Source organism: Tachypleus tridentatus, chromosome 7, assembly GCF_004210375.1.
Source record: "Tachypleus tridentatus isolate NWPU-2018 chromosome 7, ASM421037v1, whole genome shotgun sequence".
NCBI classification, from domain to species: Eukaryota; Metazoa; Arthropoda; class Merostomata; order Xiphosura; family Limulidae; genus Tachypleus; species Tachypleus tridentatus.
The window spans coordinates 141,091,958-141,161,493 of NC_134831.1; the positions used below are offsets into that span (position 1 = coordinate 141,091,958).

The following is a 69,536-nucleotide window of genomic DNA, read 5'->3' on the forward strand; positions in this document are numbered from 1 at the left end:
TCAAAAATGAACAGGGAAAGGGGTTAAAACCAATATAAAATGTTTGTTTTAGAATTTTCGCGCAAAGCTATAAGAGGGCTATCTGCGTTAGCCGTCCTTTATTTAGTAATGTAAGATCAGAGGGAAGGCAGCTAGTCATTACCACCCATTGCTGATTCTTGGGCTACTCTTTTACCAACGAATAGTGGGATTGACCATCACATTATAGTGCCCCACGGCTGAAAGGGCGAATATGTTTGGTGTGGTGAAGAGTCGAGCCCGTGACCCTCAAATTACGAGTCGAGCGCCTTAACCACCTGGTTATGCCAGGCCAGATAAATGTTATCATTTTGTAATGTAATTATTTTCAGTGCTAAGGTTATTTTCAAGTGTGTCGAGTGTGCATCTAAGGGTTAACCTCATGAATTATAGACCTTCTGATTCAATATTTGTCTCGTAACTCGGCCAAAATAAATTACGTTCCGCACTTTGGGGCTGAGTGTATTTTAAAAGCGACTATCAAAGTTCACTATTTTATCAAATAAGAGTTGAGTATGTTATATTAAGAATATTAGGCGATTACGCGTGGCACCAGTGCATTAGATCCGCGTGTGACGTATTCATGACAGTATATCTGCACCCTGAGATTGGAGGAAAATAAAGTTCTCCTTGACAGGCAAAACGGGAAAATCGTGACCTCTTTTGCAAATCTACATGCACACAGAATAAAATTTCGCAAAGTTAGAGGTTGCATATTTCTTGAAAAAAAAAAATTCTAGTATTATATAAGCAAGATTTCAATTAAAGTATGATTTTGAATATGCAAGTAACCAATCACGTGACAATCATAGCCAATATAACGTTGTGATAGAACCTGAAGGCTACCACGCTCATTGTACGTAATGCAATAAAATCAATTTAGATTCTTACCAATACCACCATATCTCGTGATATTCATTGATTAACGCACAGAATATTCTTTGAAGCTCGTTTTGTAATTATAAGATGTTCTGTAGAAAACAACACTGTATAATGTCGCGATCGACAGTAATAAGACTTTTAGGTCGCAAGAAATGCAAGCGTAAGCTGTATTATTTCATAAAAGAAATATCTCCGACCTGCAATGAATCTGTTGGCCACTCTTGAAAACACATTTGTAATGTCAAGTTTAAGTGTGTCTACGGCTGGAAAAATACGAGAGTTTTAATTTTTCTTGTGCGATAACTATAAGATTACATAATTCCTACACAAATGAGCCAAAGCAAATCATTGTAGCTGAATCTTGGGGCTATCTGGCCCCCGAGATAATGAAGTAAGGCGTATGGTGAAATTATTTGAATGTACAAAATGAGAAGTTTGAGTTTATGCTGTACATTTCGGATAAATTTGACCATCTTAGTTGATGGTCGATTGCAGTCAAACAAGGTTTGATTATACTTTTATACATCACGTCTTAGAGCAAATACATCTGTGAATCCCTAAGATTAACAAAAAAAAAAATGTTTAATCAACACTTTTCAATAAAGGTTTAACAAAATATAATTTCCAACATTTATATTATTTACATCATGCGTGTTTGTTTTTCTTTAAAAAATAAAGCCATATCGGGCTATTTAATGTGTCCATGGAGGTAAATCGAACCCTTGATTTTTTTTTTTTAACGTTGTAAATAAGAAGAGAGATTAGAAGCTGCTGAAATGTGGTTCCTTAGAAGGATGTTAAAAATATCATGGACTGAAAGAAAAACAAATGTGGAAGTCATGGAACTGGCAGGATACAAAAGGTCCCTCATGAAAATTATAGGAAAGAGACAAATGGAATTTCTAGGACACATCTGTAGGAAGAATGGGATAGAGAAACAGATGCTATGTGGAAAAATAGAAGGGAGGAAAAGCAGAGGGTGTCAAAGAACTAAATATATAGACAGCCTCAATAACTATGTCACCAAGAACTCAATGAGCAACATCGAGTTAATAAGGAGGATTGACAACAGAGAAGTCTGGCATGCCATGGTCGTCGACGTCTGCCGCTGATTTGACACACGAAGAAGAAGAAGAAATAAGAAGACTTGCAGCTATCCCACCAGGGGATATTTCAATCACTTGCTGTGAACAGTGATGGACATAGTTTATAATGTATAGTTTGGTAAATATTTCCCAATGACAACAAACTTTGGAAGATAAAAACTTAAGCTTTGTACTTAATAACAAACAAACAGATAAAATAACGCGCCACATTTTCAAGACACTTTACCCAAAGTTCAATTTGTTATATCAGCAGCCACAGGGCTGAATTTGTAACAAAATGTGTAAAAATAATTTAAATAACTTTATCATTAAAAATCACATAATTCTTCACTGGCTTGTGAAAACTCGTAATGTTATATACAATTTAGTTAACAAATACGACGACAACTCTTCTTAAAGAAAATAAAAACAAATACATTATTACCGCACAAAAATGTATCTAGAGAAATGTCCCGAGATTACACTTTAAAATAAGTTTAAAAGCAAGCACGAACTTGATAAACTTTCCTTAAGCATACATTTCATTCAAAGATTCTAATATTAATTAGCTTTAGAAACAAATAACTATTATTGATATAAAAAATACTATAATGAAAGCCTGGGATGGCCAGGTGGGTTAAGGCATGCGACTCGTAAGCTGACGGTCGAAGGTTCGCGTCTCCGTCGCACTAAACATGCTCGTTTATAATGTGACGATTAATTCCCCTATTCGTTGGTAAAAGAGTAATCCAAGAGGTGGTGGGTGGTGATGACTAGCTGCCTTTCTTCTAGTCTTATACTTCTAAATTGGGGACGACTAGTACAGACAGCCCTCAAGTATCTTTGCACGAAATCCAAAAACAAATAAATGAACTATGGTGAACAAATCATGAATTATATGAATCAGGCAAAAGCTGAAGGAAATCTTTATATGTAACATCACATACGTTTCGAAAGGGGCATCCTCATGATAGATTGACCGAGGCGTGGCCTGTTGTTAGTATGCCACGCACTGTCTAACTTGAAAGTTGTAACATATTGATAACATACTTCGTAACTTCAGTTTTAGGGGCGTTACGGAACTGATAGACAGTCCCACAATGTAATTGAAAATAAAAATAACACGAAGAAGAAACTTTTAACAAGGGTAATATGTATGAAATAACTGTTGCAGAAGTTATTCCTGTGAACCACACATGCTATTTCAGTCTTAGTGTATTTATGAGAGGCTTTTATTTGTTAGGAGAGTATTCAGATATTTTTAAACATTTAAAAAAATTACCACAACCAGTCTTTATTCACACCATGTTAACTTATGTGAAAGCACTTTAAGCCTCAGTTTCACAATTTTGTTTTGGCTACTGGGGAAAAATCATGATGATATACTACGAATAGGAGTTATTTTAAAAAATATTTATATTAATACCTGCTTGATTTATTTATGAGTTTCGTTACTCCATGACACGTAGCCATTTTTTAAGCAGATTTATTCGATCAGTTTTTATTCTAATTAACACTTATGATACTACATATTGGTTTTTTTACGAACATCGATATTAGTGAATGAGTGCTAGTTTCTGAAATTCTCATTCAATCTCAAATTAATTTCAAAATTTTAGTAAAAAACAAACAAACATAAAGTAAAAACATATAAACATATGGTAAGAGTAGAACAAAAAACTGTCAAGTAAATTAACTCAATCTTAGGAATTCTAAGAGATAAATAATATATCTAAGAAGTTGAAACGTAATTAAACCGAATGGTCTAAAATCCTTACGAATAGGTTTTCTATTACTTCTGCTTGAGGGCTCTTTACGTTTAAAATTTACTGTTCAATCCCTGCAGTGTAAACAGCTCAGACGCTAAGCAACAAAATAAATTCTTTAAACACTCGATCAAGTGTCCTAACACTTAAATGAATACTCCAGAACAAGACACGTTGAATGTTTTTAAACACATTAGCAGCAGTGCGCATCCTGACTTCAGATACTCCAGTACCATATCTACTTTCCCTTTTCTTTATTTCAGTTACACAGTAATAATAACATGAAGTTCTTGCTTGAGTCGTTTATTCTCAATCACTTTAATATTTTTATCACGAAAATGATATATACTATATATTGTTGTCATTAGGACGATTCTTTCTTCATTATTCGCATCCCACTATTCGTTGGTAAACGAGTAGCCTACGAGTTGGCGGTGGGCGTGGTGATGACTAGCTACCTTCCCTTTCTCTCTATATTTGCACTACTAAGTTAAGGATGTCTAGCGCAGATAACCCTTGTTATGAAGCTTTGCGCGAAATACAAACAAACTCTATATTTGCACTACTAAGTTAAGGATGTCTAGCGCAGATAACCCTTGTTATGAAGCTTTGCGCGAAATACAAACAAACAATCATTATTCGACAAGCCCCGGCATGGCCAGATGGGTTAAAGCGTTCGACTCGTAATCTGTGGGTCGCGAGTTCGATTCCTTTTTGCACCAAACATGCTCGCCTTTTCAGCCGTGGGGGCGCTATAATGTGACCTGTCAATACCACTATTCGTTGGTAAAAGAGTAGCCCAAGAGTTGGCCGTGGGTGGTGATGACATTCCACATGAGTCAAAGTGGAATGAAACAGTGACGTCATCTTCATCTGACTTGATTCTCTCATCTTTTGACTCTTGATCAAGACGTTTCAAATACAAATGCAAGTGACTGATGTGATGTGTACTAAAGGGTTTAATTACAACCCTCAACTTTTATATATTATACACTTGCTTCCATGCTGCTGTCATATACCAAAGAAACTTCAAGTCTTCACTTGGGTTATTCATTCCTTTTACTGTCTCACTGTAACATTTTTCTGTTGTATGGTTGTTTTTATTGCCTTTTAATGCATAAAGTTTATATATTTACTATCACAGACTTTAAATTCTGCATATGTTCATGTGAACTCTGTATGATGTCTGCTACATTGAGATCTACAGGGACTAAGACTTCTCGGCCTAATATTAGAATATTTTTAGAAAAAAAGATAAATGTTTACAACAATTAGTCCAGTAAAGGCTGACAAAACTAGCAAGCACATACTTGACAGTTATCATCCTCTCCACTAAATCATCAGACAAGGGGGAGGGATAAATTGAAGAACGCATCTTCATCACACCCAACATATTAAACAGCTCAGAGAATGCTATCCATATGAATCTCTTCGTGTTCTTCCAATCCGGTTATCCAGCGATCTGCCAGCACTTAACCATAGACCATGAGGACATATTAATCGATGGATAAACCACAGTCCATTTTGTAAAAAAGTCGACGACCATGACGTTTTCTTACCCGAAGTGGATCAATGATATGCAAAGCTATTTTCTGTAGAGAAGAGCCAACAATTCTTTGTTAAAGGTTATTTTGTTTAGTCTGAAATTTTCTCTAGGTGCAATATTCACAGTGTTAACATCACCACTGAATGCTTTGACTTGAATAAGAACAGCCTCGAACAATAGTATAAATATGAGTAATACCTTTGTGCTCCCTCCAGTGTTGGGAACACTAGCTTAAAACATGATGAGCATAACTGCATAGTTATTAATAACATTATAATGTAACAGCACACATATTTACATTTGTAACTAGTTAGACAAATGCCATAGGTTCTTGTATCCGTCATTCTCGATCTACAGTTGCAAGTTTTTCCGTGTAAGCTCCATTTGTTTTTCAGTAAGTTGAGTGGTATGACACGAAATTTGTACGAGCCAGTTCTCGTGCTAAACGTTATCTTAGGTCTGTTCTCTTTATCCAGTTTGATTTACCAGTATCTTGATGTCAAGTCTAAAATACTGAACAAATGAACTTCTTTCAATATATTCAGACGTTCATCTGTTCACGGTTATGAAAAGGCATCAATCTGAGTTATTCTGTTCACTAATTTGAAATAAGTTCAATACTTGTATGCACCTATCTTTCTTCTGAAAAGTGCCACTGGAGATGCCTAAGCAATCTTCAAAGGCTGGATAATTCTATAGTTTAATGATGACATATTCAACAACAATTCACTGAATTGGTATCACTGCATAGAGTTTAAATTGTCTGATAATCTCCAAATAGCTGTCTCAGGTGTGTTAGTATCTATATTTTTTTCAGACGCAACATGGTTGACACAACCCTAGCATTATTGCTAGCATCATACTTCTAATTTGCTTACCGTACCAACGAACACACCAGCTTCTGGCTAGATAACTTATCATTCATAATAACAGAACAATACTAGCGCTTTATCTCCCCTTGAATAGCTAACTATCTGATCTAATGCTACTTGTTATCTGGAAAATAGTAAACTTACTTTAATTGTGGGTCCTATAAGTGCATTGATTTAATAAATACTGTCTGCAATAAACCCATCGAACATCACTTGTATACATTAAAGATATTGTTACTTCTTCTCTTACTTACATCCTTGTGCAAATTAATTGAAACAAGAAGGAAAATTACGATTTTTTCGGTTTATTTCTGAGAATCCAAAAATTACTCACAAATTAATACATGATATGACCGCCTTTATTTTTCAGAAGATCATTAATCCGCTTTGGTATCGAGTCCACGAGTTGACTGCAATCTTTACTAATTTTTGGATCGCGGTACCACACCTCAATTGTGGCCTCAATTAGCTTATCTTTCGTAGTACAGTCTTTTCCCCGAAGTCTTTCTTTACAAATCGCCCAAAGGTTTTCAATAGGATTTAAGTCTGGAGAGTTTCCAGGCCAGTCCAGCACCTTTATTCGCGTTGTAGTCATAACATTCTTCACAAGTTTCGATGTGTGGCACGGAGCCAGATCTTGCTGAAAAATGCTAGATCCATTTGGAAATCTCTTTTTCAATTCTGGAACGACTCTTCTCTGCAAAATTTCGATGTACTGTGGTCCTCGCATCATACCTTCTACGATGTGTAAGCCTCCGACGCCATAGTAGCTGAAAAAGCCCCAAAACATCTTCTTCAAGGGATGTTTTACGAACTGACTGATGTGAAATTCTCGAAGTTTCTCACCTGGAGATCTGCAAACATGCAGACTTCTTTGATCCTGTACGAAGAAATGAGTCTCGTCACTGAATAACACCTTCCTCCATTGTTTTTGCGTCCAGTTCTTGTATTTCAGACCCCATTAATACCGTTTTTTCTTCATTGAGTTGGTAAGAAGTTGTTTTTCGACTGGTCTCCTTGCCCTTCTAATGCAATCTCGAATGACGTAATATTCCTCAAAATGTCGTCATATATCCCAAAAATAGATCGACTGTACTGCAAAACGCAGCTAATGACGCCGTCTGTGTGAAAAAATAACTATTAAAGGAAATAAGCCGGTCCGGCGAGCCTACACCGGCCGCCATGCTGAAAATATAATAAAATGACCATTTGTTTCAATTAATTTGCACAAGGGTGTACAATCATGTATTCCACTGTTTCTATTTGACATTAAATAACTCTACCACAAAATGTGAATTTACCCGTTAAACAAAAGCTCACCAATAAGCTCCAAAATACGTCCATTTCGAGAATGTAAATGCCCGAGCTAAAGTTGATAACAACTACTTTCGTTCTGTAAGAGAAACTTTCTAGACAGGGCAAAATCGTTAACACCCTATTTACATTTAACTCTTCTCCCATTCGTCAGATCAAAGTTCGTGTCAATAAATTTGGGTCGTGCTTTTCCTTGGAGTAAGCCACAAGATTTACCAGTGTTTTGGTTATTCCTGTATCAACCAGAAACTCTATCTCTTGCATTTGCTCTTTGACAGGCGCATATTAAGACGAACCTAGCCCTGAAAGACCTGTGATAACAATCGAACGTTTTGATACAAGCTGTTCATTGCATTTACCTTAGTTGGAGACTTGGGTTTCTCCATTTTCCTGAAATATAGACAAAGCATTCATTGTCTGCCTTTGGTACCAGAGGTAATACGTATTATCCACTTTCAATAACAACAACAACAACAAAATATAGATATTTACTGATAAGCCATATCTAAGCATTACTTAATTATTGATTGCTGGTACTTCGTAAAACTTGTGTATGTAAATTTGTAATTTTTGCTACCGTAGTAGTAATGTGGTAGTAAAACAAGTTAAAAAGTAAATATTAATCTTAGAGTGTATAACACTTTAGCCGGCTAAACATAATATTTTATATTCATAATACGTGCCACATTGCATCACAACAACATTTTCCCCATGTGAATTGCGTTAACTTTATGAACTTACAACATTAAATTCGTAGTTCGATTTCTCGTAATGATTACAACAAATAGCCCAAAGTAAGTAGCTGCTCTAAAACATAATTAAAAAAAACAATACTGACATTTATTTAGCATCACTTTATTTTTTACTGGTCCATGTATAACAGCCTTTCAACCACATAATAATTATGCATAAATAGTTTTAGTGGTTATGAGTGACAACCGTTTTGGAATGAAGCGTGAATAAAACAACAACAAAAACAGTCAATATTTTATTTTTTATTAAACCTTACCGTCAATCAACTCTTGCAGTATGATTTCGCTTTTTATATTTATAGATAGCGAGATTGTCCGCTAGAGTTAAAAGATAAGAGTTGGTTGTTGCTGTCTCAGGCGTACGAAGGAGGTTTACAAAATTATGTTTGTATTCAGAAATTATGATTAGGTACCCTAATACTAGAAGAATAACTTTTTTGGACTAGGAGGGTGGAATAAAGAAACACCTTTTATTGATTAAACTTATGTTATAGCTACAAAACAGAACAGGCTAAATAAATAACAGGTTTTTAGTTTCATAGCTTTTCGCACCGCAGACTAACGTTAGTCGGAAGTACTGTATAACTCAAGCATCTTCGTGTATATTTGAAAAGTTATAATAATCGTATAGTTTTATGCTAGTGATAGTTTGACGAAGAGTTTTGAGTTAACAAGATGAAATAAAAGTACAAAGGTCAGACTTAATTTAGCTAACGTGAAAGGCTGCTTTATCGTTTGTTATTCTTGCGTTGTTGCAATGTTTTTGGAAAGATTTACAATTCAGAAAAATGGCTGTGAAACTTGACAGGCTAGATTGGTAAGTACTGTTACTAATTCTAAAGTACGTCTAAAATTTGTATGATAAAATAACTTTGAAATTGAACATTATATGATGAAAATTTCATCTGGTGTAAAATATATGTAAATGTTTACTTTCGATTTCCTATGAAGACGAATCCAGTTGAGTATTACTATTACTGGTATTAGTATTGTCATATTAGATTATTAGCGGTACTTCTACCACTAGTACAAATTCAAATGGGTTGATACTTTCAGAAGTAGAGTGGAAATTTTTAATTTGATTTCAACATGTAACAACATAGAGATTTTGAAGTTCCAGTATTACATTGTTTTGAGATGTTTTATGTTGTCTCATTCGTTTTGAACTTTTGATGAATAGTTAGAATTTTAATATTCAATGTACAAATATTAAGTAGACAGTAGAAGATTTTCACTAGCTTGTCCTGTAGTGCCACCTTCAAAATTGTATGTTACTTTCTGTTGTTCTTTTGTAAAGTTTTAAATAGTTTGAAGCACTTTGCCAACCCATTGACACTCTTCCTAAGTCTTACACTGAGCACGAATGTTAAAAGTTTTTGACTTATATTTCATTTGAAGATTTGTATTAAATTAACTATCTCATCAACAATTTTTAAATTTTAATTTTTCCTTGCATACATTTTAATATATTTGAGGTAGATTTGCATTTTACGTGGCAGTGTGTGCTCAGTCATTTTCATGTTATTGAGTTTTTACCGTTATTTGATTTTAATGTCTCCTGAAGGCATTATTATGGTTAAAAATGTATGATTTTCTTATCCTAAGAGAAAAATCAAAATGTGAAATAGAAATATATGAGAATTGCCAGGAATTGAGGGTAAAAGTGGGGGTTTGAAAGAAATGCCTTGAAGGACCAAATGATTACTAGTTCTCCATGTGCTATAACAGAAGATATTTCTAATAGGTAACAAAAAGTCGTGTGGTTTGTCTAGGCTATCCCATTTTCTATTATAAGATTACAAACTATAAATTTAAACTCTCATTTCTTATATCAAATGTTGCCCTTTTAGAATATTCATCCAGTCTCTTAATCTCAATCAGTGTTATCAGTTCCTACCATACTTTAAGGAAAACTGTTTAATAGGCCAAACACCCGAAAATAACAATAACACTGCCTTAAATGGATTTGTGTCAAGTGTTTTCCATAACTAATGTAAATTTGTATTGTAGTTTTAGTATTCTTACTGCTTGCAGAATTTATGGAAACACCTTGGACATGTGGATACCTCTGATGTGTTCTTTCAGGCAAAGAAATGTCAAGAGTTTCCAATCTATTTCTAGCCCCTTCAAATTAAGATCATCATGCTAGTTCTTATTTGAATCCTTTCTAACAGATCAAATAATTTCTTAAATAAGTTGACCAGGAATGAAATGATGTCTAAATAGCACTGTATGGAGTGAACTGATGGTGTCCATCATTGTATACTCAATATTCCTTTCTTTTCTACCTGCTGTCCTGTTTCTCTTTTTAATATCTTATATTTTCTTAAAGACTAAAATCTATTGTTACAGTTGTGCTCGGATATTTTACTCTGTTTTTCCCTAGTTTTAATTCAAAATTATGAAGATTATTAACTTAGTGATAACCAGTATGCATGCATACCTTGCTGTTATTAAGGTTCAGAGGCATGAGCCATATACCAGATAGTAGTTCAGCTCACCAGATAGTCCACACCTGTTTGAAAAAGTAAAGCATCTTTAGTCAATTACAAATTTAACAAATTTACTGGTTGCTCTATTACTATTGTTAATAATGAAAGTGAGAACTAGTAAAGGATCTAGCATATAATCCTGAGGTACACCATATATAACACTAATCCACTGTTAAGTTTGCCATATTTCTAACAGTCTTTTGTAGTATACCACCGAATCATCAGTTTGTTTGACTTACTCATTTCTGCCTTTAGAGATCCAGTTCTTGCTTGTATTAAAATGTAAAACAATGTAATATATTGATATTACTCATAGAAAACAGTAGATTTACAAACTTTTTTCTTGTATGCTTATAAATATTATATGGTTCAAAGGAGTTTTAAATTACCCATTTTAATTGTGAAACTAGAAAATGTATCTGTACCTGGAGGTTGTTATATAGTTATATTTGTATGTAGTTAGGTGTAATGAAATATTTGTGATACAAAGGGAGACTAGAACTAGGATTTGTTTGTTAGAAATTAAGGTTAGGATGTAAAAGGTGTAGATACTTTAGGGAGATTCTGCAGAGTATTCTGGCTTTACAGAATACATATCAGTGTATTGATATGAGTGATATCAGTTCTAAAAAGTTAACAAAATACAAAGAAATATTAAAATACATTTTTTTTTAACTGTAAATAAGAGAGTTGAAAGGAAATTTTGTTAGATATGAGCTGAAAGTTAAGAAGTTGTAATATCAGTGTTGGTAAAATAATGTGTAATATAGTTGTTGAATTTTCTGAGAGAACAAGAAAACTTATTGGCATTTTAATAGATCATTTGACATTGACATTTGCAGGTGGATAGGCAAAAATGCTACAAATGTAAATATTATTGCAGGAGACTATTTGAAGGACATTGATTGAGAAGTAGTTTGTGTTTATTGTATGAAACTGAAAATTTTTATTATGTAAAAGATCACAAAAACAAGGAAAACACACAAAATAAAAGTTAGCTGTCAATAACATGTAAAATGAAATTTACTTAGTTTAACATGTTAAGTCAAACCGAAGACAAATAAAAGATATTTAGTATGTTTTACTTCAGATCATTAGTGAAAACACACCAAAAGATATGGAAAACAAGAAACATTTTACTGAATTATAAAGAACATTTCAAATCTAGAATTCATACGTAGCTAACAGAAAAAAGAAAACTGCAGTTAGCCATAGTAATGGCAATTAAAAGTGGAAAACTATTCCAATGACGGAGAAGTCAAGTTGAAAGGCAATTAGAAAACATGTTACATGAAGCTGAAAAATTTCAGTCATCATGTGAAAGATTCTGTTTGTAAAGTTGATAGTTGTTTGTTAGATCTTGTTCTTAGAACTGAGATCATTTTGGTTAAAAATTGTCTATGTACAGGAGCAGATAACTTATCATGACATAAATTTCTTTGCTGTATTTACCAAAAACCAGTTCTAGAGTTCATAAGAGTTGCATCACTGAGTTTAAAAAAAGTTGACCTTCAAACAATAAAAGATTTTCTTTTCTAAATGAAATAAAGCTTGTGATGGCTTTGTTTGTTGAAGCTAACTAAAACAGTAATATATTCATATCAAATCATTATATGCCAGCTGGAAAAGTTGTCTTAGAGGAATTACTAGGGAATTTAACTTCTAATAAATAATAAATGCCTAGTTTATGAAATAAGTTCATTTCTAATATGGAGGATTCTGAGGTTTATAAAAAAAACAAAAAACAATATATAATTAAAGTCATGTTGTGAATAATAAGCATTACTTCAAGGTTTTACGTTTATAATAACTGCAAAAAATACAAGGTTATTATTGCTATTTTTAATTCTTTGAGTGTGTAATTAAAGTTTAGATGAGTTCTCAAAAAGTGTAAATTAGCCACTAAAAATGAAATTTAGAATTTGACGTTTTTAGTGCTTTTTCAATATAAAAATCCACTCTTAGGATTTTTACTCACTGATGTATGCAAGGGCAGTAATGAAGTGGAAAATTCAAGAATGTGTGAGCATTCTGATTGTTGCATTATGAGGAAAGTTTTTTGGGACACTGTGGAGTAAGAATGTGTGAGCATTCTGATTGTTGCATTATGAGGAAAGTTTTTTGGGACACTGTGGAGTAAATCCTATGGTAGAATCAAACATATATATAAATGTCATGACAGATAAATTGGATTAAAGCATCCAAAGGATTAAAGAAATTTGAAGGAACCATAGTTAAAACTTTTTTTTAATACTGGAAATGACATTCATTTCAATTGGACCAAGGGTTGTATCTGAAATTCTCAGATGATGGGAGAAAAAGATGTGAATAGAAAAATTCTAGAGATTTACAAATTAAAAGCTTAAATTTATAGCCTTGGTGACTCCTAGAATATCCTGTATTGTAATTCAACTTATGAGCTGAAGGACCAGGTTTTCTTAAGTGTCCATTTTTCAACTGGAAAATGTTGAAAAAAAGTCTTTTCTTATGAGTATGATTTATACAGTTCTTGAAAATATAACTACTGAAAAACCTTGAGCTACATAAGAAAGTCATATTCTTGTGCAACTGGACTTATGCTGTATTGCCCTTTCTTATGGTCTTATGCCAATGCTCATTATGTATATTATTATGTCCAAATAGAGCTCTTTAACCTGTCCTTCATAAAGCAATATGATACATTGGTCAAATGTAACTATTGTTGGTTTTTTGTTGTTTTATTCAATAGCAAGAACACTTGAGACCTAATTGAAACATTTAAGTAGAAAAACAATTTCTTAATACCAAATTGCTTCTGTTTGCTTCAGTAGACACCAGCAATTACTTTTTATATTAGATTGTTATAAGGGAATTTTTATTTATTTTGTAATTATTATTATTTTTAATTCAATTTAGTAGAAGGCATGCACGCAGCTCTTCGAGACAGTTGTCTCACCCGACATTGCCCATAGCTGAAATGTCAATTTTGGAGAAGAATAACAGATGTTGTGGGAGAAGGTTTTGGTTTGTACGAGACATTTGTGGCATCATCTGTGCAGTAATGACTTGGTTGTTAGTATTGTATGCAGAATATGTGATTTTGATTGTAATCATGTTGCCTATCAGTGGAGCTTACCCATACTACAGTGCTGTGAACTTGGTGGTTTTTGAAATACTTGCATTTCTGGCTGTATTTTCTCATCTGAAAGCAATGCTAACGGATCCAGTAAGTATGGTGTATTTAAGTGGAACGTACTGTTATTTTTAGGTGTAATCCAAACCTGTTAAGAAAAAACAGATTGTGGTTCATATAAATTTTGTGTCAGTATCTAGTAGTCTTTTAAGAATATACCCATGTATTCATACAGTACTAGACATGGTTGAATATGAATTTTTACAGTATAATAAACTGTAATAATCTGAACATTTTGAATATTAAAACTTGTACATTCCAAGTATATGTAGTTTTAGTTGTATAATTTTGTAGTTTGCTGAAGATCCAGTTTGTGTTTTGTCTTATTAAATTCTCAATAACAATCTAAACAATTGACAGAATTTAATAATGTAACTCATATTTGTTGAAAATGTTGGTGGTAATTAGATATTTTTGAACACTTAATTTTTTCCGTGTAAGTGGTGCAAAAGATTTAAAAAGAATAGGGTAATGGTGACTTTTGGTAGCTGTAGTATTCTAAGGTACATGTAAGATCACAAATACAAGTCATTGCAACCAGTATAATGGAAGGTTTTGACAAGATTTCTGTAGTAAATTTATAATTAAATTTGAATTAACAGCAGATGAAAGAAACTATCATGAAATGTTTAATAAACACTGAGTTAAGCACGATGAATACGTTTCAAGAGTGAAGGGCAATATTAAAAAATATTTTCTCAGGGCAAGATTGTTTTGTTGTCTTTCCTGGTTACTGAGAAATAAGAAACTGCTACTTTATGAAGTGAATGCAATGCAAATATATGTTTGATACTAGGCAAATACTGAACAAGCAGTAGTTTTGTTGACAGGCTGTTTTCATTAACAGAAAAAAAAGGAAACAAATTAGCATTTCAGCTAACCTGCTTTGACCCATTTAACAAATTATCCAGCAAACAGGCCAAATGTGAAACTAGAAAATTCTAGGCTTAATTAAGTCACTAAACATGAAAGGATGTCCCAAAGGGCAAGAGTGTGGTTCAAGGTTGTATACATCATACTTATCTAGAACTTGTAGATAACTATCAATAGCCATAGACAAATTTTATGTATAAGTATATATTTTCATAGACTTCTGATCAAAGAAAACTGCTAACATGAAAAGAACTAAAATGTAACCCAGTAATTAGAATAGCTATTTTAATACAAATTTGTACCTAGCAGTTTGCTGTCCTGGATCTCTCTAATTTTAATTTTAAAACAAGTTGAAACACCAACTCATGATCTAAGTCCAAACAACAATACACACCATAACACTTGCATGATAAATGTATAACAACTTCAATTGTTTACAAAATTCAGAATAAATAAAACAGATACAATAAAACCACTTTTGTAAGTATGGCTTTGTTATAGAAATACAATAATAAAACCTTCTAGCACAGAATACAATAATAAAAGTATATTAACATCAAGAGATAAAATGAACCTTACATTATTTTGAAAGCGAGAGAAAAATAATTTTTTTCAGCTACATGCACAAAAGGAAAATGTTAACCATTAAAACCTTGGAACTATTTTAGCTTATGAATAATATACCTTCTACTTACACTAAGTTTTACTCATTTTTGATGCTTTGGCACTTCAAATCAGTCACATATTGTTTTGCTTTATGACCTGTGTATGTGTGTGTGTATATATGTGTATGTATGTATATATATTCCTCAACCTGTATGTGCATGTGTGTTTTTTTTATAGTACTATAAACTAAACCAAACAGGTTTATGTACCTCTTTAAGAAACATAGTTTCTTGTGTGTCCACCCTCTTGTTTTTGCAAGTGAATGAAAGAGTTAGGAGAACCGATACATGAATACCGATTAAAATACTATGTGTTCTACTAATTCATTGCTTTCATGAATAAAGAATTTATTAAAGTGCTTAATTTTTCATTATTGCACCATTGACTCTACCTTAGTTACTCCTGTTTACCTGGGGTGTGTGCCTCACATTTTGAGAACTGCTGAATGCAACATTAAAATTACTTTCTATCCATATTTGTGAATGTTCTAATAAATAAGACCTTATAATTATAGAAATAAGTGATGACACTTACTTTCACAAATCATTTTATGAACACTTCAATTTTAACAGTGTTTTATTTAAGTTATCCAATAATTAATATACTGTAATTTATTAGCAGTCATGTTAATTAACTGGGATAGATAGGTATGGCAGTCCAATGAAGAAGTAAAAATAATGCCTGCTTTAATTCACAAGTTAATCTTTGCACCAAGAGAAATTATCACAACACTTCATTTCATGCACACCTGTTTTAACTCCCTTTCTTAACATTTGCATCAGTGAACAGCTCAGTTTGTGGTACACTCTCTTGTGACATTAATATTTTTACTTCAGAACATTTGCTTCATTCTTGATACAGATGGGACATTATGATCTACTTCAGTCTGTCTGGGCTTTGTCCAGTTACCTTGACTACCATATTTTTATATTGTTACTCATCTAGGTTAACCTGAAGATGACCTAGGAAGGTTGAAACATTGTTCTCTGGTTACTCATCTCGGTTAATCTGAAGATGATCTAGGAAAGTTGAAACATTGTTCTCTGGTTACTCATCTAGGTTAATCTGAAGATGACCTAGGAAGGTTGAAACATTGTTCTCTGGTTACTCATCTGGGTTAACCTGAAGATGACCTAGGAAGGTTGAAACATTGTTCTCTGCTTATCATTAAAAGTTAATACTCATACCAGTCATTCTGAGATAGTGATTTTTTGTTGAACAGTTCAAAGTCATCCTAAAGGATCTTGTTGAAACAATTTTTTAAATAATCTGAAGTTACTGGAATGAGAACTATATACAAGCACAATTTACAAAGCATGTTGTTTTAAAGTTTATTTACAATGCTTTAATTTATATATTTGCTAGAGAATGCATATGATCTGGAAAATTAGTGTAGTGAGTAGAAGGTGAGTATGATATTAATATAAGTAAAGTAAAACAGTAGTTCATTTCTGTGTTACTAATGATAGTTATGTTTATCCAGCTACTCAATTAGTTAGTGAGGAAATTCTCGTAATTGTAGTTGTGAGTGTGGCATAACATTAATCTTAAACATCTGTTGAAACATCCTTTGTGAACTTAGATCTACGTCTTTTTTTTCAAGTGAATGTAGTCTATAGAAAACATTATTGAAAAAATAATTTATTATTGTATTGTGAACTGGATTTGGGATTAGTTTTACCAAATAATCCATAACAACCATTCTAACAATAGAATAAATCCCAACATTGGTGTCAAGTGTTGTTTTGTTTTTTTTATAAAAATAAAATAGAACTTTGGCTGCTCTTCAAATTTCAAGATGATAACCATGGTAAGAAGTAAAATGGTGAATTTACTAGGAACAATTAAAAGAATATAAAGAAGAAAATTATAAAAAATTGAAGAAAATTACAGGAAGGTTAAAAAAGAATAAGATGTAATATTTAAATAAGAATTAAAATAAATAAATTTGATTGAAGACAACTGATGAAGTTATTGAAGATATACATAAAAGTTGTAATGATAAAATTGAAGAGTACAAAAAAAAGAGATAATCAAGATAGGAAATAACATCAGTGATACAGTAAAACATTTGGAAAATAAATTAGTAATTAACCAGCCACACACCTCTATACATATGTCAAGAATGCTCACTTGAAACATCCTTTATTATAAAGTATGGAATAGGAAAATCTATTTGAACTACACCAGTTATTTTACTGGATCCATATTTAAAATTTAGCTGCTAGTTTACTGTCAGTGTTCAATTGAGAAACCAATGGAGTAGGATTGTAAGGTACAGTTCAAAATAATTTTCAAATATTATTATCCATTCTATAAATTAAAATATTAGAAATAAAGTGTACAAATATTTACTGTCATGTACATGATGTGGTGTAAAGTAATTACTATTGTCTGTTGATGGTAATTTAGACTTTCTTCAGTAGAAATTAGATTATAGCATCATGAATATGATGATTGTATAATAGCAATGCCTGCTGTTTATTATTATAACTACACTGGGAGAGTAATGTTGTATTGTTGTTCTTTCATTGGCAGGTTCTTTTAAATTATCTTGTGAAAGTAATTTAATTTTCAGTCCTCATGATGAAAATAGATTTCTGTATTTCATCTTTTGACATTTCTACAAGTTTGAGCAGTTGCACATGTCTTAAATTGTTGTAGGTGTGCATTACAAATACTGTTCAAACACTAGTGCAAATATAAAATAAACTTGCTTGCACAAAGTAACAAATAACAGTCTGATTTGCTTCAATATTTTCTTAACTCAGTTTGACAACTTTTCAAGGCCCTGCATGGCCCAGTGATTAAGGCATTCAACTCATAATCAGAGGGTTGAGGGTTCAAATCCTCCTCACACCAAACATGCTTGCCATTTCAGCCTTGGGGGCATTATAATCTGAAGGTTAATCCCACTATCTGTTGATAAAAATAGTAGCCCAAGAGTTGGTAGTGGGTGGTGATAACTAGCTGCCTTCCCTTTAGTCTTACACTACTAAATTAGGGACAGCTAGCACAGACAGCTCTCATGTAGCTTTGTGTGAAATTCAAAAACAAATTACATTTCAAATCACTCACCTCTTGAAACAACTATTTTGTTTTTTGTAATTCTTGAATTTACAAGAAAAATTTATATTAACATGAAACTAAGTGTACTATGCCTATCTTAGGATTGTGCACCATCTAGCTAACAGTAAAATAAATAATTAAAAATATATCTTACAGCAGTATATATTATGGATCACATAATGTCTTAACCCAAAGAAAATCTGTATGCTTGTATATGGAGCACTTTGCCTTTTGTTTTTTATATGGAAGCACTTATCTGGAAGTCGGTAGTTTTGCACACAGTTTATTTCTTTTTTTCACAAGTTCACTTGGTGTGACCTAGTGGCAAAGGTGTCAGATTGTTAATCTGAGGATCTGTGGTTCACATCTTGTTGTGACAGAAAAAATCTTTTTGAACTTTCAAGACATGGGTTCATTGTATGTTTGCAAAGTTAGATGATTAGTGAAATTCACACATCAATTATCAGACTCGTTTATATATTACATTGAACTAATCAATTTTCACATAAGATTTGGATACTTGGAATGATTGAAAACAGTAATTATCAGAAATACTTAGTTGGATTACTTGATTATTTCTGCAACTTTAATTGATTTAATTATAATTTTAACTAGCTGATTATTTTATGTGGCATTACTCATTGTTCTCGCTATTTGGAGAGATAAATCATAACATAGTAGATGTATTGGAAAGTGTGTATCTAGGAGGGCAGAGTGGAGATAGTAGGCAGCAGCCTATTTACACTGAGAAAGAATTGGTGCAGATCTAGTTACTTTGATGTGAATAATCTTATTGACGAGTAATTTAAAAGTATTTTATTATTTGATAGTTTGTATTGAAGGATTTATTAAAATTAAATTGGATTAGTACCATGAGGAAAGGGTAAAATAATATGAAATATTTATTGAATTTTTAAAAAAGATTTGATCTTGTACTTTTTGTATCAGGGATGAATGATTGAAATTATTAATTTATTTTTCCTGAAGAGGAAAGAGCTGTTACAGAGTTAGGATTAGTGTTACATAATTTAATTTACTTTTGTAATAGAAGCGAAATGCTATTTGATTTCTTTTATATCTGATTCTTTAAGAAATGAATTTAGTTTATACCCTGATTTGCTCATAGGCAATTAATTAAATCGGCTAATGGAATTCATTACCCAGCTATGTGAGAATGAGAATGATGCTCAAATCCTGCTGTTGACTAGGTGCCTTCCCTTTAGTTTATTGGTTGAAAATTAAGGACAGTAAACACTGGTAGCCCTCGTACCTAAAACAAATAAGTTGTTCACTACTGGAAATTTACATGAAATGTATCTGAAAATGGTGAGTTTACATAGCATAGGCTTTTGAAATGTAAATTAACTTAGAAAATAACCTATTTGAACAAAACAACAAATTTAATTGGTCACTTTTCTAATCATTATATGAATATTAAACTTATAAACTGGTTGCACTTAGTTTTATAGTTTAAAGATGGATCATCGTCTTTCTTAAGCAAATAATTGAGGATGAGATGAAAATTAGAAGTATTCTTAAATTGTGGTCAGCCATAAAGTAATGTCATATGTTCATACCATAGATTGAAGCATAGCACTTTTTTTCAGTATAACTGAGAAAAAAACATGCATTGTTAGGGTGGAATGGTATAAGACAAAGACATGTAATTCTTGAAAAAAATAAGTGTATGGATGTGTATTTATTGAAACCATTAATGAAACTCACTTCTTCATTGCATCCTACAAGATGTAAACATATAAAGTAAATCAAAATTCATTGAAATAGTTTTTCATGTGCATTATATATTCTGTCATATTTAGGGTGCAGTACCCCAAGGTAATGCAACTAAAGAGGCTATCCAACAGTTAGGTTTGCGAGAAGGACAAGTTGTTTATAAATGTCCAAAATGCTGCTGCATTAAGCCAGAAAGAGCTCATCACTGTAGTGTTTGTCAACGTTGTATTCGTAAGATGGATCATCACTGTCCTTGGGTCAATAACTGTGTTGGAGAAAATAATCAAAAATATTTTGTGCTTTTTACAGTAAGTTTTATTGCATATTTGTTTACAGGTTTGTAACCTTATCAGAATTGCACACAAATTCTAGAACTTAAAAATATTTTAGTTTCCTTTATGTTAATACAATTGTTTAATGTATTCTTGTTTGGTTGTTTATGACTATATGATGTTATACCAAATACCTGGATTTCATACGAAAACATCTTCCTCAAGACCTACATTTTCCAAACTGTTTATGAAGGAAAAAAAATTATAATTTTAGTACTTGCATGTAGGTGGTAAGAAATATAATATTATTACATCATTATTTTTAAAATTTTACAAGTAATATAAGAATGTTGCTAATTTTTGTATCTTTTTCAAATACTTTCTAAGCTTTTAGTCAAAAGAAAAACGGAATGTTATTTTATAATTTAGTAGGTTACTTCCACTCATTTAAATAGCTATTTTCAATCAATGCTTCCCTCTATAGGCAAAACAATACTTATGCTATAAGCCTTTTAACTCCCCTCCATTGGAATTGATTGATTCCAATATGTGTGTCATGCATGTCAACCCTCCATCAGTAAGAATGAGATATATTTTCATGATGCATGTGATTCCCCCTGTTCAATTCTGCCGAACTGTCACCTCTCATTTGGCAATACTTGTGTTCAGAAATTTTTTCTTTTGATGCTCTTCATGTTATTTAACATTTGTGATTTTAATCATTTAATTTCTGAAGTGGGATTTCTTCATTAATTTTTTCAAAATTTAAATTGAAGAATTATTTTACTTTAACTTTGTTTCTCAGTCTTTATTTTTTCTTACACTTGCATTTTTTCTACATCAAACTGTTTTGTTTGATATATAGTTATGCAATAAATTTTGAGGTTCATGTTACCACTTTAAATATCATATGTCCGACTAGCACTGTTTTAAAGGTGGGGGATACTTGCTGTTGGATTTATCTGCTGTGTGATTGATCATTGTACAGGTAAACCTCCTTTTCTTGAATTTGCCCCACTTTTTCTTGAGCATGCCAAACCTATTCAAGCTAATGAAGATTTTGATAGCCTTTTTCCATCACTGGATTTTGTCATGTCTTCTTATGTCCCACCTGTGAAATTAGTTAGGCCTAATACAGCACTTTTAGACATGATTTTTCAGGTGTGTAATGCCTTATCCATTTCCCCAATTCCTTATGAGCCCCAACCTTCTTTGTTTTATGATAGTCCTTTTTCTACATATTTAGTTTTCTTACCCTCTTCAGATATTAGGGTTTTTGCTGAGCAATTTGCTTCACAACTGGTTGAAGGTGCCAACATGCCTCATTCTCCATGGGTTGTAGATAAGTTTGCATTAGTTTATCATCAGGCTCACTGTCTGTTTCTCAACTACATTTGGGATTAATTTCACCTGCGTGTTTAACCCATGCCAAATTTTCATGTATTTGGTTTAGTCTTACTTCCCTTCTGTGGTATTTTTCTATTATCTATCTCCTTTTAGAGATGATCTAATGAACCTTAAGGATTTTTCAAGTGAAAGCATCTCCCTTATTACTTCCACATTGGGTAGAATGTCGCACACCTATTGGTGGAGAGTTGATGCATGATGATTTACGTGAGAGACCCATTGAAATCAGTCAATTCCAATGGATGGGAGATAAAAAGCCTGAGACATGCATAATATTTGTTTTTTGCATATAGAGGACAGCAATGAATAAGCATAGCTATTTATGTGAGAGGATGTAAGTACCTATTGGAAATGTATTTCAATATAGGGAAAATTATAACTTTTGAGTTATACTGGTGATATGGTATTAGAATCTTACTTTTTTTTTTCTCTGAAAGTAAAATTTGAAGTAACTACAATTTCTTCCAGCAAATGTATGTTATAGGATTGCATCACTAGGAAAAACAGAAATGCAAATAGAGGTGTAAAGACATGGAGATTAATAGTGAATATAAATACTGCATAAATGACTCTTTATAGGCATACATAGGGGCAACGTTTTTAATTTTTTGAGCGGAAATAGAGATATAAACTAAATTTTGAGTTATAAATTCTGATATAACCATAATATTCTGGTGCCAAAGGAATTAAAATGGTAACATATTTATAATACATTAATAAAGTTGTTTTATTATAATAAGGTTAATTTGCTGGTGGACATGGTGTAGCACAACTTAAAATATATTTGTTGTTTTTATAAAATATTAGCTTCAGAGCATATTAGTAGGCATTAAAATATACTTCAAAGTTTAAACAATGTACTAAAGTGCATTTCTGTTTTGGTGTTATTTTGATATTCTAGCTTTCAATTAATAGAGTACTAAAGCTAACTTATAATAAGCAATATATTTACGTAACTTATTTCAGTCTGCTTTGAAAAGTAATAATGTAGCTAGGAACATTTAATTTTGTTGTACGCACATGAAATAAATATTCTTAGCCTATGAATGATGGGAAGCATTTAGTTATTGTAAAATATTAACAGTATTTTAAATGAGTTAGGATAATTAATAACAAAGTGACATTACATTTTAGTGACAGTGTGTTTTGAATGAAAGGATAATTGAATATTAAAATATACCAGTAGCAGAAAACAAATCTGAGTGTCACAAATCCATTAAAATTTAACAAAATATTAAACCATCGTACTACACACAAAATTGAAATTCATTGTGAATATATATCAGCAGATTTAAGTCTTACTTAAGAGGTGGAATTTTTTGTCTATAAAAATTTTTTTAGTTGTTAAGTCAAGCCAAAATTGTTTGGAAAATAAGATGGAATAATGTAATAAAACATAATACATCAACTTGCAAGTTACAGTCAATTCAAATAATAAAAAAATAATTAGATGGAGATTAAAAAATAGTTTCAAATATTCAGTTTTTGTTTTCTTATAAGATTGAGTCAATATTTGTTTAAACAAAGATTTAAAATATTTTGTAACAAAGTTTTGTAATTTTTGCTTGTTGTTGATATAATTCCATTGTACTTGAAATTGAATAAATTATATATAAAATGTGTGTGTGTGCATGTATCAGATATATATATCTGATACACACACATACATAGATGTTATTGTATTCCTTCTAGTTCTACATAGCTGTGATATCAACCCATGCTTTCTTTTTGGCCATCAGTCACTTTATAACTTGCATAAATGGAGATTGGAAAAGTAAGTAGCATCTTTACAACTACTAGCAAATTGTTTTGTTATTTAAAATTCAGGTAGTAAATTACAATACTTAATTCATGCTAAGCATGAATGTTTGTTTCTAAAAAATACAGTCATGCTGTATTACAAAAAAATATGAACATAACACTTACTATGTTTATTAAGTATATATTTCAGAGTAACAAAGATTCCATCATCAGTAACATATAGGAACAAGAAGAAATATAATTACAGGAACAGATCTATAGAGCTAAATAAATCATCCTTTTTACAGTTAAGTACTATTTAGTTTACAAGTGTTAATCTTCCACATTACTTACATAACACAGCCTATAATCTATGCTCCACTTATCTGGCATTTGGAGAGATTTCCTTGCTACAAAATATCATAACTCGGAAATAATCATCCACTTATTTTATAAGATTGTTAAATCATAAAAATTATTGTGCCTAACTATCCCATTTACATGTTTTGGAAAATGGAGCATTATTATCAAGATAAAATCTTAGAAAAATATTCAGATAAGGGTGACTTGTGTCTTAAATGCTGAAAGTCTTTCCTTGTTTACTTTAAATTTATATTTTCACAAAATGTGACAGACATTTTGTCAATGTTCTTTATGCATTGGATCCTGGTGGTAGAGTGATAACTTACAGTGATGAAATACAGTACAGAACTCAATTTCTTGCAATGGACACAGCAAATATTCCATTATAGCTGTGCAGTAGAATAACTTAACCTTTGTACAGAGCAAACTTTATTCATTATTCTGCACTCTCCTACTTTCCATGTAATGTATTGAGCACGTGTTGAAGGATTCTACACAAGTTTTGATTTTCAGCTATAATTCAGGTTTTCTTGTTAACAGTCATTCTGTTCACTTTGTTCCAACATTATATTTTTGATGCAACTGACTTCTTCACTGTCAAAACTTCTCTAAATTTGTAGGAGGCCTCTAGAGCTGGGTTTACACTGCTAGCCTAATATATATTGACAACACATCTGTTGGCTTCATCTTGTATTTATTTTTATCTTTCAAGTATGCTATATATTTTCGATATTGAACCTATTTATGTTGCATATGAAGGTAATTGTGTCACTTGAGATCATTTCCATATTCAATTCTTTAATTCTCAGTTTCTATGAATGTTTTTGAAACTACTCCCATATTCCTACACTTGACATTCTTCTTATATTCATGTTCTTGATCCTAATGTTTGTTTGGGGGGTGGTCTACCATTTGATTTTTTACTTTGATCCATATTTCAGTTTTCTATCCTGCATGCTATAAGTTGTATTATTTAAACAAATGATTTTTCAGCATTATTAGTTATTATTTTAATTACTTTAATCAGGATCATAACATGTCTTTTTTGATTTCTTCCTTACTTGTGGGTCTCATTAATATTTGGTAAGATATTCCTTTTACATTTTTTGCAATCTGATTATTGCACAGTGCTGCCTTTAAATTAGTTGATTTCGTATATATTATTAAAATAATTCTTTTTATGTCTTTGTAGGTATCTCACTTTAACTTGTTTCCCATTCATTGTACAAGCAGAAATTTATTGTTTTGGCATATTGTCTGCAGTTCTGTAATTGTGATGATGATTGCATCTACTCATACTTTTAGTGTGGTCAAGCATTAAAGTAAGCAGGGAAGTCTTTTTGACCCATTTATGGACTCTGAATGAGTCTTCTGTTTGAACTGTTGAGAGCTACTTAGATATTTTTTCATGTATGGACCCTCAAATTTGTTTTCCTTGGATTTTTCAGATTTTACTCATCTACGTTTGACTCTACCAGTTTTTGTTAAATTGTGAATCTGTCAATTTGGAACTTTTGAACAACAAAAGGGTGTTGATGTTGTATACTTCATACTTACTTACGGCCTTTTACTTTGAGCTCTGCAGTGCCACAAACAAAAAGATAGTGTAAACTGCTCCAGGTTCATATGTTATCTAGGTATTACTCATTTCCAGTTGAGTATTCCTTATCAAAACTTTTTGGATGATGAATAAGGATTTGAAAGACTTATTTACACTTTTTGATTTACCCATTTTCATTTTATACATGATGGAGTGATATATAAGTTGATAACCCTCCATCTTTGTCTGTTTTTATGTGTAGTCAAACTATTGGTTGATCTTTTGCACTGACCAGGAATCATTAAAAGATGCTTATTCAGTGGTTGTGTTGCAGTCAAACTTACTTTCCAGTTAGCTTCTACTCTTGGATGGATTGTTCACAACTCCATTTTTCAGCTTATGCCTACTGAACATCTTATTCATCTGAGATGTTGTATTAACACTATTTAACATTATTCTCATTTGGTTTTGCAATACTTTGATTTAATGGTGTGCATACTTCTTCATCTGCTAGATGTTCTTTTGAATTTGGTACAATGACCTTTCAGTGTAGCAATCCCTGTGGGTGTTTTTTAGTACAGACAATGTCATTGGGATCCTATCCCTTTGTGGATTTGTCTTTAGAACTGTTATTTATTGGAATTATCAATTACCCTCAAGTATGACTCATTCTTTAGTTTCCAGTTGTAAATACCCCTTTTCTTCCTCTTCCTCTGGTCCTGAATTCTTCCATTGATGTCTTTGCAAAGGTGATATGTTGAGGTAACATTATCTTTAGGGTTTATAGTTTTCTCATATATTCTATTTTCATGTTATTCTGTTAAAAGTTTTAGGTTATTCCAAATGAGTGTTAGGAGTTCCTGTTCTTGTTACATTTGCACTGTTTTAGTGCTCACAGACATGGATACATTGGCAACATATATCAACAGGCTGAATAAGACTTGATTGAGCAGTCTTTGTTTGCTCTGGTTTCTCTACTATGCTTGGTGTGGACTTAGTAGTTAGGATAATGAACTTGTAACCTGTGGGTCAAGAATTTGAAGCTCATCATCAGACATGGTTATCCATTCAATTATGATGGTGTTATAATATGAAGGTTAATCCCACATTTTTAATAGTAAAAGGGTAGCTCAAGAGTTAGCAGTAAGTGATGTTGGCTAGCTGCCTTCCATTTAGTCTATTACTTTTAAATTAAGGATGGCTAGTGCAACATAATTCCCATTTAGCTTTATGCAAAAATTTAAAATAAACACGTTTCTCTGTTCTATGGGGTGAGGAATTTTTTCTCTATTGGTCATTACCTGTTGGTCTCATTGTTTAGTATTTATTATCCCATGTTAGCTTATTCCATCATGGTTTTCACTCCTTTTATCTATCTCGGAGGGATCCTATTCTCATTAACTTTTTGTTGCATTCACCATCTGTAGCTTTATGACTGACTATTATGTGGTGCTTTATAAAGAAACTTGCTTTTCTTTTTTAGTGGCTTAAATGCTATTACATTCATGTAAACATTATTCTCTTACACTATACTAATCTCATGGGTTTAGTTTTTGAAGTTGGTGCCATAAGAATTTAATTTTTGGTGTAATCCAACTTGTCAAAAAACGTATTGATTTTTCTCCTTCACAATCAGAACTAGTCTGCCTCAATTGTGGGCTACTGAGCTACATTTCTGTCCACGTTTTTTTTTTGCTAGTAAATCATGCTCATGCCAGCTCCACATATTTTAGGATCTCTTTTGATTTTTTTATTATATTTTCTACAGGTACCTGTACATTGTTTTTTAAGAGATTTATGTCTGGTTGTAAGCTGTCGAGGTTCTTTCGAACCATTTGCAATTTGCTTACAATCTTCTTCTGCCATATATAGATTTTATAATTTGTAATCTTATCCTGAAAGAGCTTTACTACCAGAAACTTGGGCTGTGAAAGAGTTTTATACTTGTTTTTTTCTCCTTTTGTGTTTCTTAGGCTAACTAATCATGATTCTCCTTGTGTTAAATGTTTTCTGTGTCTGGTGAGGGCTATTTTCTTTAATTTCTAAAAAATTATTTTTTTTTTTTTTAGGGAACCAACATTAGTTGTTTGTGTTTATGATGATTCTCCTTCAACAGGGAACTCTGTAATCATATGAACAAGGTGATTTTTACAACTGGTCTGTTTTGTTTATCATGATGTTCCTGGCCACATTAAGCATCAATTGTAGGTTACATCTCATTACATTCAACATTTGGTCTTTCGCTTCCCCATTTTTATACCCTCTAGAAGACACTTTCAAGGCTGTTGTGGGGACAGATCCAAGTTGTTTTTTTTGTTTTTTCTATTTTCTGTTTTACCTTGAAGTCACTATATCTTTGATTTCAAAATTCATTTTACCATCTTCAGGCTCACTGGAATTCATTTATTGTTTTTTTTTTTTTAATATTCTGCCCAACATTCATTGTTAAACATTTTCAAGAGAGCTGGAAGTGTGCATAATTTTGGCTTTGAAGTGACTCTTGCAAAACAAAAAAAAGAATTAAAAACTATATCTTTTGTATTGCATATATGTATAGAGGATCTGTACTTATATCAAATTGAAACAGTCAAGACTCTTGTATGTTCTTAAACTCTGCATTTGCCCTTAGCAGCTTGTGTATTTCTGTGTCACTCAATACACAAAAACAAGATGCTTCCTTCTGTGAGACACTGAGTATGGATTTGTTGAGTAACTCTTGTGTGTTGCAGATGCCTATGCAGTTGTTCTAGACAAAATTATATCTTCTCTAGGATCTGGGTGATTAAGTTGATTAATCAGTACAATTAATTAATTGCTTATGACAGGTTTTTTGTTAATCCAAACTCCCAAGTCCCATACAGGAAAATTTGTTGTGATGCCTGAGATTTTGATCTCCTGGGTATCGAATTTACACTGCAAAATCTCCTACATGTAAGACAAGAACAACTACTTTTCTTTGAACTTTCTCACACTGAACTAAACAGCATACAGTTTGTACACAACTGTCCATCATAAATTTTTCGCAAGTTTCATCAAGGACAATATATTGCATGAACAATATTGTTAATGTACCACAAGCTTAACCCATTAACCTTGGGCAGGTCAAAGTGGCATGCTACAGCATTTCATCATTACATTCAAAATTTAATTAAAGAATTTTATTTTTAATGTATATTAATAAACTTTACATCAAAATCTAGATAATAAATCAAAGTTTATTTATGTTTTAAGTTTTAATGTTGTGAGGAAATATTAAAAAAAAAATCTCAAACTCCCCTAGTATGAGAACTAGGATATTTGTTATCTGTTTTCCCTATTCTTTAATTTTTTTACCACCCATCCAAGAAGTACAGAATTTAAATTAAATTACTTGTTATAATGTTGTCTTAGGCAAAACATAACTTACATAGCTTTCAATCATATTTAGTTCCAGAACAATAAATTAGTGAATCAGATCTTTCTTGCCACGCCCACCTGTCACATCCTCTCCTTCAGAACTTGCCAGTAGTTGTCTTTGACATTTAATACTATGTTATTTATAACCAATAGAAAACCAAAGTTTTACAAATGACATATTATATTACATTGTTTTCTGTGCAGAGAATTTTTTTTTTCAGTTCAAACTTTATTTAGGTAGGAAACACATCAAAGAGCTCAGCTGAAGATTTAATGGTTTTTGTCTCACAGAAAGCCAGAAAAATCATGATAGTTATGGAACATTGTTTCTTTTTTGCATGCAATCATTATGTGTTTTGGGTGCATTATTTAAGTTATTTGAGTTTTTATTATTATTTTTGACCAATTCAGATAAGCTCAGCTTAATAAATTAGTGTCATGACTCATGAAAATGACCAACTGATTGAAGTTAGGGTTTTCCAGTTATTATTATATTTTGAGTATTTCAACTTTCCAAATAATTTAAATAGTCCCATTGTTTGTTTGTTTGTTAAACATGAAATTACATGGTAGGTTATCTGTGCTGTGTTCACCATGAGTACTGAAATCTGGTTTGTAATGCTGTTTTTGTTGTTTTTCATCCTGTAAGAATAATCAATTGGTTGAATGTAGCCACTTAATGAGCTCAGTAATTTATTGAGTAGTAAATTGTACTTATTGCTCAGCTCTACCCCTTTATTAGATCTTCATTAAGGGTTGTTTAACTTTGGAAATAGACAGAGGATGATCTCTGGTATCTAACAATACATCAACAGGTACTTTTTTCACATCCTTATGAGGTGCTAGAAATGGGACAACTGTTAGCACTAGATATCTCAACTTGAAACCAGGATGTCTCTAGAGTATGTCATTTCATGATATGTATTTGAGGTTCTCACCTGAAAAGTATTCTTCTTACTTGTTTATGCCAACACTTGTATCCAATTGTTTGCTTTGCAGATTTAATATAAAATTGCCATTTACAAAACCTTCACTGAGTTCAAGAATGTCATGGGTAAAGATGTGCCCTAATGAGAAGAATTGCCTTCTTTCTGAATATCTTAAGAAGCTTGTCTATTCTACTCATTCTCTTGAATATGGTTCTGCAGATTATGTTCTGGTTCTGAATTCTGTTTGAACTTTGCTTGGCTACCCAATTATTTGAGTCGAGATTATTTTCTTTCTATCCTGTACTTTGTGGTTTTATATCTTTGGATGTTTTTCATGTTCATCACCTTTGCAGTGTGGGTATTCTGGCTTTCAGTATTTCAGAGGTATGTCCACTAGGTTTGACCTTGAAATACTTTCACTCCTGCTTTCTCACAACTGGAGTTCCATTGTGACTTAAACTTTCAATAAAATAAGTTGTAGTGAGAAAAAGCAGAGGTTTTGTTAGATTCCCTGACACTTGCACAATAAGTCAGATGCTCTTCAGTATGTAACAGACATTTGTGGTTGTTTGTCTGTTCACCATAAATTCATGCTGAAAGGCTTTCAGTATTCTGTAGGTATGTAACTGGTTAAAATTTAATTTAATTGTGAAAATGTAAAAAATAACCAATACTCTCCTCAAACTGACCTGAAGGATATGTTTAAACCTGCCATTAGATAATTTCCACAGTAAAGTCTGCTTTCTAGTCACTCATAGTATATTGCTTTTTTATTTTTACACATCTGCAGAGGTTGTGAAACTTCTTATACTGATGAAACTAAACTTAAGTGTGCGAGAATGTGAACGTATGAGATTATTAGTCAGTAATTCTTTTCACTATTCAGTGTCAACGTAATCAATGTATAAAACCTTTGATCAGTGTATTAATCTTCAGAATTGTGAGTCTGAATTTCTCATAAAAAGAAAAAAACCTTGCTAACTACAGAATTACTTATGTCCCTCAGCAGTTCATGTGACTTAAGATTGTTCTAATTTGATTTTAGTTATATTTAATTTTGTATATTTGTTATTGTTATTATACTTGTTCGAGTTTCTGTATATTACTGAAGTGGAATTCTTATTATTCTAAAATGTTTTATAAATGCTGCTTTGTCACTTAGATCTATGTTCATCTTCATACATGTTTTAAAAGCTTATCTAAAGTTTTTGCAGTTTTAATAATAATTATTTCTTAAACTTAAAAAAGGATAGTTATTTTTGTTCCACTTAAACTTACAGTATAGAAAAACTTGTTAGCTATTCAAAAATATAGTATAAAATTGGGCTTTAATAATAATGAATTATATGTAAACATCAAAATATTCTAAATTAATAGAGGGGAAAGACCTAAAGGCATTCATGGAAAATGTTTTTATTTTAATATCAGATTTTCTTCTACTTATTCATTGTGGTACTTAATACAAAAGAAGTGAAACTACTTATGAAAATTTGACATAACTTTTGCATTATGTAGAATAACGTAAACATAATTTACTTCAATCATGCCTATATCATGTATTATGATTTACCAGACAGACAATGAAATAGTATAAAATCCCCTTGATGTGGATTCCTGTACATGGTGAGGGGACCTCCCAGAGAAAGTTCTGTACTTTTCAGTTTACCTCCTCTGGGATATAAACAACCACCTGTGTGTTTGCTGTGTGTGGTGACCTGTGAAGGGGAGGAGAGGATCCTGGTGGTTGAGAGGTCCAACTCCGGCACACCACTTTGGACTTGAATTCCTGTAGATGGGTAGTCTTGGGGTGGCTCACCCAAGATGAATCGGCTAGTCCATTTGGGCCACAGTCAACCAAGTTCTAGCGTAGGACATCCTCAACAGGTGTAGTGGACATTATGTCTGATACTGGTGTTCAGGTGTAGTGCTCCCGAAACCCTGGCATCACTGCAGTGACCTTATGGCATGATAGACCACTTAATTTGTCTTGAAACATCAGTTTGAGAAGCTTTTTGAAATGATATCTTGTTTCAATTTTTTTTTTATTTAGAGAAAGCTTATGATACAACATGGAGATATGGCATCTTGCGAGATCTTCACTCATATGGATTGTGTGGCAATTTGTCACTTTTTATTAAGCATTTTCTAATGAACTGCCAATTCCAGGTCCATGTGGGCTCAACACTTTCTCGTTCTTTCCCACGGGAACTTGGAGTCCCTCAGGGCTGTGTTCTGAGTGTCACACTTTTCATTATAAAGATTAATGCCATCAGTGAACAGCTACCCCTACAGTGGCAAATGGTCTTTTCACTGATGACTTTCACATATCATGTCAGTCATCAAACAGGATTATCGAGCAGCAGCTACAAACTGTAATCAATCATATACTTAAGTGGACCACAGCAAATGGTTTTCAACTTTCTCTCTCTAAAACTGTTTGTGCACATTTCTGCCGCCAACGGAGTATTCATCCAGATCCAGAACTTCGTATTGATGATGTTGTACATCCTGTCGTCCCTGAGGCAAAGTTCTTAGGTCTTATATTTGACTGTAAATTAAACTTTATTTCCCATATCAAGAAACTTTGTGTTAAGTGTATAAGAGCACTGAACAACCTTCATGTCCTCTCTTCCACCTCGTGGGGAACAGATCGATACTCCATGCTTAAAATTTATCATGCCCTTATGTGATTTAAACTTGACTATGGGTTTATGGTTCTGCCAGAACCTGAGCACTGAAAATGCTCGATCCTCTCCACCATCAGGAGCTTTGGCTTTGCACTGGGGCCTTTCGTACTTCTCCAGTCCAAAGTTTGTATGTGGAGTCCCATGAACCCCTCTACATATTTGCTGTTTGCAACTGTCTCTTATATATGCTTCCAAACTTCACTCTCTACCACAGCATCCTACTTGGGATTGTGTTTTCCATCCTCAGTGGGTCACACTTTTCTATAATAGAAAATCTGCCATTGTTTCTTTTAGCCTTCGTATTCGAGCACAATAAGAAAAATTGGATATATCTTTGAATAGCATAGCAGTATCAACAGTTTGGCTTCTTCCACCATGGCTAATTATTATCCCCAACTTGACCTATCTTTGAGTCATCTGAGGAAGGCCTGTACTCCTGATTGGAAATATTGCTCTTTATTTGCTGAGCATCTTTCAAATGATCCATCCATTCTCATATATACGGATAGTTCAAAATCATGTGACTCTGTAGGTTCTGCCATGGCTTGTTACAGTTCAGTTGTAGCAGAATCCCCTCTACAGTTTGTTTTCACTGCAAAATTGTATGCCATTTCTCCTGCCCTGAATCATATTGAAACTGTGCAGTATATGAATTCTATGATTTGTACTGATTCACTCAGTTCTCTCTTGGCCCTGACATCATTCCATGTTAGTTACTATCCTATTCTTATCAATATCCAAAACAAACTAGCCCACCTCTCTATCATTTACCTCTGTCCAGTTTTTTTGGATACCAGGCCATATTGGTATTTGTGGGAATGAGCTAGTTGACAGAGTGGCAAAGTTCATCTACTCTGGCTCTATCACCACCTTCCCTGATCCATACATGTACTATGGTCAGGTTATCAAAACCTGACTGTACACCAGTTGGCAGTTGACCTGGAGTGAGCAACGAAATAATAAGCTTTTTCAAATAAAGCCTTCTTTAACTCTTTGGCCATCTTGTTTCTGTAAAGATCAAAGGGAGGAAATTGTTTTGGCTAAACTACACATTGGTCAGTTTTTAAGTCACCACTTCCTTTTATCTGGTACTGGTGCACTAACGTGTGGTCTGTGTGGCACTCAGGTCACAATCATACATATTTCATTATCATTCTGTCGTTACAACCAAGAACGACGCTGCCATTTTAAACATATTTTTAAGATAGGTTTGTCCCTGAAATTGGCCAATGCCATAGGTGATACTGGCTGTCTCACTTATGTTTTTACATTTTTAAGAACCATTGGTCTTTTTAACTTAATTTAAGGTTGTTATTGGACTATAAACTGTTTTAATATGATTTCTTTTACACATTTTAATTTTATTTTGACATGAACCTAGGACTGGAAAGGCTAACTTCAAGTGACTGACAGCAAGTTTGAACTTAATGCTTTAGTCTTCCTGGCGGGTCTTAATTTTCCATATTTTTACCTAGTAGATTTGTGCCAGTAAACATGAAAAATACCTATAATATATAATAAAATTTTATTTAAAGTGTGTATAAAGTTCTTTCTGAATTTTGAAGGTCACTTCTTTTCAACAGTTGTGTACTTTTGTGAACTCTATTCACTGAAATATCTTTAGTTCAAATTTTTTTCAGAAAACACAAAATATGACTATTTCTACATTTAGTATCATTGAACAGTTTGTATAGCTACTTGTTACCTACTGCCATCTCCCAGAGTTTGTTTTGAATACATACCTATGTGTTTCTTTTGATGTTGTTTTCTTTCATCCATTTTGCAGAAGTATGTAGAAACAAAACAGTCCTTCACAAATGAGTATCATTTGAGGCTGAGACCTGTAGTTTAGGGTATGAAATAATAAATTTATGACAATCTGAAGATTGATCAATTCACTTGCAAAAGGTTGCTTCATGCTGTTGTTGTAGCTTCATTCTTGGCTTTCTTCTACCTGAATGCAAACTGTTGTGACAGTAAGTTATGGTTCAAGATTTTGAATTTGTTTGAACATTAGCTTTCCTGTGAACTGAGAATAGTCTGAGTGCTTGGTTTGGTAATGTCTACAAATGTTGTATTCTTTTAGTACTGTGATTGTCTCCTTGCATATTAAGTGCAATGCTTTGTTATGTGATTCAATAATGAATTAGTCCATGCTTTACTGTTCTTTCAAAAAGATGACATTCAGAGTCAACTTTTCTTCCCTTTTCCTGACATAATAATTAGGAATAGCTATGAACTTGAATATAAAGTAAACAGCAGCATTCACTGACACACACTGAGGTAGACAAGGCAAGCATGGGAAGAAACACGAGATGATGCAATACTAAGTAATATGATGTTTTCCAGCAAATAGGGAAGTGTATTGCACCTAGATTGACATTTTCTTAATTAAATTAACTTTTTATTTTTATATAATTAAAAATGAAAGTTTTATAATTATATCATTATATCATTTTAATGAACTTTTGGTGGGCCATATCACAACTAGATTGGCTTACACTCAATTACATTTTATTTTTGGTTTTTATAATAGTAAAAAAGTATAACTTTAATAAACTGTTGGGAGGCAAATTAACTGAAGTTGCAGGCCACATGCAGACTGTAGTTTGGAGACTCCTGGTCTAAATTAAACATGCTTAAAATAACACATCTTGTTTAACTAACTATCTGTTTAATATACAGTATTTTTTTCATCTTTTAAACTTGTGTGAAAGTATGCATATTGAACTTTTTTTTAAAATTCAGGATATTTCAATATAAACTAGTAATTTCAACTTTTAATTGTGTTCATTTTATATGAATAGAAATATGAAACAGTGACAAAGGTAAAAAATGTAAATGTAAATGTAAAAGTATTTATTAACTGTATTCTATCATTAACCCTAATATCCATTATTGATTATCCTGCTGCAGCAAAACTGTCATCAATGTTTGTAAATGTGAAACTAATTTCTTTGCAATTCGAAGATAAGTAATAGTCTAGGTGAATAACACAGTTTATGATTGTTTTTTTTTGGCATTATACAGTGAACTTTTGGACCTTAAAAAGAAATTTATTAAAATCAATAAACTGTATGATTTTTTTTACATATTTTAGAGATTCTTTGCCAAGTGTAATATTATGGTTTAATGTCTTTCTGAATTTGTGATCTACAGCAGTAAGAAGTCAGTAGCAAATGATATTTATAAGCAGTATTATTGATATGTATGTATTTGTCAGCAGTGATTAGTACTGAAAATACAACAGAATTTGAAGACTTTTTTTATTTTTTGTCTTTAGAGATCAAATGAGACAAAAGACAACTGAATAAATGTGTATTTATTAACTTGTAAGAGAAGAAAAGATTCTTTTAGACTTGTTGCTAAAAACACAAAATGCTTCTTATATTAATAGAGTATATCTAGCCTCCTTACAATGAAATATTCTAATTGTATAGTGAAGTAGAGTTTATGTATTTTTTACTAATCTTTTAAGATTATTATGATAGCTTCTTTTCAACAAAAAACCTGCTCTGAGATGCAATGTTTCATACAATTTGACACTGTAGTTTGTAGTGTTCAGGTAACACTACCTTCATTTTATCAAAATTTTCTGGAAAATGTTTCTTTTAAAAGTATAAGAACTGTGATTTTATAGAGAAACACCAATAAGATTTTTTATTTTTTCAAAAATTTTGGGTAGTCAATAACTTTAAAAAATTGTTGTATGATAAAGAAAGAAATGTAATAATATTATGGACTCTAAGAATATTAAATGGATTTTTGAATAAACAAGGATTACGTTTTAGCTAGATTCAAAGATATTTTAAATATAAAGTTTTGATTCATGACCTTTGATTAATGAAATTTATTTTTATAGTTATAGTAAATTAATAATTCATATGAATACCATACTCACTGTTCTGCTACTTGTAGCATGGCTGAGTGTGTAGGTAAGTGCATTTTATTGGATATAACAAGGTTAAAATTTGTTAGAAACTATATACAACTTACAGAAAAAAGTAGAATTCCACTATAATACAATTATTTTAATTTATCCTACATCAACTGAAATTGATATTCAATTGCATTATTCTGTGGAGTTTAAGGTTGTGTCTTTTTTTTAAATTATCTGAACATTATTTTTGTCATTTTAGTTTTGATTAATCTTTGTGCATATTTCATACCATTGTACTTGTTTTGAGAAAAGAAAAATATTTTATTTTAGAATGTTCCTCACACTCACCACCTGCTACTGTTGTCCTTCTGCTACTTCTGATGTTTGAAGCTTTACTTTTTGCCATATTTACTTTGGTTATGTTTGGTACTCAAGTCCAGGCAATATGGAATGATGAAACGGTAAGCCAGGAACAGAAAGTAAACAGAGAAAGAGATTAATTTGTTGGTTAACTCAACCAGTCCTTGTATTTCATTCGATTAAATGTAAGTCAACAGAAAATTGGAACTTAGAAATCTGTATTTGTTTTTAAAAATTTTACAACCAAATATTTGTTCTGTTTTTTTTTGCACAGAGCCTAAATTACATAGAATATCAAAAAGAAAAAGTGGAACCTAACTAAAAAATGTATTTTTTTTATTATTTCTGGGAGAGGAACTTGCACAGTAAGGTTCCATATAAATGGAAATTTCTTTTATTTTTGAAAATTCATTTTTTGGTACTTTTAACATTGAGCTTAATGAAATATGTTTTTAAAAGATAAAATACTAAAAATCATGAGTAAATTTAAATTTAGAAACCATTTCGTTTATTAAATGAACATTAACATTTGGTTTGTTTTCTTTTTGTCTTGTTTTATGGCATTGCATCTGTATGCAAGATTTAGAAAATATGAAAAGAAGTAATTACAGCCATACATACTTGTTTTGCTTAATATCCATAAAACTGTTAACTTATTCTGCCAAAGGATAATCATATTGTGTTTTATGTTTCACAAGTCTTAACAAACTAAGTTCACCTCATTCCTTTGTTTTAGAAATTATCTTTGTTGTTTTTTTTTCCTTCTTTCATAATATGTTTTTCATATGGTGCAGTTTGGGCTGGGTAAGTAATGCTTCTGTTTCTGTGCTGAGTCTTTCATCATGAAGGGTTTTTTATATGAAAATAGTGCAAACATTAAAGAACTGAGAGTACTAATACATTTAGAGAATGATGGTTCACTCCTCTTCTTCTTCTGACAACATGGTCCTAAGAGGGAATTTGTGCTGTCCTTAAAGTATTATTGCAGGTGATACTTTTCTTTCTTACAATAGTAAGGGTGCTGTGCAATGGCTGATTTCTCTGGGTGAAGAAGTCATTGCATGTACATGTTCTGCTACTGTTTTTATTCTTCTTTTTTTCAGTTTATCCATGTTTTATCACAGCTGCAGGTATATTGTTGGCTATATGCTTACTTTTATAGGTCATTGAGGTGAGGAAGCACTTCTAGTATATTGCCAGATTTGACAGTTACTTTGATATTAAAGTTCTAGCAAATTTTTTTGAATTTATAGTTGATATCCTTTAATGGCAAAGAAATGATGATGGTTTGTTCATTAGTTGTTTGTTCAAAACATTTAGTTTCTAGTGCTTGATTACTGTAATTCTTAGAACATTTGTTGAATTCCAAGGTTTAGCAAATGATCTAAAGCTCTTGTTGTCTATATTCAGTTTCACAAGCTTTTCCAACTATTTTAGAAGTTCCTGGTGATTGCACATTTTATTAACTGTAAATGATTAGATCTGTGTGTAGATTCTGAAAGGTGTCGGTGTGTTCTATGTAAAAGTTAGTCAAAAGCAATGTGCATATATGATGGTTATGTACTTGTACTGTGGCATCAAGAAATAGTAGTTGTTTATATGCAAAAGCTGTTTGTTGAAAAACACTTTACATAGAAGAGTTAACTATGTAAAGTGTTTTCAGCCCAAACAGCTTTTGCATATAAATTTCTCAACAAGTGGGTTTCTCGTCATCACTGAAATAGTAGTTGTGTTCTTCTAGTTGTAAAATGCACCAGTTGTTGGAGTTTTGGGTGTTTTCTATGACCAGTTGACAAATGTTTTACTGTCATATTTTCATACAAATGGCTAGGTTAGCTGATTTTATGAGTTATGTCCTGAAATAGAGTTTATTGATTTTAGAAGAAAGGGAAAACCCATGACAAAGCCCAACATTTGTTCATAGAAATTATTTTTAGTTGTCCTGATTAGTAATTTATATAATCACCTAAATCAAATTATTAATTAGTTACTAGTATTTGTTTTATTGCTGTAATCTAATTACAAACTAGTTTATATCTTACATTGTTACTGCTAATATGCTACTGTCTGCAGGAAGGGACTGTTTCTTTGGTGGTTTTGGCCAGGATTTAATTCTGGGTTTTCTTGATACAAAGGATGCTGTACTATCCATTCACAAGACATGAACTAACTTATTTGAATGATTTCAAGAGATGTATCCAGTCTTGCTCACTTCTGTGCTCTAGTCATTGTGTTAGAGTTTGACAATTAGTGGAATTTGCTAATTAGATTAAACATTAGGTGTAGTAGTTGATTAATCTTTTCATTTATGTCTCTCTCAATTTGTTGGTTAACCCAACCAATCCTTGTATTTTGGAACTTAGAAATCTGTGTTTGTTTTTAAAATTTTCTACAATAGGATACACTCACCTTCTACATTCATCTCAAGATTTTAATATTTGCTAAGTATTTAAAGTTTTATTTTTTGATATTTAACAGTATGGTTTCAAATGAATTTTTAAATGTTTCATTTAGGGGATTGAGCACCTAAAAAAGGAGACTGTTCGTTGGCAGAAGCAATCACCATGGAGGAGTATGAGGACAGTATTTGGACGTTTTACACTTGGCTGGTTTTCTCCATTCTCAGGCTCGAGGTTTCCTTCTAAAAGAACAGAAGGTTTCCTCTATGCTGTTTAATTAAGTGTTCAGTGATAGTCTAATTGTATAAACCATGAAGATCTTGCATATGTATTTAAAATACAAAGTGACAGACGTTTCCTTTTCTATATTCGCTGTGTTTCAGGTATTTAGATTTGATTTTATTATTGTTCGTAAGTTTTATTTCAGTTTGGTTGGATATGTGATTGGTATATACTTAGTACGTTTCAACTGAATTATGCACTATTTTTCTAAACTTCTCAAATCTGTTTTGAAAATTATTTTTGTTCTTCTACCAGCAATTTAAGTTCTCAATATTGAAATTCAATACTTACCACATATCACAGGACTTTAAAATATCTGTTTCTGTTGTGGTCAGCATGGCTACTTATATTTTTGTGCATCAGGTAGTTCTAGTACAATTTTACATTCTCCAATTTACCATCTAATATTGTAGTCTTGAATTGTGTGTTATAATTTCTCCTGTTGAAATGAATTACTTTAATTACAATGTTTTATTAAAAACGTGTTTTATTTTGATAAATTGTGGTTTACTTAAAATTCCTTTTTAAATCTGAACATCTTCATATTGCAAAGCATTAATATTTGAAATCTTAAGAGCATTTTTTTTTTACATTAATGATGCCTCGTCAAGTTGTGTTTCCACGTTAATGGTGCAAAGTTGTATTTTTTCTTTCTTGAAGTAATGAAAATGGTACAGTTTTTGAATATTTTGTTTCATGTATCTGAAATGACAAAAAAAAACAGTTTGTGAAGCATATAAAAAGAATGTTTTTATTGTATTTCATGTGCTGTAAGAAATGTATTTTTGTGTTCTGTACAGTTACTTGTTAATTGCTACTAAAATTTCACTAATGCATAACTGTTTAAATTGTAAAGTTTAATTTCTCTGGTTGGACGTGTGTGCAAGTCTCTGATGAAGAAAAAATACAAAATATGCTGCAAAGTTTTGTAATCAACCACTTATAATTTTTTTTCATAAATTATTCTTAACCATTTAATGCATTTGAGTACATAACATTTTTTTGTTTTAGTTATCTATATAATCCAGGTTTTAAATATCCAGCTCTGAAAACACCTGAAAAAGTGTTTACTGCTAGAAAAATTCCAAACAGTAATATCTATCATTTGCCAATGTTTAATTGTCTATATCATTTTGTCAATAATGGTACAGTGATGTCCATATATATTTTTTTAAGGGAAGGACATACATTTGATAGTTTTAATGGTATTAGAAATTACTTTGGTTTAGGCAATGCTTTATATGTAATAAAAACTTGTAAAGAATTAAATCTTTATAAATAAACTTATCTTTTATGTTTATTCATAACATAATTATAACTTGAGCATTTGTTACTACTTTTCTCCAATACAGCATTTCATTTCTAATCTAATCTAAGGGTTACCCAGTGGTGCAGCAGTACATCTGCAGACTTCTAACTCTGGACACTGTGTTTTGATATCCTGTCATGGGCACACACAAATTGCTAATTGTTTAGCTTTGTGCTTAAATTTTAACAAACAAATTAATCTGGATTAGGTTGAATTGTCCATCAGCCTCTATATCGTTTTCTTATTTTCTATATTCACAAGTAAGCATGATATTTTACCAGTGTAATTATTAAGTCTTAACAGAAATGCAGGTTACCCTTTTAAACGGACTTTTGTCACAAATTTGTAATAGTACTTGTTTCTTTCATAACTTCATAGAATGACTGCTTTTGTTTGTGTATTTATAAAAAAATGTTTAAACTTTATACAGTTATGTTGTTATGAAATTTTTCAAATAGGTGAATTTTGCAGTTTGTTCCTGTTTGGCAGGAATGTCTTATCTAAAGTACAAATGTACATGTCTTTTAGTTTGTGTCTATATTAAGTTAGTTTTAAGAAGAATATCAGTATCAAATGTAAAACTTATTTTCCTTTAGCTGCTACTGGTTTCATATCTTCCTGGCTTATTGTTTGATTCATAAAATTTTAATTTTAACATATAATATTAGAGTATGTGCAAATTATGGTTTTAATTTCTAAGCTCTGTTTTTTGTAAATATGGTTTATATGATAAGATAATAGTGTTTGAAATCTAATAGTATCTGTGGGTTCTGAGAAGCCATCGTATTGCTAAATAGTTCAGAGATGTGCATATGTACTTAAGTGTAAAGGCATTTTTTTTATATAGAATGAAAGTATTTATAATGATTTAATCTTTACATACATACATATATATATAATATTCCCATGTATTTAGGTAAAATGTTTTCCCAACGTCTATATAACAAATACAGTGGTTTAGTGCTAAATAAAGAAGTACTTGAACATGTTTAACTATGTAAGGTGAGGTTCCTTCAAAATAATGGCAGGATGGTGTTTTGGCTAAAAATGGATGTAAAGGTAAGCCATATCTGTGTATTCAAATCACACTAGACAGCTAAATAATCATTATAAAAGTAGAACTGTATCAGGAAGGATTTTAACATAGGTTTGATATAACTTTCAGAAAATGTTTTTTGAAGAAAACTAAAATTAAAAATTTTTTATTTAAGTTAAATAAAAACTTAGAAAAGGAAAAAGACTTGTTATATAGTCATATGGGTGACAAAAGGTGTTGTTTACAGTGCTATCTTGACATACTGTCTATCATCTACTGCGATAGGTTGTTAGAGCATAACTGCTTTATAGCTGCTATGACAACAGCAGCAAAGAGTTGATAAGTATAACTTGATCTGTAATAAAAAATATTTGTGAAGTAACGTGTTAACAGGTTATTAAATAAGTAATTAGAAATGAAATATATTGAAATACGAAATAAAAGAAAAAAATAATCTTAAACCTGTAATTGGCTAACATATCATCAAGGATATAAAAACATTATGGTCTTTTTAATGTATTTACTGTTAATAACTCCTGAATGCCATATAGAACAATTAAACTATTTTGTTGTGGGTTAGATTTATTTACTGTGCGGAGTGAATCAATAACATATGTTGTATAGTTTTAAATTAAATTGTATACAAATTTTAAAAGACAGGAATTTATCATTGATTAGGCCTATTTGTTATCTAAAGCAAGTTTTTTTTTTTCAATCATACGAGCTACGGAATTATTTTTTTTTTATAAAGATAACTGGCCAATAGTGCTCATGAAAGTAATTTTTAATTAAATTTGTTAGGTAATTAGAAATGAAGTGATAACAGTATGAGGTGACACAAATAGAGTAAAGAATACATGTTTAAAAAGAACTTCACAACATGTAATTAACTAATGTATCAGCATGGAGATAAAACATTAGAGCCTCTTTTATGGTGTTCCTTTGTGTTAGGCCTATCTTCTCTGTGGTATTCCTAGGGGTTAGGCCTATCTTTTCTGCAAAGTAAATACTTAGTTAAACAATACTTTTTTTATCCTATGTGCTAATGCATTTTTTGAATATTTTTGTTCAAAGATAATTACTCATTTTCTTTACTGAATGATAAAATACTTAGGGTCTTACTGTTAATAAGGCATATCCATTATGTGAAACTAGTTAGTAACTTTTATCACATGTACTGCTGAGTTTTTATAATAAAACAGTGTAAAAAGATTTTTGGAAAAAAAAAACTTGTACAAGGTACTATCTTTCAATTTATTAGAAATATTTAAAATGTACGAGTAATTGAGTTAACACTACACCTTTTATTAAATATTTGTAAATACTTGTAGAATGTGTGGAAAGACGTTTGCATTAAATGGGAACTCTTTTTTTTGTGTTAAAAAACTTTATTCATTAAAAGTTATTTCAATATCTAAAAAGTGTAGTGAATGTCTTGTCATATTATATGAATTTTATAGTTGTACATTTGTATAGATTGTAAATACCATGTTACTATAACCTTTGAAATTCATAACTGTAAAATTATCCATGGATCTATAATTGCATATATTGTTGACATTACTTGAACCAGTCATAAAATTTCTTTAATAGTAAAAGAAATGTAGATTAGCTAAATTAGTTGAATAATTACCATCCGTTAGAATACTGATGATTTCCGTAATATTTTGTTTTTAAAGACTAGAATTATTATATAAATACCACTCAAGTAAGTTTTTGATTTTTTGTTAAACTAATATTATGATATGACCTAACTAAAAAATTATTAAAGTAAAAATTACTTAATGAGGTGTTCTTTAACTTTAGTAGATAGTTATTAAATCAAATGGCTACATGCATCTATAGTTATATTCTAAGCAGATTTTTTAATTGTAGAAGTAATTTACCACATATTTGTTTTCATTGTAGTTTATATTTTCTTAACATAGTTTACCACGTTGTTAAATAAATTAGTTTAAGAGTCAGTTGTTTTGAACTTGTAATAAATTGAAATTTCCAGGATGAAAAATTTTGGCATAATGTACATGGTTAGAAGCTGGTGATTATAAGTTAGCACAGTTTTGATATCTGTGTAGGGATGAGTTAGACTCTCGTTTTTCTTTATTCCATTTTGTCAGCTGTAACTTGTAAACCATAGTGTGTGTACTTTCAGCCTACATACCAAAACACTTCACTACTCCCTAAAATGCGTCTTTTCAACCCAGGTCCCCAATGTTTAATAACAGGTTAGTTACAGCTTAAAATATGTGTAGTGATACAAATTGTTTAATAATGTGCAATAGTCATATCAGTTGATAGATAGTGCCACTTTGAATACTAACTGTAAGAAGTTCAGAAACCAGAAATAAAAAAAATTGTATTCTAAGATTGTTGAGATGTAAGGATGGAAAAATATAATAAACTAGAGAGCATCCACCCTGTGAGTTGTTGAATCCAGGAATGGGTAATGCATCCTTCCATCCTAAATGCTTGCCAGTTGTTGTTTTTTTTATCTTTTACCATCCTTACATCCCAACAATTTTAAAATAAAATTTTGTATTGCAAGTTGAATAACAGATTTTTTATTTATTCATTATACTTTAGTGAAGTGGCTTGAAGTGTTTCTGAGTTAGTATCACAGGGCATATGCATATACTTTTTGTATGAAAATGAAATGTATCTTTTTTTTTCTGTCTTCTTCCATTTTTTAATATATATCACTTCTTTTACCTGTTAAAATGTTTCTTTCATAAACAGTCCAGGTATATTTATAAACTCTTTGATGCTGTTGTCATAGGAGTAATAGAGCAGTCATCTTCCCATAACCTACTGTAGTAGATGACAAAGAATAAGAGAAATGGAAGTTTTGAGCTGCAGTGCCTTTAGTCACCATATATGTGACAATAATTCTCATTCCTATGTAGTTGTATGAAACATGTACTAAAATCTTTCTGAAGGGTATTTGAAAAATGCTTCCTAGTGTTGTAATGCTTTTTATATATTAATTTATTCATTTCAAATACGTTTTATCTATAATCCATATGTGTGTAAATAGGTAAATATTCATTCATTTTAAATACATCATACATAATTGTATTTACACTTTGATACATGTATGTTTGTATGTATGCAAATATATGTAAATAAAGGGAAAACAGCCTTGTTAGTAAATAAATAAATAAAATACTATTGGGTTGAGGAATAATTCGTGAGCGTTTTTTCAAGTTAAAAAAATATATTCATAAATGAAACGCTTTCGCAAAATATTTCATGTCATTTGGTAGATAATTTTTTTGCTCTAATAGATGGTGTGTTTGATTTTCATATGTCTTTAATTTTTGCTTTCATTTTCAGCTCATTAAATGGAATGTCAAGTGGACAAAATCGAGCATTTTCGACACCATCTGCTTTTCGCATTTAATTTCTTGCAATTTCGTTTAAAACAATGCATACTATATACCTAGGTATTACATGAAATAAAGTATCATAATAAATGTTTTGGGTGTAATGTGTTCATGCATTGAAGTATTGTATAGTCTTGCATGTAATGCTTGAATGAAATTATTTAAAAACGCTCACAAATTATTTCTCAACCTAATATATCAACATGTGAACCCTAAATCATATTCTCTGCCTTTATTACTTGGTTAGTTTTAACTACAAATTTTAAAAACATATGAACATTGTATAGCTAATAGTGATTATCATTTGCATTAGATGGCTAAAAAGTAAGACATAGTCTATGAAAAATGAAGGTTTTCATAATTTTGTTACTTCCAGCCTATGTAATGTTTAGAAATACTGTAATTGTGACATGACATTTAATGTGTTATACCTTGATGTTTTATATTATTCAGTGAAGGTTAATGTTAACATATCAAATTTATGGTACTAGGTTGATAAGGGCTGCTGTAATCAGCTTTACAAAGATAATTTTGATAGTTAGTAGAGTTATTTATATGTAAATAAAGTATCTTTCAGGTCAAATGGAATAAAATTGCCAACAAACTTTAAAAATTGTCACCTAAAAATTTTAGTAAAGATTTGCTTCCAGAAATGGTGATTTTGAATCATATAATCAAGGTATGTCTTCAGTGACATGATATGAAAACAATTTCAAGAAGAATAATGAAATAGGCTAAGCTAGATTTAATCGAATAAATGAAATTTTAGGCAAATTTTATTAGATGTTGGATAAAAATTATGGAAACATATAGCTGAAACACAAGTTGTAGTGGGAAAAAAATTAATTACTTATCCAGGAGAATGAAACAGAGAAAGAAGTACATGCACCTTAGTGTTGTAGGATTGGTTACAAAGCTTACATTTGTTATAGAACAAAACTAGGAATTTGATTCTTTTTCCTGGAAAGAAGTTTATTTCTACATATACCTCTAATACTATTGTGTAATAATTTGAGTCTTTTTTTGACATATTATAAACTAAATAGTGAAAGTACTATCAGTGTATTTATTCAAACTTTATGTATCTATAGGAGTAACATGCTAGAACTTGTTTTAATAAGCATGAAACTTTTCTCAATATACCTGTTTTGACTCTATATATTGGTAGAAGTAACGTGTTAGAACTTGTTTTGAGTGAACACTGAATGTGCTCTCAGCTTATCTATTCAAACTTTTATGTATGTTTAATTGTAAGTAGTATGTTAGAACCTGTTTTGAGTGAATACTGAAAGTGCTCCCAGCTTTTGTATTCTAACTTTTTATGCATGTTTCATTAGAAGTAATATATTAGAACCTGTATTGATTGAACACTGGGAGTGCTTCCTGCTAACTTATCAAGTAAATATTGAAACAAATTCATAAAATATTAATGGTTTAAATTGCTGTTTGAGGTTTAATTATGAGATTAATGTTTTAGCCAAATGGCATTTATCCTTTCCTGAGGTCCTGTTAACTGTTGTTTAGTTAATACATTAATTACAGAAAAGTTTTTTTTTTTTTTTCAGTAAATTCAGCCATTTCTTTGTATTTTCAGATATGATTGTTTTATTTCAGAATTTGTTTTCTATTCATGTTACTTTGTGAGTTGAGTTAGATGTCTCATAAGTAATAATTGATATTAGAGAGCTTTGAAATTATTAGATGATTTTAATGACCTTTTGAAAACTTGATACAAACATGAGCTGTTCTCACAAATTCCACCAAAAGTAAAGTTGCATTATTATAATTTTAATTAATATGGCAAGGCAGTACTCAAGCAATTCTAAACAATGAAAGGTATTTAAAAATATTATGAATAATATAGGTTACATAGTAAGCCTATGAGTTAACTGTATGGGTCTAATGCTACTGAAGTATAAAGCAACTAAGATTAACTTACTATGTTTAATAATAACTGATACATATATATATATATATATATATGCTTTGTCCCATAGTGGGACAATGGTAAGTTTTTGGATTTACAATGCTAAAATCGGGTTTGATTCCTCTTTGTGAACGTAGCAGATACCTTGATGTGGCTTTGCTATATGAAAACACATTTTATTCATTTGTTTTTTTTAAAACAGTTGATTTGTGAACTATCCTCCATGATTTTTTAGCATTCATTTCATTCAACAGCCTTGGCTTTTGTAATTCATCAGTTGGGTACCTTTTCTGTAACATTTTTTGCTAGCATGTTAACACGTTAGATATTAACATTTGGTTATTAAAATATGGATTTAAAGATTCTATTATGTCCCAGCTTTTAATTTATAAAACAAATATCAACAGTGGCTTTGTTATTAGGTAGCAAGTTTCTTTTATAGATGTAAGCCTTTAAGTAAAGAAAATATATTTTGTTACATGTATAATTTTGCTTCATGACTTCAAGTTTATGTAATTATAATTCTAACCCTTAAGTTCAGTTTAAATTTTGTTTTCTTTAGGGATGTAACTTAAATAACCAGGTAGTTTTCATGGGTATATCTAGCACAACGGTTGTTTTCTGAAGTGGAGGAGTTTTTTTTTTTTTTTCCAAAAATATGTGGACCCTTCTGTATGAAACATTTAAGTGACTTACATTAGTATTAATGAAACTTGTAAAATGATAGTATTCAAAAGTTAAGAGAACAGAAACAAAGAAGAGCTTAGCTTACCTCATAGTAATAAACTGCTGAGTTATAAATGTCATGGGTAAGTTTTTGCAACTGCAAAAAAGTCCAAATACAGTTTGGCCTCCTTTAACTGTTCCTCTGTTTAAGTTACTTTGGTTTAAGTATTCACATGTAAATATAGAATATGTAAACCACTTGACTATTCATTGCTATTTTTTGTAGAATTTTCTTACTCTTGAGGTTATTGTTGACCATTGGGCTTAAACATGTCTCACTAAACATTTTATTTCCTCCAGTCAAAGTGAAGTTTTCTTGTTAATGAATTATTTATAAAAATGGCAATATGCTTTAAAATCATTTAAAAGGTTCTAGTTTTTATAGGATTCATCATTTAATAAATTAAAAATATAATACATAACCTAATTGTATATGTTATATTAATAACACCAGAATTTGAACCATAGTTTTGTGGTTTATTTCTACACTGCCTGTTGTAGTCTTTTTGGAAAATGGGAAGTTTATATCTGAGGCAAAAGTTTTGTCTTTGTTTGAAATTCATGCAGTAAAGTTAGATCATTGATGTTTTTTTATTTACTGTAGAAAATAATTACATGTAGTCTTTTCATGTGAAGTAAGCACCAATAATAATAATATTAAAAATGTTAAGTTTTTTCTCTATAATTTAAAAAGATTTTGCATTGCTAGTGTAGTAATTTATAATATTTTATTATAGTGTTATAATAGTGTAGTAGAAAATAATGCATGAAAACTTAAGTGTTTTCAAATCTTTAATTTACATTTGGTTTCCTTTAGGGATCTAAGGGAATTAATCTAATAGCTTTTCAAGAGTGTATCTAACATTACAAGGTACACAGGGTCTTTTTCCAAAATTAAGTGGGCCTTTTCTACCCCAGAAACAACTCCTTTTTTTTTTCAACTTAAGCCTTAATGGAGCTTATAAAATGAAATTATCCAAAACATAGAGCAAAAAGTGATCACTACGAAAAGAAAATCATATGAATTATATTCATGTGAATACCTCATTACATTCTGCAAACCTTCAAACTAGTTGTTTTGTAAAAAGCCAAATAAAAAATGTTTGTGAAAATGCACTATTGCAGTTTAAAAAAATTTTTTATACATGATTTTTATTTTCTGAAAATTTAACAAGTCAATTTTCTAGATTCCTATTGGGGTTAGACATTGTTATAAAACATAAATCTTATTTTTGTAAAAATTAAATAGAAATTTATTGTGTTGATGCCAAGTCAAATTTTAAGAATTTTGTAACGAAGATTTTTAAAGAATACAGAAGTAGTTTGTTTATAAAGTTCCACTTGCACGAATTAAAATTTTTGAACTTTGTAAATGGAATTTTCGATAAACTTACAACATCAACAATTTTATAAGAGCGAATAAATTACAATCTAAAAGTTTTTTTTAATATGTATATAAAATCCTTTAAGATTTTCAAGTACAGTCAAATAGTCAACTTTTACAATAATCTATAATGCACACTTGGTTAATAATGTCGATAGAAGTAAAGATATTTTTACGTTAATTTTTAAGCCAGAATATTTCTAAGTGTAATTTTTTTCTACAATCCATTAGGTGTAGAAGAATATTATTATAGATACAGTTTAAAACTTTTTGTGTAAAAAAAATTCAAGAAACTACTATTGTGTCCTCATGTTTCCATGTTTAGATTTGTGAAGCTCTCAACATGGCCGTGTTTCATGGAGTTCGTGGCGCTATTTAAGACAAAGTGGGAACAAGCGTTATGTTCAAATTCGAACGTTTCAAAGTTTTTAATATAGATGTTTTATTCAATTAAAAAAATCATGCAAACAATAATTTTAAAGACATGAAAACGTGAGCGATTTTGCAAACTGTATATTTGTAGGTGTTAATGTAGTTTACGAAATAAGGTACTTGTGATTACCAGAGACGATATGTTATTAGAAATTGAAATGTCATTTGAGTAGATGAGGGCTTTTCAAGGTCCAACAGAGTTTTTGTTTCAACTACACATGCACAAGTGTGTGTGTGTGTGTGTGGTAAGCAAACAAGGTAAAGTGAGTGACTAAGAACTGAAGTGTGGCCTAAACTGTGTATTTATTCCCCGCTGAGACAGCGGTAAGACTACGTATTTACAACGCTAAAATCAGGGGTTCGATTCCCTCGGTGGATTCAACAGATAGCCTGATGTAGCTTTGCTGTAAGAAAACACACACACTGTGTATTTACAGTGTTTGTTTGAAGTAAATAGACTGTGTTTTTGACTTCCGTTAAATTTTGGGCAAAGCTTGACATTGTTATGTCACAGGTTTATAACATTCTTAACAGATTTGACCAGGAAGATAATATTTTCCATGAGAAAAACAAAATATATTGTTATACAAGAACTGAGAAAGTTCGATTCGTGTGATTTGGGTTACAAGTGATCACATCCACTGAAGAGTGTATTATATCTTAGTTTTGTATTTTACGTAGTAATAAAATACTTATTGTAACTCGATACGTTTGTAGTGTTTTAAGGATAGTTAATTTCATTTCTCCCGCCAATGTAATAAGAGATATTTAATATATTGAGATTTAAAATACAAATATCATAGAAATGCCACTGTAATTAGAAACGAAACTGTTTTGTAGACCGTTAATATCGCGTTCTTGTCAAAGTTACCTTCATGTGACGATTTTAAGTGTTTTCTTGTGTTAACAAAGTTACGTAAATTTATTATATACGTATTTTTTGTGAAAATACAGATTGTATGTAATTTCATCGTTTGCCAAAACGTTTTTGTCGTTATGTGGTATAAGTTTTTAAGGTAAATTTGAAATAAAATATGTCGTTAAAATCACGTGTGCAGAAATTCATGTTTTGGGTACGATTCTAACAGGTACGTTATTACAAGTCAGTTCTGAACTGGGTATTTTCTGGTTAGTACTGTCTTTAAACGAAGCGTACCCAAGTTGCTTGTAAGTATTCATAATGAAGTTGATATAATTAGTCAGTTAAAGGTTTTTTACATTTTGAAACGTAAAAAAGTACACTGATATTCTGGGCTTGTTGATTGGCAAGAATAGTAAGAAGGACGTAGTAAATAAATGAATGAATAAATGTTTAAGTGAAAATATAGAAAAGGGTGAAGTTTCAGTTCTGAAACAGAACGGACTGAAATCATAGATCCATGTTGTTGTTTTCCGTTACAGAGTTGGCTGTGGGTGCTGTTAACCAGCTGTTTTCCTTCTAGTACAGGCCCAGCATGGCCAAGTGGTTACGGCTCTCGACTCGTAATCTGAGAGTCGCGGGTTCAAATCCCCGTCACACAAAACATGCTTGTTCTTTTAGCCGTGAGGGCGTTATAATATAGGTCAATCTCACTATTCGTTGGTAAAAGAGTAGCCCAAGAGTTGGCAGTGGGTGGTGATGACTAACTGCCTTTCCTCTTGTCTTACACTGCTAAATAAGGTACAGCTAACGGAGATAGCCCTCGTGTAGCTTTGCGCGAAATTTAAAACAAACCAAACAAACGTTTTAGTGCAGGGTTTTTCAGACGGTTAATGCTGCCTTCCAAGTGAAAATATTTCGGGGTGTAACTTATTTCTTTCCTCAACACCATTCATATATACATACACGCAAAATTGTTGCAGATTACTGTATATACTCTGAAATATCCGTTATTGCAATATATATGATCTCGCAGGTCCCTTTGTAACACCTTTGAAAATTGAAACCCGCAATCTGAGAAATGCTGCTTTTCTGTATCAGTTCAAAATTAGAAACGGCTAGTCAGATAGCCTGTACGAAATTTCGAACCCAAAGTGCACACGTGAAACATTGTGTAAAATGAGGTTCAGTCATCGCATACTTTTTTGCTATAGAGGTTTGGGAGTGGCTCATTGTCAAATAATAATCCCATTATTGTATGAAAATTAATTCAAGTTTTTTTGTGTGTTTTTTTTTAAATAAGTAATGATACGATAAGAAGGCTACTTAAAGAATTTATACAACCAAACAGTTTTTACTTTTTAGTGGCATATTTAAATGGAACTTTTATGTTATTACTGGAATTTTATGTGAAATATGTATAAATATATTAGTATTTAAATGCAACTAACAATTCGTGAAAAGGTTTGAGTAGGATGTATAGAACCTGGAACATTGTCACTTCATAGTTAACATATCTTTTATGATGATGTTTTAATTAATAATTCTGATAAATGGTTTCAGAATTATCTGTATAAGAAGTTTCAGAAATAAAAGTTAAAAATTTAGGTTAAGCTGCCCCATTTATTTTTTTGAATATCATTACAACATCTTATTAGAATATATAAGACAATTAAGATTAAAGCAAATTAAAATTCAATTACTGTTACTTAGCGGTAAATATATAACATTACTTGTCATTAACACGGGTACCTTTTCTTTCATCTTAACTATGCAAATAAATAATTTCCTTAATTTTATAAAATTTAGATATTCATGTGCACTACAATATAAAATTGTATTTCGTAGTAGCAAGTTAACTTTTTACCTAAGATAATTATATCAGAATATGACAAGCGGAAATTTATAATTATTTTAAAGATGTTTCGGATAATGTGATAAATTGTGAAATTTATCGATCAATCTATAATATTGATTTTAACCAGTGATCGATGACTAAATCGAAACCAAATACAACGCAGAAAAAAACAATTGTTTCGTTTATTTTTTATTTTTGTCTACAAAAGGAACAGGTATTGAAACACATTATTTTAACTACCTAAATATTTTTTTTATATATTTAACACCTAAACCTAACTGTTTGGTTGTACCACGTTTTGGTGCAATAATATGGACTTTTAGAAATATCCTGCAGCTCATTTTGCCATAGTTCTTCACCAGAGCCTCAACCAGTTTCGCATAATTTTCGGTCTTGTGGATTGCCCAAGAAGCCCCGAACCACTACGACAGAGCTGCCCCAAGCGTTTTTTTTCCTTCCTACTCAGCTTATTGGGGAATTCTGTGCACTTAAAGATCTCCTTTATTTGTAGTCCAACGAAGACACCAGCTTTGGCTTCTGCCTCAGCTTAGGGAAGAAGTCTCGAAGGTACTTGAAAGCTGCAGACTTCTTGTCAAGAGCTGCGACAAATTGTTTCATGAAACCTAATTTTATGTGCAATGGCGGGAACAACACCTTCTGGAGGTTCACTAGTGGCGTACACTTGACACTGTGTCCCTACTGTCCCAAAGGCAAAGATAACAGGGAAACTTGGTGAAGCTTCCTTGGAGACCCATCAGGAATGTCACCATTTTGAAGTATCCGATAACCTCCCAGCCATACTCATGATACTTCAAGACTTCTAGTAAGCTCTTGACGCTGTTGTATTCCTCTTTGAGGTGCACCGAATGAGCCAGGGGAAGAGACGGATACTTATACCCATTATGGAACAGCACAGCTTTGAGGCTTCTGGATGAGATATCAATGAAGAAGCACCACTCGCCTCTTGTGGCAGAAGCAGAGCCCATCTTGATGAATGAAGCTATACAACATTATAGAAAATTCTTGTCAGTTTGAGAAAATTCTCTATCAGCTACTCAGCACTCAATCTACCTGGAATGCTCTGTAAAATGGGTAAATTTAAAAAAAATTATGCAGGTCATAAAAGCACAGTTTGAAGAGAAAAATAGGTCTTTTCCATTTACTTTAGGCATTGGGAAATAACACTTTCTGCCCAGGAACAAGAAAAAGTAAAAATTTTGTTACATAGCGTAATTGAAGTGTTGTTCATGTTTGAATAAAGTTACAGCAAAGTAGTAAGGCAGCGTTATAGAAATGTACAAGTTATAAAAGTTTAGGGGATATGTTATAACGCCATCTACTAAACAATTAAAATATTTTTATCTATGATACACTTAATACTAGAAATAAACGACCTTGTAACACCATAATGTTGTTTTTATTTAATTAAACACTCAACGTTTCGCTTTGAAACTTCTCCAGAAGCGTTTACTAAAGCACAAACCGAAAGTTTTTGTTGTTTTTTAATCTATTCATTGTCATTTTCGATTTGAATCAAAAATAACATTTTCATGTTATAAAGTGGTTTATTTCCAGTATTACTATGTTTTTTGTTCACTAATATGCACCACAAATATTAAGTAATGATACATTTAAATGAGAGACTAATATTAAATCATCAAAATAAGATAATTTATGAAAGAATGAGAAATGTAAGTTAAAGCTTGTGTCTAAAGTTTTGATAATAAAGATAACGTTCATCTTTGCTGGTTAGTGATACTTTTAGTACCATAATCATGCATTGTGAAAACTCGATGAACCGATTTTACACTTTTATCACTAGATGGCGGTAAATATTTGACGCTCAGTTTTATTGGAGGAAGACTATATATTTGCAACATTTATTCGATGTCTGCCATTGAAAGTTTACGTAAGAGTACATACAATCATTATATATAACAATGGGATATTTTTTTAAAATTATATTCCATTCAAGTAATTACATAAATATCACTATTTTCTATATGTTCAGTAACTGAAATAATAAAACAAGGACATAAGTTTATTTCTTGTGATTTGACAGTACATAATCTGAATTTGTGGACAGCCTGCATTAATATCGCTTAATACTCAGAGTTTTTAACATTTTCAGCTTTCTGCTGATATTCTGTTGATAGTATTAATAACTATTAGGCCAAATGTTGAAAGTGAAACATTTGAGTGTGTGCAATTACTTGAATTTGGGCGGGTCACAGTTTCTATGCTTATCGATAAATCATACGTATAATAGTAAATCAGAGTAACAAACAAAACAATAATTTTGTTATTTCTTCATCTGATATCGAACTAATCAATATAATACTTTTTGTAATAAATAATATATTAAAATTTACAGTCTGACCTTTTGCTGCTTTGTTTTGAATTTTGCGCAAAGCTTCACGCGGGCTATTTGCGTTAGCCGTCCCTAATTTTGCACTGTAAGAGAAGAGAGAAGGCAACTAGTCATTACTACTCACCGCCAACTCTTAGACTACTCTTTTACCAACGAATAATGAGACTGACCGTCACAGTATAACGTCTCCACGGCTGAAAGGGCGAGCATGTTTGGCGCGACGGAGATTCGAACCCACGACCCTCAGAATGTCGAATGTTTTAACCACCTGGCCATGCTGGACTGTGGTAGGCTGAAATGGGTTTCGAGATGTTCAAACAATCTTGGTGCCTTTTCTGAGGAGAATAACTTGAATGCTGTCTTTTCCTGGAACTTTGTTGTTGTATATTTTATTACTTTGATTACTTGTTCTACTTCTATACATGTTATGATTTTCGTCACTTGATATGTTTCACAATTGTCAGTTCTGTTGTAATTTTTTGGTCAGTTTGTATATTAACAGGAAACTGTGGTTTGTACAATTATGTTTTCTGTCACGTGTGTTAACCTCAGTGAAGAAGTATATATTCATATCTGGTTCGTTTCGCGATCAGAATGTGTGTTTTAGGTGTTCTTTGAATGTTTCAGACTTTTCAAGATTAGTGTGTGCTAATGTGTTGTTTGCTTCTGGAGGTGGGTAATTCGTGTTTCTTGTTTGGGGGCGGTTTATTCATTTAATTATGAGCAGAAATAATCACAGCTATTGTGTTTTAGGCCTTGGACTTATTAATTGTGTGGGTGGTTGCAATGTATGTGTAGTTTGGGTTTCGGTGTGATTTGGTATTGCTTGTTCTTATTGATTGTTTGACAGTATTAATCGATTCCCGATGTATTTGCGGTTTTGTCGGGTGTTTCTAATGGTAGAATTTTATCTAAGATTTGCCTATATTAGTTCCAATTTGATATTTTTATAATCTAGTTCTTCGGTGTGCACCGTCTTATAGATTTAGAGGGTAGGATTGAAGACACAACAAATCAACAAATCGGAATATGACCACTAGTCAACACCAGTAACTTTAGATTACTCTTTACTAAGGAATGGCCTGGCATGGCCAAGCGTGTTAAGGCGTGCGACTCGTAATCTGAGGGTCGCGGGTTTGCATCCCCGTCGCGCCAAACATGCTCGCCCTCCCAGCCGTGGGGGCGTTATAATGTGACGGTTAATCCCACTATTCGTTGATTAAAGAGTGGCCCAAAAGTTGGCGGTGGGTGGTGATGACTAGCTGCCTTCCCTCTAGTCTTACACTGCTAAATTAGGGACGGCTAGCACAGATAGCCCTCGAGTTGCTTTGTGCGAAATTCCAAAACAAACAATACTAAGGAATACTTTGATTGACTGTCATATTATAACGACTCCACGATTGAATTAGCGATCCTCAAATATACATCTGAAAAAATTCAGTTGCTAATTTTAGCAGTTTTATATTTTGTCGAGATACCGTTTTATTTGAGTCAACTTCGGTAAGACAAAATATAAAAAAAAGACCTGAAATAGAACCCTCTGTCTTGTTGATGCCTGAATGAAATGCATGATTCTTCTAGACTTTTATAAGCTGCCGTTACGTGGCGTTATCATTGATTTATGAGTCTTAAAGTTTCCTGACATTTTGTCCTTGAACGACATCAAGGTTGAATGGTCATACAACCCACGGTTTAACAAAAAAATAAAGACTTCTGGGAATTATCTTGATATTTATCATGATCGAACGAATGAAAACGTGATGATATAAATATTTAACTATACCACGTATGTTTCGTGCACAAGACGTACCTTTAAGTCTATCATAACCGGCACACAATGAAAGTGTTTTATGCCTCTCAGGTTATATAAAGAGGCTTCTCCTTATATAACGTGATTAAGACACGTTATTTAGAAGTTGTTTACGTTATTTTAAAAGGGGGCACTTCGTTAAGGTAACTAAATTTAAGCACTAATGTGCAGAGGACATTAAAAGGGCACTTTTTCAAGCAAAGTAAGGTCAGCATTGTTTTGGGGGGATAGGCAGAATACTGTTAGATAAAGGTAAGAAGAATGCGGAGTTCTTCTGGAACACACTGAGCAAAAAAAAGAACACAATAAAGAAACAAATCATCTTTCATTCCTATTGTTTGTTTGTTTGTTTGTTTTGAATTTCGCACAAAGCTACTCGAGGGCTATCTGTGCTAGCCGTCCCTAATTTAGCAGTGTAAGACTAGAGGGAAGGCAGCTAGTCATCACCACCCACCGCCAACTCTTGGGCTACTCTTTTACCAACGAATAGTGGGATTGACCGTAACATTATAACGCCCCCACGGCTGGGAGGGCGAGGATGTTTAGCGCGACGCGGGCGCGAACCCGCGACCCTCAGATTACGAGTCGCACGCCTTAACGCGCTAGGCCATGCGAGGCCCTTTCATTCCCAATCGCTTTTATAAAATAAAACTAAACGCTGGCTTCTTGCGTTTTAACATTTAATAGCTTATCACAATTTTTCTTCTTTACTGTAAAACCCTACAAGTTCCTGTGTTTTATTTACTTTACAGTTGAAATCTTTTATCTAATAATTCAGTAAGTAAGGTGTAGAATCAGATGTATTTTTGGCAGCTGTTGACAAATTTTACAGAAGAGAAAAAAATTGTCGATATTTGAAGCTGTAAATAAGGAGTTTCAACCTTTCCCCGTACTTGTCATTCAACCTTTCCCCGTACTTGTCATTAAATTTAATTTCATATAATATTAAGAACTGACATGTTGGCGTCATGGTACAGTTCAAAACATAAAAAAATCTACTTAATTCGCTATAGAAATAATCACGTTTGCTAATATCAAATGGTGATTATTTTAAGCTCTCTGGCGGAACAGCGACAAGTCTACAACGTTAAGATCTTAGGTTTGATTCCTTGCAGTAAATAAAGAAGATAGTCTAACTTAGCTTTGCTTTAAACCAAGCCCATTATATTTCGAGATAAATATTTTAGATTTAACCGTTTCTCAGAGGGTCGCGGGTTCGTCGCGCTATCCTCGAAATAGATGGTAAGCCCAAGACGTTAATTTCAAGTCTTACACTGCTAAATTAGGGACGGCTAAAAAATATTTGTCCATTTTCGAGCGTCTTATTATTATCTTCAGATCATTTTATGATGGAATTTGGTAACATAAAATAATGAAATTGTTAATTGTCTTGATGTATCTCAACAAAAGATCACCTTAAAAAACAACAACAACCTCAAACATTATAACCCTTGTATTAGGTTGTCCAGAAACAGATGTCGTTTTTGAACTGCAAAGTTCAAAAGTATAAGACAGTGTTGTAAAACATGCTTTAATTAAAGTAAGCACCATTTACCTCAACACACTTTTGCCAACATGTAATGATATCATTTATGCTCCTGTCGTAGAAATCACAGTTTATATGGCCAGTGAACTCTCTGAAAGCTTCTTCTGCAACTGTTTAGTTTTAAAAACGTTTATTGTTCAAAAAGTTGTCAAAATGCTTGAAAAACTAAAATATGTAGGAGAAAGGTCTGGGAAATACGATGGATGAGACAAAACCTCGATTTCCAATTCTTTCAGTTTTTGGAGCGTCATTCTTGACAGGTCTCATAACGCTGATTTTGTTGATCTTCAGTCAGCTCATGCGAAACCCACATATCAAACTATTTCGTCTTTCCAATCGCACTCAGATGGTTGGCAGTGCTTGATTTGCTGGTGCCAAGCTTATCTACAAGCTCACATACTATTGTGTGAGGATCTGTCTCAAGTGCTTCCCTTAATGCAGTAGTTCTTAACCTTGTTGGAGGTACTGAACCCCGAAAGTTTCGTACTTGTATTCACTGAACCCTTCGTAATTGGAAAAATAAAATATGATTTTTTCAAATTCAAAACATAAGTAGATATTTTATTAGTGCACAAAATGAACCATGCATCAGTTGCACACAATATCACTGTGTTCAAAGAACAAAACCAACAAAACATGAATTTCACACGAAAACAAAACCATAACTCAATGAATATTTAGTACAAATCAATGTGACTTTTGCTGTTGCCTTTCAGAGACAAGTTCAGAAATGCGCGGCTTCACCTTGGCAAGTGCCACTCTCATATCATTTTTGCAACAAAGTCTGTTCCTTTTCTTCGTTTTTTATGTCTATCATTCTCGAAAAGGATTGCTCGCAAAGATACGTTGTAACAAACGATATGAGTATCTCAAGGGCTTTCTTAGCAATAAGAGGGTACGCTACGATTTTGTGACACCAGAACGTTGAGAGCGTTGTTGTTCTGAAAAGTTGCTGTTGAACCTGGCTCTGTTGAAGTTCAATGATTTCGTCGAGGTATTCATCATTGACATATGCTGTCGCAACACTAAACGTGAATGGCTGTCTCACCCATGCTGGATACGACTCTCTGGTGGGGAAGTATCCGTCGAGAGACTTTACGAGCTCATCTAAGTGCGTAGCAATTGCTTGCTTCAGTTCCCCGATTTCAGACACATTTTCGATCTTACTTACACAGTCGTCCAGTAGGGGAAAGTTTGTGAAGTTATCAATCTCTATTCGTCGTTTCCATATAGGTAACTTTTTTGAAAAGCCTTCAGGTTTTCTACTGCTTTGATTATGTTGACTCCACCGCCCTGCATCTGTTGATTGAGAGCATTGAAGATTTCGGCCATGAACGCCAAAATGAGAATGAACTCAGATTTTTCGAAGCAATTTGCATTACAATGTTGGTGCTCTCGCAAAAACAGGGCTAATTCCATACGCATGGCAAAAACACGATTCAGCACCTTCCCCGGGATAACCACCGAACGTTAGAATGGTACAGAAGTATCTCGAATTCGGAGCCCATTTCAATACACAGTTCTTTGAAGATGCGGTGCTTCAGGGCACTATTTCGCACAAAGTTCACACATTCCACTACAATTTTTAATACTTCTGCCAGTTTTAAAGACAAGGTTTTTGTTGCCAACGCATGTCTGTGCAAAACACAGTGCGTTACAATGGTGTGTGGTGCATCGGCTTTCACTAGCATACCAAAACCAGAGTTTCGTCCCAGCATGACTGGAGCTCCGTCCGAACAAGCTGCAGAAACCATATCCCACGAAAGATCATTGTCTCTGAAGAAGTCATCTTCAAGTTTCTTCACGCCGGCTGTCTTAGTTGTTGTTGTAAGAGGCTTACAAAATAAAAAATCTTCTTTTATCTCGTCGTTCTTCACATAATGCACGAATACAACAAGCTGGCTTAGATTGGAAACGTCGGTGGTCTCGTCGAGTTGAAGGCTGAATTTTGCTGGGCTTGAAATCAGATTTGCAACTACTTGAGCCAAGATATCATCGCTCATGTCATCTATTCTGCTGCTGATGGTGTCATTTGAAAGAGGAATTTGGGATAACTTATTTTCAGCAGCTTCTACCAGCATGATATTCGCCATCTTCAACTCAGCTGGTTTTACGAGTACTTCATCAATGGTGTGTGGTTTGCCCTGCTTTGCGATCAAGTACGCAACTTCGTACGATGCTGTGAGGATCGGTTCGTTGATGGGTACAAAGCCGAGAACAGGCAAAGTAGCCTTTTCATCGAACCTGGCTTTCTTTACCTTGAATTCAGCAAGCATTGTGTTCTTGTATCTCCCATCTCCATGGAGCTTTAGGGAGTGTTCTCTTAGTTTTGCCAGTGCTAGACTAGAATTGCTCAACTTGGCATTGCAAATCATGCATTGAGGACGCTGACCCCATCATGTTCCGTTATACACGTGAATCCATATTGTACGTATTCGTCCGACCACTTTCTGTTTTTCCTCGACAGTTAGTATAAAGGGATTGAAAGATTAGGAAAAAATGACAAATGACACACGATTACTACAGTCACAAGTCGACTGCTAAGCGCACGAAGTTTCCTGTAGCACAGATATTAAGGCCAAGTGATGTGACATGATCAGCCGCAGCCAATGATGGCCAAGTGGAACATGACGTCACGAATCATACGAATGGGGTGAACGGAACGAATACACCCACAGTGTGTGTGTCTTGACCTCCGCTGAAACCATGAGACTGACTCACCGAACTGGATTCGATTGAACCCAGATTAAGAATCACTGCCTTAATGTGTTTTTATATAAGGATAGCTTCCTTTCACGACCTTCGTGGTTTTCAAGACTTTCATCTATGTCGAAACTTTTGAAACCAACGCTGAACTGTACGTTCAGTAATAGATCCATAGTCGAATGTCTGTTTGATGTTCCGTGTAGTTTCGGTAGCTTTTCATCCAATTTTGAAGTCATAGAGGTAAATCAAAGTCCTTTTGTCTATGCTGCCTTGGGGGTTGAGAAACTTACTTTGAGTAGAATTGAAACAGCAGACAAATAAGAAGTTTTAAGCAACAAACGTTGAATTAAACCAACCAACAAACGATAAGTTACTTAATATTCAGCTTCTAAATGTCATCGTGAGACATTTATTTCTGGACAACCTAATATCCCACGAATATTATTTTCTTACGTCGCTCTCATTTTATAAATTATAATTTATTTCAAAATATAGCCTTTTTCGGTTAATTATTGTTTTGTATTATAAATTTCTTTAATTATTCATATTATGCCATTCTTATAATGCATAATAAACGTTTTCTATAGTGTAAAATGAGGCTTTAAAGTGCAAAGAACACATTGTTAACAACCGAATAAATCATCATATAGACATATATGTCACTTTTTATAGTGTGCCCGTCATAGAATCATATCCTGATTTGGCCATGTAGTTAAGACACTCGACTCGTAATCCGAGGGTCGTGAGTTCAAATCTCTGTCGCACCAAAGATGCTCGCCCTTTCAGGCGTGGAGGAGTTATAATGTGATGTTTAATCCCACTATTAGTTGGTAAAAGAGTAGGTGGGTGGTGATGACTAGCTGCCTTCCCTCTAGTCTTATACTGCTAAATTAGAGATGGCTAATGCAGATAGCCCTCGTGTAGTTTTTCGCGAAATTCAAAACAAACCAATATCCTGATTTCTAGTTTGTTAAAAGCCACCAGAAATTTTCTAGTATATTTCTACGACCAATTTCTACGCGTGCATAAAAAAAACTCCACTAACTTCCACAAAATGGTAAGAATTTTACTTTGGCTTTACATAACAGTTATTGTTATTTTAGCACAAAATTTAACAAAATCTGCCTAGCAGAGGAGAACAAATAACAGAAACATCTGGTCGCGTCATTCATTAACCACGTTATTACTTGATTTTCTGATAAAAAATAAAGATAACCTTCCACTGTGGTACATTACAAGCTATGATTATTTCAATAAAATAAATGATCTGGGTTCCAAACATAGCTAGAATCAGGAAAACTTATGTGTCTACATGAGTGGTTTTCTGACTCCAAACTGAACAAAAACGAAATAAAAATATTACGTATTAACTAAAGATGTAGTAAACACATGGTCTACTTACTCCTTGTCACAATTTCAAGGTAAAAATTCTTACTGTGCATTCTAAAATGTCATTAAAATATATTAACATTTTACAACTTACAAAAACTTATAATGGTCAAATTAATTGATTAATAAGTGTTTTGGTAGCCCAAGTGATATAACATTACCTGGTCAAGTTAGATTTCTTATCAATCTAATTGGTCATAGTAGGTGAACTAATGGTACAGCTAAACTACAAAGTATCTTTACAAGTGTTAAATAACACTAGTTTTTTATTTAGAATGTTTCCAAATATATTTTTGCCCTGTTTTTCTGATCATTTGCTTCCATTTTAATCCCATCCTCCAGTTGCGCAGCGGCATGTCTGCGGAATCGCAACGCTAGAAACCGGATTTCGATACCTGTGTTGGGCACAGCACAGATAGCCCATTGTGTAGCTTTGTGCTCATTTCCAAACAATGAATTTATTTTAAAGAAATTATTCGCTTTGTTTAAACCTTCATATAAAATTAACACAATATGTATGATAAAATCAACATTGTAGAGCAACGTTAAAAGGATTTGAAGATACTGAAGTCCGTTTTTAAACACAACTTTTCTGTATAAAATATTTGGATGATCGAGTACGTCATATTACAAAGAGTTTGAATATGTGGATCAGCAAACCAATGACAAACGCACGAAGCAAAAGGTCATGGTTGAATGATATGTGTTAGAACTACATTTTTACATTGTTTGGCATTAAGTAAGTAGTGGGATGCTGTCAAAAATTAATCTATTTAGTGCAAGATATCAAACAGTTCTTTCTGACGAGAAATATTTATATAATAATATTATGAATGTATGTTTAGATAAGAGATTTATAATTTTCAAAACGGGGATAGCCCTTGTACTTAAGTACATTAAAGACAAAGAAAAGTGGATTAACCTGGATCATCATGACCACACAGAAAGAGACCTGCAACAAGTCGTTACCATAAGTGTGGTAAGTAACGTGCAGCGTCTTGTGACAGGAAAGATTTCACGAACACATAGGTCGGTCAAAAAAGTGTTCCACGTGGTCTAGACAATAGTGTATAAAATAATCAAGAAGGATCTCCATTCGGAAGAAAAAGCACACACAATTCACATATACACATGTTGTTTCCATGACACATCGGTTCAATCATCACATACATCAAGCTGCTGGAAAATGAAACGAATGCTCATATTATTTCCAATGAAAATATACAATTTAAGTCATTAAAATAACACATACGATTGGGTTGTTGAAATAGTTACTGGGAAACTGGTGTCATTCTACACTAGGTGGATAATGGAAAGTAGTTAGAGATGAGTGGTGTATTTTGAACAAAACAACTTACGATGAAGCTTTTTGCATTGAAAACTATAATACAAGGCTCTTGTCAAGATACACGGCCGTCAGATAGAGCAAGACTGTACGTGGCGACAAAGGCTGTAACGACCTGTTTTAGATTCTCAACTTATTTAAAGATAATATATAATATTCGGTACACGCGTAATATGGCATCAGAAATTTAACAAAAGATGTCAAATTTCTGCTTTTTGGAAAATAATACAAATTTTTATGCATAAATAAAATATACACAAGGCGATTTTACGCAACAAAGAAAATAAAGCTTGTTTGGACAACATCCCGCTCTTACTGAGCTGATGAGATGTGATATACATTAAAACTTCAATACACAGTCGAGTGGTGTATGGAATCTGTTACACAAGCTGAGCAAATATGTCTCCTATTTCAAGCTGTGTATATATCACTATAAAGTGTTCAAAGCCTGAGTGTTAACTCTAGCTATGATAGGATACAAAGATGCGTCCAACCAAAGTCAACAGCAGTAATTTTCATTTGTTAAATGCAATTATGTATATATAAACCGATAATGTTAAAATGAAGTTAAAATCCCAAGATACTATTGCTGCTTTACTATAACAACGTAGTACATATAACAAAAATAAAGTTGTTAATCGCTCTTCCAATTACATAACTTGGTGTGTGTGTGTATGTATGTGTGCTCTTATGGTGAATAATGGCTGCTAGTGTCTACAAATTGACGTATGCATTTTGTGCACAAATAAGTGAAACAATTACTTCTGTGATAAACAGATTATAGAATTATGATCAACTATTCGAAGAAAATAAATATTTATGTTTGCTTATATTTTCTCTGAGGTGTTGTGTTTTGATTATCTTATTCCTTATTTCTGAATCGAACGTGCATAATATGTCGTATCAAGCTTGTATTTGCCCTGAAACATTTTTGTAACAAAGTGACAAAATATAACAAAACTGTCTTATTGTACCTTCGTTACTCAGGTGTTGGTGATATATTATGTTTTTAGAGATAGTTTTTACTTTCGTTTTAACTCTACCACAAAGTCACTAAACATTTTACTGGTAACAGTATTTGAAACTATATGTGAAAACCCCATTAAATTGTGAATCCATCGCCTTAATCATGCACTGCACATTGGTTAAGTCTTTTTATTATTGATAAAATATAAAATACTGATGGTTATAACTTTGCTGTTGTCTTTTTTAAATACACTTAAATTTATTTTAATTGCTCTATTTTAGTTTTTGTTACTTCTCTCCAGATTTAGCGGACTACCAGTGAGTTGTCATAATCCTGGAACCTAATGCATTTTCGCTTGGTCTAGAGGTGTCGACTCTTGGAAACAACTGTATTTTCGATGGTGCGTTATCTGTACTGTACCCACTTCGAGAATCGAAACCCAGTTTTTAGAGTTATTAACCTCCAGACTTGCCGCTGAGCCATTATGAGGTTGTTGAGATGGGTTTTATTTTATGATCGGTAACTACTGAAGGTATTGCACCTGTAAACATCGAATTTAGCTACCTACTTATTCAACTCTGCAGATAGTGTCAGTTAGATACATTTTTAATGCATCTTTCTTAAGTTCTTCCTAACATAGATAACAGATACTTTGTCAAGGCTATAAATTGGGCCCACCCGTCTATTGCACAACATAACAAATCGCCTAAAGCTACACCTTAAATGATAGGAGGTTAGAAGAAGCTCCATTGGTGTGATAAGTTCCAGTGTTCATAATATTTTTAGTTGTCATATGAAGACCAGTCTATTTATTTAACTGTCTAGACACGAGGGAAAACTAAAATGAGATAAACAGGGAAACGGTCTTTAGCTCTATCTTTCAGCATACTGTAAAACGTAAAACCTAAATATTCAGCAATAGGTGGCCAGGCATGGCCAGGTAGTTAATGCGACAATGCGTTTTTTATTGTTAAAACTAGTCTGGTGTCTTTTCCTTTTTTTTATTTCGAGCAAAGCTACATGAGGGCTATCTGCGTTAGCCTTACCTAACTTAGTAACTAATCATCACCACCCACCGCCAACGCTTGGGCTACATTTTATCAAAGAATAGTGAGATTGACCTTACATTATAACGCCCTACCGGCTAAAAGGGAGGGCATGTTTGATGTGACAGAGATTTAAACCCTCGACTTTCTGATTAGAGTCGAGCTCCCTAACCATCTGGTCATGCCAGACTTTGTTAAAACTATATATTATTGTTTCTGTTAGGCGAACTAGATAATTGGTGGTTTGTTCTAGTTTTCTAAAACCATTTTGGCATTCTGGTGACTATTATTTTCAATATTTTGTCTTTTCAGCTGGTCATGGTGATCACATGGTAACTACATATGGGATACATCCGAATTGTAGTGGTAGGTTGATTTTTTGTTTTTGTTTTTGGAATTTCGCGCAAAGCTACACGAGGGCTATGTGCACTAGCTGTCCCTAATTTAACAGTGTAAGACTAGAGAGCAGACAGTTAGTTATCACCACCCCAATGTTGGGAAGCTAGTTATTTTAAATTTCACGCAAAGCGATTCGAGGGCTATATGCGCTAGCCGTCTCTAATTTAGCAATGTAAGACTAGAGGGAAGGCAGCTAGTCATCACCACCCACCGCCAACTCTAGTGGGATTGACCGTCACATTATAACGCCCCCCACGGCTGAAAGGGTGAGCATGTTTGGTGCGACCGGGATTCGAACCCGCAACCCTCGGATTACGAGTCGAACGCCTTAACACACTTGACCATGCCGGGCCTGGGAAGTTAGATTCAGATGGTTTAAAATATAGTACGTTACAAATGGAGTTACCGTGCGGTATTATTCGCTGGTTATTAGATTTTCTGAACAACAGAGAATGTAAAATTATTGTAGGAGGAATCCTCTCTGAGCCATTTAATTCAAAACAGATGTCCCTCAAGGAGGGGTAGTTAGTCCAATCTTCTTACACCATGTGTGTAAGTAATATGCTCCTCAGCGATCAAAACGTAGGCTTCTCCTCACGGTTTGTCGACGATGTTATAGTCTGGAAAAGTGAACCTACATCCTCGAGCAGCAAAAAAACTTACAACCACAATTAAATAACATAGTAGAATACTGTCAAAATTATCGTATTAAAATTAGCATCCCCAAAATTCAACTGGTAGTCTTCACAAAACTAAAAAAAAAAAAAGAGGACCCGCTCAAAATATATATAAACAGAACGTATCCAGAGGGCAACACCAGTCAGATTTCTAGGACTAACCTGTGATTCCAAATTGATCTGGGTTAAACAAGTGAACAATATTCTAACAAAAGTTTGGATCGTTTGTTTGTTTTTGAATTTCTCTCAAAACTACACGAGGGCTATCTACGATATCTGTCCCTAATTTGGTAGTGTAAGACTAGAGGGAAGGCATTTTGTCATCACCACTCACCGCCAACTGTTGAGCTACTCTTTTACTAACGAATTGTGAAATTGACCGTCAAATTATATCGTACCCACGGTTGAAAGGGCAAGCAATTTTGGTGCGACGGGGATTCGATACCAAGACCTTCATATTACGAGTCCAGTGCCCTAATCACCTGATCTTGGCGAGCCCAAAAGTTTGGAAGTGCACAAATCATGTCAAGAGTCTACTATTCGATAGAAGCCGATAACATCTAACAGGGGTGAAGAAGAGGTTTCTGTTTCACATTTGATCAAATAAGTGAAAAGGTTTCAGAATTACTTCGTGAGTCATAATATTAAGGGATATAAATATGACGAAGATTATATCAGGCAAACAAGAAGAACAAAAACACCTCATTTTTATATTATAACTGAATTAGATTAAATTAATTGTACTCAAAGAGTTCTCTTTAACTCGTTGATTATTACAAAAAGTAAAAGCGAATCCAGGTTTGAAGATTAGGTAAATTTTAAACATGTCATAAGTAAAAAATCTTAGAACATTTAAAAAATGGTTTAGTATATCACTACTGGTATCACCAATACAAGAGAAGTCACCCGAATCAACTGTGGTATGTAATGTAAAAATATAATGAACTAGTGATAAAGTTACTTAATTGTATAACTATTCGTAATTTTAGTTATAAGATAATACTAGTAACTAAATAGTATTAGTTATATTTTTTGATTATGAAAATATATACATTATTGAAAATAATGATGTGGACGTAATGATGATAAACATACAATAATTTTAAACAACAACTAATGGCAGTATATATATTATTATAGAATATACCATAAAAGAACTAATAAGGTGTTTAATGCATTATTATTTTATGTTTGTTTTAAACAGAGTAGTATGCGTGTTTTTACGTTAACTTAAATTTATCAATATATATGGTTGCGTAATTTTGTTAGAAGAGTCATCTGTTATTCACTTAAGTTCAACTAAGTTGTTTGGTTACCGTTTGACTTTTTCAGTTACCATATAAGCCTATATCCAGTGGTATAAAACTGTCGGAACCCGAAACCTATTGCATAACCATGTGAAGTTGAATTACTTGTAAACAGTAGCAGTATAGTGATCTGACTGAAAAATATATCTGACAGATACATCAATACGTTCTCACTCCACCACATACAGCTCTTAAAATATTAGTATTAGAGATTTGTGTGCGTCAAGCCATAGTTATGTGTTTGTGTTTTAAGCCTCTTTTTACAACCAGGTATCGTTTTACCACATTTGTTGTATGCTTTGGATCACTGTCTTCTGGAAGATGAGCTCCTATAAAACAGGTTTTGTTCTGAGAAATGATGGCTTAAAATTTGATTTACTTGCTAGCAGCCAGGGTGCCATCAGTTTCGTGTAGGTCTCAATAGAACTGACTGAGAGGTAACTTACACTTGTGTTGGTCCACTAGCATGCTTAACTAAGATATTTTTCATTCTTCATGATGTTATTCTCTTTTCAACCATCAAATAATTTATCATTATTTGTTTTTCATAGTCCAAATTACTTAGCATCGCTTCTGAGGGGATTGAGATATATATTTCAACCCTTTCTACCAACAAATGTGCAAGTTCATCGCACTTTCTTCAGAGTTTCTATACAGCTACTATTGGAGCATAAACTTTCGCCTCTTCCTGTTGCATGGGGCCCCTGCACGGCTAGGTGGTTAGGGTGCTCGATTCACAATCTGATGGTTGCGGGTTCAAATCCATGTCACACCAAACATGCTCGCCCTATCAGCCGTTGGGGCGTTATAATATTACGGTCAAAACCACTATTCTTTGGTAAAACACCAGACCAAGAGTTGGCGGTGGGTGATGACGAGTACATGCCTTTTCTCTAGCCTTACGCTGCTAAATTAGGGATAGTTAACGCAGATAGCCCTGGTGTAGCTTTGCGCGAAATTCAGTAACATACGAAAAAACTGTTGCATGGACCTGTCTTTACCAGCCAAAACTTTGATTTCCATTCAATAGTTGTAACATTTTTGTCCTGGGAATGACACGTGACTATAACACCACACTACTGCTGAGAAAAGTACGACTGCATTTACTTTTATTGGTATATACTAGTATTGTACTATGGGTGATAGCCAATCACAGTGTAAGGTAGGAGCACGTGACTGTACTCTTACGATTCTACATATATTTCCAACACACCATATCTACATATTTCATTTAATAAAAGCTCCAGATCTTGCAGCCCAGTAACTATCTTTTAAGAAGAACCCTTTGGATAGGTTTTATTTTAATTTTAATAAAGAAAAAGAAAACCTTTAGATTACGTTATATTTTAAAATATGTCTCTTATTCATATACTATAGAGTTTTTGTTTGAGTTAAGAACAAAGCTCCTCAATGGGGTAATTCTGTTCTGCTCACCACGGGTATCGAAACCTAGCTTCTAGTTTTTGAAGTCCGCATACATACCACTGTCTCATTAGGGGAGCTATAGTACAGAAAGCTGATAATGTAAAGTTAAATAAACTTAATTATTTTCTCTGTAAAAGT

At 32.5% G+C, this 69,536-nt stretch overlaps 1 protein-coding gene across 4 annotated transcripts; it reads left to right on the plus strand.

Moving 5' to 3' along the window:
- The first annotated feature begins 8,537 nt into the window (after positions 1 to 8,537).
- LOC143256755 (palmitoyltransferase ZDHHC3-like) lies at positions 8,538 to 52,159 on the plus strand. Of its 4 annotated transcripts, XR_013031466.1 has the most exons (7): positions 8,539 to 9,052; positions 13,623 to 13,932; positions 20,328 to 20,549; positions 23,613 to 23,694; positions 36,786 to 36,916; positions 39,330 to 39,597; positions 49,587 to 52,159. XR_013031466.1 is itself a non-coding variant. In XM_076514403.1 (6 exons), the coding sequence occupies exons 1-6, from the start codon at positions 9,024 to 9,026 to the stop codon at positions 39,489 to 39,491; spliced, it is 936 nt and encodes a 311-aa protein (XP_076370518.1). In that variant the 5' UTR covers positions 8,538 to 9,023; the 3' UTR covers positions 39,492 to 50,739. The 4 variants fall into 4 exon arrangements, 3 of the variants coding, with proteins under 3 accessions (XP_076370518.1, XP_076370520.1, XP_076370521.1); XM_076514403.1 differs by having other exon boundaries at positions 8,538 to 9,052; positions 39,330 to 50,739; XM_076514405.1 differs by having other exon boundaries at positions 8,538 to 9,052; positions 13,626 to 13,932; positions 39,330 to 50,739.
- Positions 52,160 to 69,536: the final 17,377 nt, after the last annotated feature.

Excerpts from the sequence above, each read along its gene's own strand:
- LOC143256755 (XM_076514403.1), top strand. The coding sequence starts at position 9,024 with ATGGCTGTGAAACTTGACAGGCTAGATTG. Across the intron at positions 9,053-13,622 it reads AAACTTGACAGGCTAGATTG|TAGAAGGCATGCACGCAGCT; the intron begins GTAAGTACTGTT and ends AATTCAATTTAG. Across the intron at positions 20,550-23,612 it reads AATATTTTGTGCTTTTTACA|TTCTACATAGCTGTGATATC; the intron begins GTAAGTTTTATT and ends TATTCCTTCTAG.